This window comes from Arachis hypogaea, chromosome 17 (assembly GCF_003086295.3).
Source record: "Arachis hypogaea cultivar Tifrunner chromosome 17, arahy.Tifrunner.gnm2.J5K5, whole genome shotgun sequence".
Taxonomy (NCBI): Eukaryota; Viridiplantae; Streptophyta; class Magnoliopsida; order Fabales; family Fabaceae; genus Arachis; species Arachis hypogaea.
Genome location: NC_092052.1, coordinates 97,517,130 through 97,589,218, shown reverse-complemented (window position 1 = coordinate 97,589,218; position 72,089 = coordinate 97,517,130). Strand labels below are relative to the sequence as shown.

At 39.4% G+C, this 72,089-nt stretch overlaps 4 non-coding genes across 4 annotated transcripts; 2 read left to right on the top strand and 2 right to left on the bottom strand.

Moving 5' to 3' along the window:
* Window positions 1-32,274: 32,274 nt before the first annotated feature.
* Window positions 32,275-32,381, bottom strand: LOC112767795 (small nucleolar RNA R71). The gene has a single exon (XR_003185236.1). It is a non-coding gene; the product is annotated as a small nucleolar RNA R71 (small nucleolar RNA).
* A 9,302-nt stretch (window positions 32,382-41,683) lies between these two features.
* On the bottom strand, window positions 41,684-41,790 carry LOC112768553 (small nucleolar RNA R71). Its single transcript, XR_003185966.1, has one exon. It is a non-coding gene; the product is annotated as a small nucleolar RNA R71 (small nucleolar RNA).
* Window positions 41,791-55,857: 14,067 nt separating this feature from the next.
* LOC112768648 (small nucleolar RNA R71) lies at window positions 55,858-55,965 on the top strand. Its single transcript, XR_003186052.1, has one exon. It is a non-coding gene; the product is annotated as a small nucleolar RNA R71 (small nucleolar RNA).
* Window positions 55,966-63,237: 7,272 nt separating this feature from the next.
* On the top strand, window positions 63,238-63,344 carry LOC112767789 (small nucleolar RNA R71). Its single transcript, XR_003185229.1, has one exon. It is a non-coding gene; the product is annotated as a small nucleolar RNA R71 (small nucleolar RNA).
* The last annotated feature ends 8,745 nt before the right edge of the window (window positions 63,345-72,089 follow it).

Sequence of the window (72,089 nt, the reverse complement as noted above, 5' to 3'; positions counted from 1 at the left end):
TGGGAGGTCCCAACAATGCTCTGAACATCTGTGAGGCTCCATGAGAGCGCACTGTCAAGCTATTGACTTTATAGAAGCGCTTGTTGGGAGGCAATCCAATGTTATTTAATTATATCTATTTATTTTCCATTGCTATTTTATTTTTTCTTTAGGTTGATGATCAGGTGAAGTCACAAAAATTACTAAAAAATCAAAAACAAAATGAAAAACAACATTAAAAATAGCTCACCCTGGAGGAAGAGCTTACTGGCATTTAAACGCCAGTAAGAAGCATCAAACTGGCGTTTAACACCAGAAAGAAGCATCAAGCTGGTGTTAAACGCCAGAAACAAGTACCAGACTGGCATTTAACGCCAGAACAGAGCATGGAATTGGCGTTTAAAGCCAAGAATGGGAGAAAAGTTGGCGTTAAACGCCAGAAACAAGTAGCAAGCTGGCATTTAATGCCAGACATGCATTCTAAGGGCGTTTTGCATGCCTACCTAGAGCAGGGATGCTAAGTCCTTAACCCCTCTGGATCTGTGGACCCCACAGGATCCCCACTTATCCCACCTCTTCTTCTCTCCTCTTCACACCTTTTCATAACACTCTTCCCCAAATACCCTTCACCAATCACCTCCATACCTCTTCCCCATAAATCCCACCTACCTCCAAAATTCAAATTCTTTTCCCTCCCAAACCCAACCCCTCATACACACTATCACCCTCCCTTGGCCGAACCTACCACACATCACCATCTCCTCCATCTCTTCTTTTTCTCCTCCTTTCTTTCTTCTTTTGCTCGAGGACGAGCAAACCTTCTAAGTTTGGTGTGGTAAAAGCATTGCTTTTTTATTTTTTCATAACCAATTATGGCACCTAATGCCAGAGAAACCTCTAGAAAGAGGAAAGAGAAAGCAAAAGCTTCCACCTCTGAGTCATGGGAGATGGAGAGATTCATCTCAAAGGTCCATAAAGCCCATCACTAAGAAAAGGATGGAGCAAAGAGATCATGGACCTCAACAAGAGCATGAGGAAATTCCTCACCATGAAATCCCTGAGATACCTCAAGGGATGCACTTTCCTCCACAGAACTATTGGGAGCAAATCAACACCTCCCTAGCAGAATTAAGTTCCAACATGGGACAACTAAGGATGGAACACCAAAAGCATTCCATCATTCTCCATGAGATTAGAGAAGATCAAAGAGCTATAAGGGAGGAGCAACAAAGACAAGGAAGAGACATAGAGCAGCTCAAGAGCACCATCGGTTCTTCAAGAAGAGGAAGACGCCACCATCACTAAGGTGGACCCGTTCCTTAATCTCCTTGTTCTTATTTTCCTATTTTTCGGTTCTTGAGCCTTATGTTTTATTTATGTTTGTGTCTTTACTATATGATCATTAGTGTTTAAGTGTCTATGTCTTAAAGCTATGAATGTCCTATGAATCCATCACCTCTCTTAATTGAAAAATGTTCTAAAAACAAAAGAACAAGAAGTACATGGTTTCGAATTCATCCTTCAAATTAGTTTAATTATTTTGATGTGGTGACAATACTTTTTGTTTTCTGAATGAATGCTTGAACAGTGCATATGTCTTTTGAATTTGTTGTCTATGAATATTAAAATTGTTGGCTCTTGAAAGAATGACAAAACAGGAGAAATGTTATTTGATGATCTGAAAAATCATAAAAATGATTCTTGAAGCAAGAAAAAGCAGTGAATAGAGAAAAGCCTGCGAAAAAAAAAGAAAGAAAAAGAAAAAAAAGAAGCAAGCAGAAAAAGTCAATAGCCCTTAAAACCAAAAGAAAATGGTAATAAAAAGGATCCAAGGCTTTGAGCATCAGTGGATAGGAGGGCCCAAAGGAATAAAATCCTGGCCTAAGCGGCTAAACCAAGCTGTCCCTAACCATGAGCTTGTGGCATGAAGGTGTCAAGTGAAAAGCTTGAGACTGAGCAGTTAAAGTCCAGGTCCAAAGCAAAAACAGAGTGTGCTTAAGAACCCTGGACACCTCTAATTGGGGACTTTAGCAAAGCTGAGTCACAATCTGAAAAGGTTCACCCAATTATGTGTCTGTGGCATTTATGTATCCGGTGGTAAAACTGGAAAACAAAGTGCTTAGGGCCACGGCCAAGACTCATAAAGTAGCTGTGTTCAAGACTCAACATACTGAACTAGGAGAATCAATAACACTATCTAAATTCTAAGTTCCTATAGATGCCAATCATTCTGAACTTCAAAGGATAAAGTGAGATGCCAAAACTGTTCAGAGGCAAAAAGCTACTAGTCCCGCTCATCTAATTGGAGCTAAGTTTCATTGATATTTGGAATTTACAGTATATTCTCTTCTTTTTATCCTATTTGATTTTCAGTTGCTTGGGGACAAGCAACAATTTAAGTTTGGTGTTGTGATGAGCGGATAATTTATACGCTTTTTGGCATTATTTTTACATAGTTTTTAGTATGATTTGATTAGTTTTTAGTATATTTTTATTAGTTTTTAATTAAAAATCGTATTTCTGGACTTTACTAGGAGTTTGTGTGTTTTTTTGTGATTTCAGGTATATTTTCTGACTGAAATTGAAGGACTTGAGCAAAAATCTGATTTAGAGGCTGAAGAAGGACTGCAGATGCTGTTGGATTCTGACCTCCCTGCACTCAAAGTGGATTTTCTGGAGCTACAGAAACCCAAATGGCACGCTCTCAATTGCGTTGGAAAGTAGACATCCAGGGATTTCCAGAAATATATAATAGTCTATACTTTGCTCAAGTTTAGATGACGTAAACTGGCGTTCAACGCCAGCTTTCTGCCCTATTCTGGCGTTAAACGCCAGAAACAAGTTGCAAAGCAGAGTTAAACGCCAGAAACAAGTTACAAACTGGCGTTCAACTCCAAGGAAGACCTCTACACGTGAAAGCTTCAACGCTAAGCCCAAGCACACACCAAGTGGGCCTGGAAGTTGATTTCTGCATCATTTACTCATTTCTGTAAACCCTAGTAACTAGTTTAGTATAAATAGGACTTTTTACTATTGTATTTACATCTCTGGATCTCTGGTTAATCTTTGACTAATTTTATGTTCTGAGATCACGTTTAGGGGGCTGGCCATTTGGCCATGCCTGGACCTTGTTCTTATGTATTTTCAACGGTAGAGTTTCTACACACCATAGATTAAGGTGTGGAGCTCTGCTGTTCCTCATGAATTAATGCAAAGTACTATTGTTTTTCTATTCAACTCAAGCCTATTTCTTCTCTAAGATATTCATTCGCATACAAGAACATGATGAATGTGATGATTATGTGACGCTCATCACCATTCTCACTTATGAACGCGTGCCTGACAAACAATTCCATTCTACAAGAAAGCAAGCTTGAATGCATATCTCTTAGCCTCCTGATCTACGATAAGAGTCTTCGTGGTATAGGCTAGAATTATTGGCGGCCATTCTTGAGATCCATAAAGTCTAAACCTTGTCTGTGAAATTTTGAGTAGGATCTGGGAAGGGATGGCTGTGACGAGCTTCAAACTCGCAAGTGCTGGGCGTAGTGACAGACGCAAAAGGATTACTGAGTCCTATTCTAGCATGATTGAGAAACGACAAATGATTAGTCATGCAGTGACAGCGCATTTGGACCATTTTCACTGAGAGGACGGGATGTAGCCATTGACAATGGTGATGCCCAATATACAGCTTGCCATGGAAAGGAGTATGAATGATTGGATGAAAGCAGTAGGAAAGCAGAGGTTCAGAAGGAATAAAAGCATCTCCATACGCTTATCTGAAATCCTCACCAATGAATTACATAAGTATTTCTATCCTATTTTATATTTTAATTATATTTTAATTATCAAATCTCCATAACCAATTGAATCCGCCTGACTGAGATTTACAAGGTGACCATAGCTTGCTTCAAACCGACAATCTCCGTGTGATCGACCCTTACTCACGTAAGGTTTATTACTTGGATGACCCAGTGCACTTGCTGGTTAGTTGTGTGAAGTTGTGACAAAGAACTAAGATTATGAACGTGCGTATTAAGTTTTTGGCGCCGTTACCAAGGAATGAATGATCACGATTTTGTGCACCAGTCGTCCTAGTAATACCTGTGTGAGTGAGGGTCGATCCCACGAGGATTGTTATTTGAAGCATGCTATGGTTATCTTGTAGATCTTAGTCAGGCAGATAGAAAAGTTGTTTGTTAGTTTAAAACGCATAAAAGTAAAATAAATAAAATGTTACTCAATTGATGGTGATTGCAATGATATGAAGATGGTTAAGGTTTGGAGATGCTTTGTTCTTCTGGATTAATCCGGTCTTACTGTCTACTTCAACTATGAATGATTTCTTCTATGGCAAGCTGTATGTGATCAACGCCCTTCTTAAGAGATCACTAATGCTCCTCCAGATCTGAATCCCAGGGTTAGTGCGAATCTAGTTTGATTGAGGGTGATACTCCTGCAGCTCATTCTCCTTAGTGATCCTACTCAAAATGCCACAGATAAGGTCGAATCTTTCGGATCAGAGAATGCGGTGCCCTTGGTTCTAGCTTTTACCACAAAGACTCTATCGCCACGCTTTTGTGGATCTGTTGGCACGCTTTACATTTTGCCATGCTTTTAAAGCGTGCCGAAAGATTGACATACAATCAAGATTTTAAGGCGTACCGAAAAGTCAAAACTTGTCGTTATACTTCCAAAGCGTGGCCTAATCCTTTTCAAATAAAAAAAAGAAAAAATAGAAAATAGAAAATAAAATAGAAATGTTAATAAGTTAATCTTTAAAATAAAATAAAATACTAAAAAATTAATCTTTCATTTATTTATATGGATTTTACACATAATAAAATATGAATGTAACATTTAAAAAAAATAAATTCAACTTCCAAAATAAACATTTAAAAAATTATAATTCTATATTAGAAAAAATCTAATCTAATTTACTTCTTCTGGCAACACTAGGCAACATTTCTAATTCACTTCTTCTTGCATATGTGGCCTTAATGGCTGCGTCATTCCATAACTCCTCAATCAATGGCACATATTGGCGTGTAGCAGCGGGAAAGATGGCATCAAGTTTGCCTGATACCATAGTTTTCAACAACTAATCAGGGAATGCTTTCAACCTTGTACCAATGGAATACGTTGTCTTCTCATCAAATTTTGGTCCAGACCCTTTTGTGAGCCATAAGCAAAATCTTTCAATACAAATGGCAAGCTAAATGTTAAATATGCATGCCTCTTATTATCTTATACAGTAATCACTATCCAAATAATAAGGGGGATTTTGTGTTAATTTTGGAAGGAATTATCAATCATGTAAAACCTTAAACAAACATCTAAGCATGCTGCTAACCATTTAGATTTCAGACTCACAAGTACAAGGTGCGCGGTTGATAGACAGTTGAACATTAGGACATGTATTTTTTGGTGCTGAGCCAAACTTTTGCAGGAGAAGTGTATAAAAAGGATAAAAATTGTCTCATACCTGTGTACCAAGAGTAGAAGACTGTGCTTTCTTTAAACGCCCCAAACATTCGTCTTCAAAATGCTCGCGACCTGATGACAAGTCATCTTATACTAGTTTCACTAGCATTTTTACTTGCTTTTATTAGGTTTTATGCACTTTCTTGCACAATAAGTAAGTGGTTGGAGTAGAATTTTAGGATTATTTTGATTCAACCAAACATCATTTATTTTAATACAAAATCATGAGATTTATGCAAGAATTAACTAATTATTATGAGTGATGCAGATTCTTGTGATTTTGGTGAGACTTTGATTGCTTGTTTGGTTGATTTTCGGTGAGAAAATGAAGGAAAGGAGAAGTGCTGCAGTATAACGTTGCATTCAAACAAAGAACGCCACGCTCACTTGCGACGTGCACGCGTACAAGACGCTTACGTGTCAGGAGGCAATTTTCGAAGATCCACGCGTACGCGTGAATGACGCGTACGCGTGGGTATGTTTGGCGCTCGTTTTCAAAGAGAGCGCTACGTTTGATCACTCAGCGTTTTTGCGCAAGATTTAAAATTGGAGGCAAAATTCTAGAAATGACGCGAACGCATCGATGGAGCAGCTGTGATGAAGCACGCGCACGCGTGACTGGCGCTGAAGCATGGAATAGATATTTGCTACCCACGCGCACGCGTTGGCAGCGCTCACTAAGCCAACGTAGCCCTCACTAAGTTAACGCTATCAGTGACGCATATGCGTACATGACGCGTAGGCGTCAATAAGCAAAAATGCAAAAAGGACGCGCACGTGTCAGTGACGCGCACGCGTGGATGAATGAACATTGCGCTCACTTAGAGAACGAAACGTTCCATTGGGAGCTGCAACAAGTGATATTTTGATCCATTTCTTCAAAGGACAAAAAGCCCACTCCAAGTACTGGAAGCCATAATTGGAAAGTGTATAAATAGCTAGGAATTTGATTTCATTGGGGGCTCTCTTTTATTTTTCTTTTAGAATTTTAGAATAAGGATCAGATCTAAATTTTCCTTTCCGTTTTGTTTTCTCTCTTCTGCAACTTTTATTTTCTATTCTTGGGTCTTGAACTTGAATTGAAGAATTCTGCTGAATCTCTTCATCCGAGAGTCATCTTTTGCTTTTCCTTTCATAGTTCTAAGAATTTGAGATCTGATATTAGGTTTTTACTTTCTTCTACAATTTCTTTTTTGTTTTGTTAAGAGAGCAATTGTGATCTAGATTTCCTTTATGTTTTGTCATTCTATTGCGATTGTCAATTTCTCTGTTAAGATTTTAAAGTTGATCTAAGTTTTCATTCTGTTTTTACTCTTTTGCAAATTTCCCATTTCTGTTTTGGTAACAAATTTCTTCGTCTGAGAGTTCTTTATTTTACTTCACTTTACATTTTCTAGTTCTGTTTCAATTCCCAGCACCCAAATCCCTTTATTCTTAATGCAATTTAAGTTTCTTGTCAATTTAGATTCAGCAAATTTCAATACCTTGCACTTTAAGTTTCAGTTATTTATATTTCTTGCAATTTAAGTTTCAGCTCTTTTATTTTCTTGCACTTTAAGTTTCTGCAATTTACTTCCTCTACACTTTAAGATTTTGTCAATTTACCTTCTCCCTTTTTTTTTCTTGAAATTTTACTTCTGTTAATCAAGTTTCACTCAAATCATCAAATATTGCTTAACTGAATTCAACACCTAACTAAAGTTGCTCAATCCATCAATCCCTATGGGATCGACCTCACTCTTGTGAGTTATTACTACTTGATGCGACCCGGTACACTTGCCGGTGAGGTTGTGTGGAATCGTTTTTCCCTCATCAAGTTTTTGGCCCGTTGCCGGGGATTGATTTAGATTGACAATGATTAAGTAGGTGATAATCTAGATTAAGCACTTTTCTTTTTTTTCCTTTTAAGCATATTAACTATTTGACACATTATGTCACCTAACCCTCTAACCACATTCTAGCATTAGAATGTCCATGTTTTATTTGGTTTGTTTGTGATTTTGCAAGTCATGGAGGCTGAGGTGCATGAAGAGGGAGTGAGTAACAATGCTCAACCTGCAAGAAGGGTGTTGGCCTCTTACACTATCCCCAATCCCAGACACTATGGGAGCAGCATCCTCACACCAAATGTTCATGCAAATAACTTCGAGTTGAAGCCTCAACTAATCACTTTGGTGCATAACAATTGTGCTTATGGAGGTGGCCCTCTTGAAGACCCCAACCAACATTTGTCTATTTTCTTGAGGATTTGTGAAACTGTCAAGACAAATGGGGTACATCCTTACATCTACAAATTACTTATATTCCATTTTCTTTGAGGGACAATGCTGCTCAATGGCTGGAAACCTTTCCCAAGGAAAGAATCAACAATTGAGATGATTTAGTGAGAAATTCCTAGCCAAGTTCTACCCACCTCAGAGGATCATCAAGCTGAAAACAGAGGTGCAAACCTTCATACAAAAGGAAGGAGAATCACTCTATGAGGCATGGGAATGATATAAGGCCCTGATAAGGAAATGTCACCAGAGATGTTCAGTGAGTGGGTGAAACTTCAAAACTTTTATGAAGGATTGAGCCTGAAATCAAGAAAAGCATTAGATTACTCCTCTGGAGGTTCACTTCAGATGATGAAAACTGCCCAAGAAGCACAAGATCTCATTGATATGGTGGCCAACAATCAATATTTTTACTCATATGAGAGGCACCATGACACAAATACAAAGAGGGGAGTGATGGAACTTGAAGGAGTAAATGCAATCATGACTCAAAACAAACAGATGCATCAACAAATTCAGCAACAAATGGAGATGATGGCCAAGAGAATTGATGGACTTCAACTTGCTACAGTGAATACACAAAGCCAATCTCAAATCCCACATGGATGGAATCAATCTAAAGGAGGTCTTAGGGCACTCAACTATGAGCAACAAGTCCCTGAACAGGTACAATACATGAATAACACCTCAAGTTCATTCCAACATGACTTCCATGATGATGCACACAATCCATCCTGGAAACCTCATTCTAACTTGAGGTGGGGTGAGCATCAGAATCAAGGACAAAGGGACTTCAACTCCAACAGTTTTGGCAACACAAACAAGCACAATCAATCCCCTACTAACAACAATAGCTACACACAACCACAAGACACACATACCCAACCTCATCACACTTTACAAATCCCCCAAAACAACTTTTTCATACCACCATTTAATCCACAAAATAACTCCTCCAATTTTTCAAACAATTTTCACCAACAACCATCACAACCCACATAGCCCCATCCAGAATCTCAAAGGATCTCCAACTTAGAAATGTTGATGGAAAAACTCATTAAAACTCGAGATGGCCAGGCAAGATCAAGAAGCTTCAATAAAAAATTTTGAGAGACACATGGGACAAATGGCTAAACAAATTATTGAGATGGGTGAGAAGCAAGCAAAAACCTTCCCTTGTGCCACTGAAGACCCAAGAGACAAAGGAAAAGCTACAAAATGGGAGGAGTACAAAGCAATCATAGCGGGAAATAAGAAGACTATGGACAAAGAAGCTATCATTCAGAGAGAACACCACAGAGAAGTTCCACAAGAAGAGACAGTAGAGAGAAGTAAAGAGGATCAGAAGACCAAGAATGCACAAAGCTCAGAAGGAGACAAGAACATCATTGAACCACAACTGCAAGAGAAGAATGAAGGGGTGAATCCATATGTCCCCAAACTTCCATACCTCAAAGGTTCAAGAAAGAAAACGAGGATAAGCAATACTCAAAATTCCTGGACATATTCAAAACACTCAGCATCAATATTCCTTTCTTAGAAGCACTTGAACAGATGCCATTATATGCCAGATTTATGAAAGAAGTGCTAACAAAGAAAAGATCCTTGAAAGAAGGACAAATAGTTGAGATGATAATGGAGTGTAGTGCTATCCTCCAAAGAGGTTTACCAAGAAGAAAGATGATCCTAGAAGGTTATATATACCTTGTACCATAGGAAATATAACTATTAGAAATCATTCTGTGACCTTGGTGCAAGCATAAACTTGATGCCTCTATCTCTTATGAGGAAACTTCAAATTCTCGAGCTGAAATCCACTTGAATAGTGATAAACCACTATTTTATGGTTTATCTTGTGCTAATTTGAGTGGTTTTTATCAACTCTCTGCTCACTTATTCATATAATTTGCATGAGTTTCCATTTTCCTTCCTGATTTTGTGCTATGATTGAAAATATGCTTCTTTGGCCTTAAATTTTCTATGTTTAATCAGTAACTCAGGAGTTATCAAACTCAAACATGAATGATAATTGTTATCTTGTTAATTAAATGAACTTCAATAATCCCAATCTTTTCTTAGGAAATAAATAGGATTCGAAGATCAAACCAATTAATCCCTTGACCATCCTTTATCTTAGTAAAGGTTAACAAAGTGGAATTAAGACTCAATTCTCATCATCATTGATAAGGATAGCTAGGATAGGACCTCTAATTTCTCATACCTTGCCAAAAGCTTATTTACAGTCATTTATTTATTTTACTTGCCATTTAAATTACTTGTTCTTCATTTACTTTAATTGCCAATTAAACCATTCGCTCCTCATTCTCAAAACCCCAATTTACAATCTCCATAACCAATAATAAGAACATACTTCCCTGCAGTTCCTTGAGAAGATGACCCGAGGTTTGAATACTTCGGTTATAAATTTATTTAGGGGTTTGTTACTTGTGACAACCAAAACGTTTGTACGAAGGGATTTTTATTGGTTTAGAGACTATATCTACAACGCGACTGTTTTTATAAAATTCTTTACTTGCAAAAAACCCGACGTCAAAAATGGCGCCGTTGCCGGGGAATTGCAATCGTGTGCCTTATTACTGGTTATTAAATATTTTTCTTTTACTTGTTTATTTGTCTTTATTTTTCCCCTCTTTATTTCTTTTTAGCTACTATGAATTCTCACCCCTTTCGCTTTGAGATTGGTTCTAATGTTATTGAAAGGAATGGAAGTTATAACAGGAACATGCATCAAGGTCAGAGCAATCAAAGATGGATGGAGCCAAGAGGATCTGATCAACCCTTTAGGCAACAACACCCTCCAAGATATCATGGACAAAGACCATTCTACAATGTATACCAAGCAAATACACATGGTGGACAACCTTGTAATTACCCACAAGTCCCACCATGTGCCTATAGACCATCCTCTCAACATAACTCTGAACCACCACACTCACAAGCTCCTTTTCACCATTCGCCACCATATGATCCTCATTTACCCCAGTTCCAATCCAATCATTCCCAAACACCACCACTTCCCCCTGTGCCATATCCAAATCTATCACCCCGAGAATCAGAGGTTCGCCTCAAGGAAACATCAAATAAACTTCAAAAAACCCTTCATCAACTGGAGCAAGCAGTAAGTCAATTATCTTCCAAATGTTTGAACATTCAAGGACCTCCTACAGCCCCATGTGGACAATCTAACGAAGAGCGTAGCATGAAGAAGATACTAGAAATTCCAGTGGACAAGACAGAGCATGGCTTCGTACTGGAACAAGTAGAAGAAGCTGTTATTATTAAAGAAGAAGAGTTGGTTGAAGACTTAGGAGACGCTGAACCTCCATGGGAATCCAAGGTTGTGGAGCATTCTGTCCAGGATGTTACAATTGATGCTAAAGAGGATTGTGCGCAATCCCCAGAGCAAGTCCTTCATGAAGAACTAGACAGAATAACCCAAGAAGCAAATTTCCTTGATGATGATAGTCACAAGTCAAGTTCTCCTAGTAATGAACATGCATCCGCAAGTGAATTCTCTGAGATCGAAGACTCTTCCCCAAGTGAATACAAAGATGATACGGAGGTAGATTTCTCTCAACCTCTAGTCTATGACTTAAGTAATGAGGAAGACATAGATGGCTTTGATCAGGACATGGATATATTTGAAGAATCTTGCAAGGAAGTGGAGAATTTTACAGAAGAGCACAAGGGAGTAGAACTCACTGAACCACGGGAACCACCTATCCCAAGGCCATTACCACCCAATACAATCCTTAACCTTTAACTAAATTTTTCCACTTGAATATGGTTTGCTTGAAATAGATGGCCAGCTTAGAGCTCTCTGCGGCTTTAAGAGTAAGCGGAAAATGGCTCGTACTCAGAGCTGGTGCACAAGGTTCAATAAGGTTCCACGCTTCAACTCGAAGTGCACGGATTGGCATCATGATCAATCGGATGGATTTCGGAAAACATTTGGTTATCCTGGTGAGAATTTAATTTCTAAACCGCCCAGATAGAAAAGTATAGATCAAGACGAAGGCGGATTTAAAAGCAAAGTTTGGGATCCTGGAATCTATTCTGACATTCGTCACCCCGGGAGCTTGACAATCTGTTTGAAGCTGCTCAGAAGCTTCACATGCCTAGTTTGGGACCCTGGAGGCTATTGGCATTCCAAGCATTGGTGGAGATTTCTGGATGAATTTAAGCATAAGCCGCCATAACAGGAAGCTCATCCAATGTCAACTTAAGAACTTTAACTAAAAGTGCTTCGTGGGAGACAACCCACCATGGTATGATCGTTCCTTTTTCAATATTTTTTATTTAGTTTTATTTGTTTTCAAGTTTTATTTTATTATATTGAACCTGGAGTTTTGCATCGCATTCATATTTGCATTCTGCATACAGTTAAAAAAAAGGGTGCGCGACGCGACCGCATCATTCATGCGATCGCGTCACATTGCGAAAAACACTTCCCACGCGAGCGCGCATCACGCGGCCGCGTGACCTGGAGATCGGCGTAAAGATCCAACGTCCAGAAAGTTAGGCTGGAATCGTGTGGCCATTGTGCGTTTCACACAAAATGCCCACGCGATCGCGTCCCTGACGCGTTCGCGTCACATAGGATTACACAACACCCCAAAAGTACACAAGCGCTGAAATGATGCTGGATTCATACGTTTAGCACAATCCCAGCGACGCGATCGCATGCCCCAGGCGATCGCGTCATTTACTTTTTTTGCCCTCCACGCGATCGCGTCAACCACCTTTTCGCCCCAACCACGCGACCGCGTGCCCCACACGATCGCGTGGATTCATAACCCCCCAGTCACGCGAACCCTATAGTCGCACCCCCCTCCCCAAACCCCTCCACTTCCTCTCTTCTTCTCCAACCCCAACCGCCACCCAGCCACCATTACCGCCACCGCCAGACGCCGCCGACCACCCAGACCCCGCCGCCACCCAACCCCCTTCCTCCTTCCCCCTCCTTTCTTCTTCTTCCTCCTTCTTCCCCCTCTCTCCCCACTGCCACGCCGCGCCACCACCACCACCGCGCCGCCGTCACCGCCCAGCACTTCCCACGCCCCTTCCTTCCCCTATTACCCCCTACCCCCATTACCCCCCTTTCCCTCCCTTCCTCCGAACAGCAGCCACCACCGCCGCGCCACCCTCTTCCGCCGTGCTGGACGCCGCTGTCATCATCCCCCGCCACCTCTCTGCCCCACTCTCTTTCCTACGCCTACCAGGTTCCGACGAACGCCACCCTTCTATTCTTCATCGTTAATTCTTATTTTTCTGTTTCTGTTCGTCATTAGGCTAGTTAGATATGCATGTTGTAGTGGATTTTAGGTTGTTAGGTAGCCTAGGATGTAGTTAGTGGCTTTAGGTCTGTTTAATTGCCCTGTTCCTGTTTCTTGTTTTATTCTGCTGTTGCTGTGATGACTGTAATGTTCATATGCTGTACTTTCTTGTTTCTTGCTGCTCTGTACACTGAATTTTCATGTTTATATTCCTTATATGTAATTGCAGCTTTAATTTTAATTCATATGAACTATTTGATTGCTGTTTATTTTCCGGGACAATCCAATTTTAGCCGGAATGCTGCCCAAATTTCTGTAAAATGTTTTCATTCGTGTTTTGGTTTTGGCATTTTGAACTCTATTTTCCTCTACTTTAACCAAACCAATTCATGACTGCCCGGGCATGCTTTCTTATCCTTTTTGATTTCCTGGTTCCTAAACTGCATTTTTGATGTTTGATTCCATTTTTGCTAATTTTATATCCATCTGAATCATCATCAACCTGTTTTTCATGTTTGGTTATGAGTTACCTGTAGCCTTTAATTGTGAATGCTTGTTACTTAGAAACTTATCATTCTGCCACTTACTTTAACCTACTTTTTACTAACTCACTAATGTTAACCTCCTAAACTCTTTTTCAATTCTAACCAACCTAACCTTTAAAAACTTCTCTTATGATTTTCTTTCACTTTCTTTTAACATACTAACCATGACATGATGTTAATTTTTTCTATTTAACATGAATTCAATTACATTTTGGATTGTGATTTATTCTTTTCGAACTTTTAACTCCTATTCAATCCTTAATGCACATTTACTTAGCTCATATTCATTACTCTCCTGCTCCTTTGCCACTATGTGCTTCTTTTGTTAATTGCCCCCTTGTTTTCCTGTTTTTATTATATCCTTGAATTCTGTTTTTTTTTAGGATGTCGGACTCCCACAAAAAAGGGAAAGAAAAGGCAACAACTGGCAAACGGAAACGAGGAGAAGCCTCTATGTCTATCATAGATCTCATGCATGATGCCTCCTTGCGGGAGAAAAATTTTACCCCGCAAGAGAAGGCCGACGAGCTAATCCCTGCTACTGATCCAATAAAGTTTGCAAACTGATACTGTGAGCTGAGATATCCGATATTTGCAGCCTCCAGGAACCTATACCTGGAGAGAACTTTGAAGATCCTAGAAGAACTCCAGCAATACACCTCTGACCAGATCAAACAACGAGGCTGGTTCTTCCTGGAAAGACCCCTGACTGAGGTCAATGCATCTTGGGTTAGGGAATTCTACTACAATTACTTCAAAACCTCCCTAGATGCAGTGAACCTTAGAGGAAAGCAGATTCTGGTCACTGAAGAGGCCATTAAAGATGTTCTGAAGCTTCTGCCTAAAACTGATCAGCTGGATGGTTATCAGAAAGCTGAAGAAGATATGCGCTTCATGAAATTTGATTGGGATGCAGTCAAGGCCCGGATAGCCCTTGACCCGACCGTTCCTTGGATTATAGGTCAGAACACTACCATGCCAAAGGGAATCAAGCGGATTTACCTAAATGATGAGGCTCGGCTATGGCATCAGATACTTAGCAACTTCATTATGCCGAGTACTCACGAGACCAAGATGTCAGCCGCTATGATCACCCTCCTATGGTGTGTGATGGAGGGGAAGGACCTCTACCTGCCACGCTTTATCTGGTACTATATGGCCAGGGTCCACGTCCGAGGCACTCTTCCCTTTCCTTATTTGGTTACACAGCTAGGCCGTCGAGCTGACGTGCTTGGGAGGATGCTGATGAAAGCCACCTGCTGCAGAATACAAGAAGATTATCCCTCACAGCAGGAACTTTCTGGCTTTGGGCTACAGACCTCCTTTTCTCACTGCTACTGCTGACACAGCCACACCATCTGCCGGCCCCTCTTCTTGCACAGCTACCCCTGCCACCCCACTGCACCACCACCTGCCCCAGAGCCCATCTATTATCTAGTGCACTGCCTGTTTCGACGGCTTGACCAGATGGAGCGTCGCAACAAGCGACGCTATGAGCACCTGAAGCTGATGATACGCTCTGGCGACATCCTCTCCGAGCCTGACACACCATCCGAGGCATCTGAGGAGGAGGCAGATGATCACGAGGCAGAGACCCATCCTCAGAGCAAGGCAGAGTAGGCAGGCACCCAGCAGGCAGCATCACACCAGGAGGCTCCGCCTCAGATTCAAGCTGTAGACCCCGAGATCCCTATCCAGTCAGCACCTCCTCTGCAGCAGGCTGATCCTCAGACCGCCACCACAGAGACCCCAGCTACCCACCCTTCCAGTGATGACACCCCTTCACACCCTGCTTGAGTGAGCATCGGGGACGATGCTACATTTTAAGTGTGGGGAGGTCGCCATCTCTGGCGTTCTTTTTTTTTTTTGGTGAACCACTACATACTCTTTTTATTTATTTTGCTATTTTTCTGTATTTTTCTCTTTATTTTTATTTTTATTTTCTCAGTACTTATATATATATATTGATATTTTTATGGATTTATTCTATGTTGCACTTTAGTTCATATTTTAGCCATTTAGTTTTAGTTGCAATTCTAACTTATTAGTTATAGAAATTGTGGATTAATTAGTATAGTTAACTCTTTTTAGCATAAGATAGCTTAGTTTAAATTGAAAAATATAAAAAGGAAGTAAACTAGGGACTTGAACACAATAGAAACAATCCACACACCTTGTATATATAGCATTACATGTTAGTTAGTTAACAACATTTCATCAAGGAGAAACACTAGAACTTTAAAGCCATTCAATATAAGTTTTACATTGAGAATAATGGGAATTTTTAACTAAACCTGCATGACATACATAACTGATAAATAATTTTTGAGCTAGAGAATATACAGCCTGTGAGTTTTGAGCTTAATTGTATGGTTACATTCAAACCATAATATTTTATTCCTGTGTGTTTCGCCCCTTTTTTTTTATTCTAATGTTCTTTATTTTGTTTTAATCTATATGTCCAATTATAGAATAGAAATACATACCAAGAGAGTGATTGAGGCCATTATTTGATTTTAGCTTACTTATCCCAAAATAGCCTACCCTTTACGTCACCTTTGTTAGCCCCCTTGAGCCTTTAAATCCCCTTTTATTCTATCAGCCATATTACTAGCCTTAAGCAGAAAGACAAAATAAAAATCCCAAGTTGAATCCTTGGTTAGCTTAAGATAGAAATTGTGTATGGTTTACATGTGGGAAACCTATTAGGAACATGGATGATAAAAACAAAAAGGTAGAAAAGTTGAAAAGAATAAAATAATTCAAAATAAAAGTTTGGGAAGCATGCTCATGTAAAATCAAAATAATTGAATTACCATGTGCATAAAAAAATAGTGTTATGAATAAAGGGGACACAAAGGAATTCCCCAAATATGAAATAAAGCAATACACATGGGATAAAAATAATAAACATTGAAACATGAGCACGTAACATCAAAAGTGGGAAAATATGGGAGAATAGGTAAAAGAAGCCTTGCTTTACAAAGTATGTATGTTAGGTGAGATCTTAGACTAATTAAGGATTCACTTATTAGCTCACTTAGCCTTAGGGCTTGTTTGGGTGAGCTTTTAAAAAAAGATCTTTTTTCGAGTTATCTTTTTTAAAATCTTATAGATAAGTAAAGTAATTTATGTTTGGATATCTCATGTAAAAGGTCTTTTATTAACCAATTATGTTTGGTATAACATATAAAGTACTTTTTGTTTATTTATTACATGAAAACATCTTTTTTTAAGGAAAAAGATCTTTTAAAAAAGATGTAATTACAGCTTCTCAAAAAGATCTTTTTTGATTTTACTAGTGCTTTTACTTTTACTACTAGAAATTTGCCAAACACGTTAAAAAATAAAAAAAGATCTTTTTTCATTGAAAAAAGATCTTTTTTAACAAAATAATGGCGCCCAAACATACACTTATACATATACCCTTACCTTTACCTTGGCCCCATTACAACCTTAACTAAAGACCTAATGATTTTTGGTATGTCTATATTCTATAATTGTTGATTGGTTAGATGAAGAACAAAGTTATAGAAAGTAAGGATAAAAAGAAGAATAGAGTGATTAACCCAATAAACACTGAGTGACTAGAGAGTAAACACAAAATCCAGTGAGGGTTCAATAGCTCATTAACATATATCTCTGTTTGAATTATTAATTGTCTTGCAAGTTTATAAAATGTTTTTCTCTCCCATCTCAATTGTAAAAGTGCTTTATCATTATCTAAGGTTTGGCTATATATATATATGACTCCTTGAGAATGTGAATTAATTCAACTACATGCAAGCTTTATATACAAGTGAATAACAATTAAGAATTTCATGATGCATCATTCATTTAGGTAGTTGCATTTAGATTAGATTGCATTGCATGGCATTCCACCACTTTAACCTAACATTACTCTTGGACTTAGCATAAGGACATGCTATTGTTTAGGTGTGGGGAGGTTGATAAACCCATATTTTATGATATATTTTGTGCTTAATCTGAGTGATTTATTCAATCCTTCACCCACTTATTCATATTATTTGCATGGTTTTACTTTCCCTTCCTTATTATGTGATGTATGTGAAAAACATGTTTCCTATGCTTTAAAATTAATTATTTTAATTACCTTTATTTCCATTCGATGCCGTGATTAGTGTGTTGAGTAGTTTCAGATCTTCTAAGGCAGGAATGACGTAAAGGATGGAAAGGAAACATACAAAAATGGAAGGATAGCATAAAAAGGAGTTTATGACGAAACTGGCATCCACGCGATCGCATGGGCGACGCGGCCGCATGCCAGCGCGAAAAGGGCAGCGACGCGGCCGCATGACTGACGCGACCGCGCGCCTTAAGCAGAACACATATGACACGGTCGCATGACTGACGCGACCGCGTGACAAGGAAAACTCCGAATGACGCGACCGCGTGACCCACGCGGACGCGTGACAGAGGCCACGCACCAGAAATTGCAGAAAACGCTCCCAGCGAATTCTGAAGCCCTTTTTGGCCTAAATCCAAGTCCAGAAGGCATACACCAGAGGTTATGAAGTGAGGGAATGCATCCATTCAAAAAGAGACACCACTTTAGTTAGTTTTCATGATTTAGATTTAGTTTTGAGAGGGAGATTCTCTCCTCTCTCTTAGGATTAGGATTTAGGATTTCTCTTAGTTTTAGGAGTGACTCTCAATCCTAGGTTTCAATGTTCTTTTACTTTATATTTATCTCTTACTTTCAGATACTTTAATGCTTATATTAGTTATGTTGCCTATTTGGCTTATGAATTCTTCCATGTTACAGATTACATCTTTGAATTAATGTTATTTGAGGTATTTCAATTTAATATTGCTTTCTCTTATTTAAATTATTGTTATTCCCATCTGAAGACATTTTTATTCCAGTAGATTTACTTTTTTTCCTTTTGGTCTTGGTTAAGAAATCAGTAACTTAGGAGTTATCAAACTCAAACATGAATGATAATTGTTATGTTGTAAATTAAATGAACTTCAATAATCCCAATCTTTTCTTAGGAAATAAATAGGATTCGAAGATCAAACCAATTAATCCCTTGACCTTCCTCTATCTTAGTAAAGGTTAACAAAGTGGAATTAAGACTCAATTCTCATCATCATTGATAAGGATAGCTAGGATAGGACCTCTAATTTCTCATACCTTGCCAAAAGCTTATTTACAGTCATTTATTTATTTTACTTGCCATTTAAATTACTTGTTCTTTATTTACTTTAATTGCCAATTAAACCATTCGCTCCACATTCTCAAAACCCCAATTTACAATCTCCATAACCAATAATAAGAACATACTTCCCTACAGTTCCTTGAGAAGACGACCCGAGGTTTGAATACTTCGGTTATCAATTTATTTAGGGATTTGTTACTTGTGACAACCAAAATATTTGTACGAAGGAATTTTTGTTGGTTTAGATACTATATCTACAACGCGACTGTTTTTATAAAATTCTTTACTGGCAAAAAACCCGACGTCAAAAATGGCACCGTTGCCGGGGAATTGCAATCGTGTGCCTTATTACTGGTTATTGTAAATATTTTTCTTTTACTTGTTTATTTGCCTTTATTTTTCCCCTCTTTATTTCTTTTTAGCTACTATGAATTCTCACCCCTTTCGCTTTGAGTTTAGTTCTAATGTTATTGAAAGAAATGGAAGTTATAACAGGAACATGCATCAAGGTCAGAGCAATCAAAGTTGGATGGAGCCAAGAGGATCTGATCAACCCTTTAGGCAACAACACCCTCCAAGATATCATGGACAAAGACCATTCTACAATGTATACCAAGCAAATAGACATGGTGGACAACCTTGTAATTACCCACAAGCCCCACTATGTGCCTATAGACCATCCTCTCACATAACTCCGAACCACCACACTCACAAGCTCCTTTTCACCATTCGCCACCATATGATCCTCATTTACCCAAGTTCCAATCCAATCACTCCCAAACACCACCACTTCCCCCTGTGCCATATCCAAATCTATCATCCCGAGAATCAGAGGTTCGCCTCAAGGAAACAGCAAATCGACTTCAAACAACCCTTCATCAACTGGAGCAAGCAGTAAGTCAATTATCTTCCAAACGTTCGAACATTCAAGGACCTCCCACAACCCCATGTGGACAATCTAACGAAGAGCGTAGCATGAAAGAGATACTAGAAACTTCAGTGGACAAAACAAAGCATGGCTTCGTACTGGAACAAGTAGAATAAGCTATTATTATTAAAGAAGAAGAGTTGGTTGAAAACTTAGGAGACGCTGAACCTCTATGGGAATCCAAGTTTGTGGAGCATTCTGTCCAGGATGTTACAATTGATGCTAAAGAGGATTGTGCACAATCCCCAGAGCAAGCCCTTCATGAAGAACTTGATAGAATAACCCAAGAAGCAAATTTTCTTGATGATGATAGTCACAAGTCAAGTTCTCCTAGTAATGAACTTGCATCCCCAAGTGAATTCTCTGAGATCGAAGACTCTTCCCCAAGTGAATACGAAGATGATACGGAGGTAGATTTCTCTCAACCTCCATTCTATGACTTAAGTGATGAGGAAGGCATAGATGGCTTTGATCAGGACATGGATACATTTGAAGAATCTTGCAAGGAAGTGGAGAATTTTACAGAAGAGCACAAGGGAGTAGAACTCACAGAACCACTGGAACTACCTATCCCAAGGCCATTACAACCCAATACAAGTTTCAAGTGGGTACAATCCTTAACCTTTAACTGGAGGGCCTTCAAGTTGAGCAACTGGAGGTGGGGCTTGGACGGCTTGGATGGAGTAGTATTCCTTTTGATCTTTTTGTATTTGTGTAAGGATGGTGGTCATATCCCCAAGTACTTTGGTTAGGCTTGATTCGGAAGGGGATGGTTCTACCACACCCTTTAGAGGATTACTTCTCACTCTTGTATGTTGTGTAGCTTCGGCAACATCCTTTATCAAATTCCAAGCTTCTCCCTCCATCTTGTTTTTCAAAAGGGAGCCACCACTAGAGGCGGTGAGCAATCTTCTGTCTTCCACACAAAGACCTCCGGTGAAGTAGCTAATGAGCAAGTGAGTATTCATTCCATGGTGTGGACAAGATTCCAATAGCCTCTTGAACCGAGACCAATACTCATACAAACTCTCTTGGTCTCTTTGCATTATGCCTGAAATCTCCTTCCGAATATAGTCGGTCTTTTTCGGTGGGAAAAATTTATCTAGAAACTCTCTTCTTAAGAAATCCCAATTAGTCACAATCTCATCTGGTAGCGAATAAAACCATGTCTTTGCTTGCTCTTCAAGAGAGAAAGGGAAGGCAAAAACCATGATAGCCACCTCATCGGCTCCATGTCTTCGAGCCATAGAACAAGCAACTTGAAAATCTCTTAGATGTCGGATGGGGTCTTGACCCGGCAACCCATGATGTTTAGGAAGTAGATGTATCAAGCTACTCTTCAATTCAAAGTTTGGATCAAGGTTAGGATACCTTGCTTGCAACGGTTGAAGTATGATATCCGGAGCCCCTTGCTCATGCAAAGTGATCCGTCGTGGCTCCACCATATGTGGCTCAACTATAGGATGTAAAGATGTATTATTAGTGCTAACAGAAGAATAGAAAGTAGCGGACTCCAAATCACTCTCGGTACCGCCTAGTAATTCGGTATGTTCCTCAAGAGAGGCCAAAGTACTAGCCATATAATCCAACCGCCGTCTAGCTTGCCGTGTATGTAACAAAGTTCTTTCAATCTCTGGATCCAAATCGGCTAAGCTAGAATTTGGTTGAGACCGAGTCATCAAACTTGAGAGTCATAGAACAAATATAAAAGAAATCTAAACTATAGCTAAGTATTGAAAGTAATTAAACTATCTACAATATTCACATATTCACATAACCAATATCAAGGCATATGTTGCAACCATTCCCGGCAACGGCGCCAAAAATTTGATGTTGCAAGGATTATCGTCAGAGTAGAATTTCTCAATGAAATCCGTGTTGGTAGTATAGCTTCTACCCAACAACAATCCCCGAGTATCAAATTTAGAAGGGATTTGGTTGTCACAAGTTCAACCCCAATAGAAAAATCGAAGTATTCAAACCTCGGGTCGTCTCACGAGGAATGGGCAAACATGTGCTTCAACATTGGTTAGAATTCCGGGGTTGTAAGTTATGAGCAAGAAAATAAATGGGAATCTTAACAAGCAAGCAATCTTACAATGCAAGAAACTAATTCAAATAACTAAGCAAGACATGAGCAATTCCAAACTAACAAGGTAACATCCAGTATGATTCTATTCTAAACTAAACAACTATAACTAAGTCAAGTAATTAAGAATTTGGGTTTTCAAATAGGAATGATAAAAGCAACTCTTGGCTAGGTATGGAAATTGGGGTCACTATCCTTGTCAAATAATCATATCTTGATAATTATGAGGAACCAAACTCATTAAGTCTACTTCTATACTTGAATTACGTCAAATGGTTTGGTCAACATCAACCCATAAGTTCTAACCTCACTACTAATTGACTTAATAGAAGGTTAGCGTCAATGGCTATCAAATTGACCACTAAGGGCTCCCAGATCCTTAAATCCATTAGATCTAATGACTCAAGTTTACTCAATTCCCTTAGCCTAGGCCAAGAGTAAAGAGAACTACTCCATAATCAAAGTAAACAATTCATCCAACACATGGTAAGCATTAACAAAAGACATGTTCAAATTGCAATCAAATTGAAACCACTAATATTATCAACATACAATCATCCAAACAACACAATTAATCGTAGAAATTATCAATGTAATATCAACAAGTCAAGATTCACAACATTCATGAAATGGGTATAAAATGACAATTGACAAGAATTCATAAAACTATCACAAGATCTAAGAAAAATTATGCCAAGGAATTCAAATTGAACAATTAAAACTAGTAATTAACAAGATCCAATTTAGAATTCAACAAGGGAAGATCAAATTAAAACTAGATCTAGAGAGGAACAAGGGTTTATCTCTCTAGAAGAACAAAGAACCAAAAACTAGCTAAAATTGTGTCTTCGTGTAAAATGATTGATCCCCCCTTTCCCCCTAGAATCCTTGGGTTTTTTCCATGCAGAAACAGCTTGAATTTGGGCCTGATGAGCCTTAAAAATCACTAGGCACAATTTCATTTAATGAGGTCACGTGCAGCTTCCCGCGTGCGCCGATTGCTTTTGATCCCGCGTGGCGCCAGTGCGCGTTCGCGTCGATAGGAATCCACTGATCTGCGCGGATGCGTCCACCCTTGCATGCCGCTTCTAGCCATCCTCATCCACGAGTGCGCGTGCGCGCCAATGCTGAATTTTCCAAAATTCAAATCCTCATGTTCCTTCCTTTTGTGCATGCTTTCTTTCTCTCTTCTAGGCCATTCTTACCCTATTAATTCTGAAATCACTCAACAAATATATCACGGCATCAAATGGCAATAAAAGAGGATCAAAATATGGCAATTTTAAGGCAAAATACGCATGTTTTTCATTATGGAGCAATATCAGGAAGTAAACACAAAACCATGCATTTCTTGTGAATAAGTGTGAGAAATATTGACAAAACTCCCCAAATTCTACACAATATAAACCACAAAATTAGGGTTTATCAGCTTGTAGTTTATTAAAACAATTAAAAGAGAACAATAAGTCAAGTTACTTTACCTGTGGTTCTTAATACCATAGAATGAATGCTTGTAGCAACCACACCGTCCTCAAAGCTGTGACTTGGTCCAGCTACAAATCTTAACACCAGTATACAAACCAATAATTTTATAACTATGCAAATTGGCAGTGAACATCAATAAACTAATATAGATCAATTCTAGTTTGCTTGCTTCCCTAAACGAATAATTTACAAAAATGAACCAAATGAACCAAATGCATGATGTATGTAAAATCCGATTAATTAATGGCTAATTAACCCATAAAATAAAATATATTCTCGAAAGTAAGAAATGAGGTTTTTATGGTTTAATGTGGTAGAGAAATTCGAAATGAGAATTTCGACACCAGTTTTAAAGAAAACGACTTAAGATAGGGCTGAACGGGCCAAACCGGGCCAATCGGATCCGTGTTGGGCCCTTGGTTCAGCACAATTCCCCACTTAATGAAGGGCACAGCCCTTCTTCTCCCCCCATTCTAAACACACCCGCTGAAAACACTTGGGGGAGGAAGGAAGAACATGAACCCTTGTTCCTATTTCACTTCCAACTTCAATTGATCATATCTTTTCGCTCCGAGCTTCGATTGACGCACCGTTTGCGACCACGTGACCATAGCGTCGAGCTCTACAAAACCACCCAAGCAATCTTAAGGTAAGTCATAGAGTTCTCTTCGAATTCTCAGCCCTTATTTTCGAAAATTTGTGGGTAAAGTGTTGAGATTTTTGAGCTTCGATGTTGTAGGCTCAAATTAACTTGAAGGGAAGGCTTTCTCTAGCTCCCTTGGTCTTTGGATAAGATTAGTATCTCAACCCTAAGCTAGAGACTTGAGATTTTGTGATTTAGTGATTGAGTTATTATGTTTTTATATGATATTGTGGCTTAGGCTTTGTGTATATGTGTTTTGGAGCTTGATTGGTGGTTTTGGAAAGCTTTGGTATGGAATCCCAAGCTTGGAAATCTGTTGGCGAGGCTTTGGAAACCTTGGAAGTTGATTTGAGAGTGTTTCGGGTGGAACGTGAATCAGTCAAGGTATGGTTTCAGTTTCCTGTATTTAAAATGTAATGTGGTGTAAAAACATAGGCTAGAGACCCTAAGATAGCAGATGAATCATTAATGATGTGGATGGTTTGATATGAATCTTGTTATTGTATGTGAATTTAGTAAATTGCGGAATAATGATAAATGTTGGTACCATTTGTGAAAATTGGGTGTGATATGGTTCGATATGTAGAGTTGGTGATAACATTGAGGATCTTGTTGAGGAGCATGAGTTGAAATGTGAATTTGTTATGTGTGGATGTATATATATATATGTATGGTGATTGGTGGATTGGATATTGTTGGAGATTGAGGTGTGAATTGTTGATTTTGATGTGGGAATTGTCACCTCGAAATTTGGTTAAATATGGTGGATTTGGTGGGTTGATGATTGAATGAGCGGATGTAAGCATTTGGTATTAAAACATTGAGTTTGGCTGGTTTTTGAATGAGTCGGTAAGTGTATGTTTTGAAATTGGGAGTTTATGAGTTTTGGTAAAAATGAAAAATTGATGAACTTCCATGGATCATATCTTGAGTTATTGTTTTTAAAACTTAATAACTTTTATATCAAATAAAAGGCAATTTCATAAGCTTCAAAATGGTTTAAATTTGGTTGAAATCTGAATTTTGTGGAAAGAGATATGATTGTGGGAAGTTCGGGCCAAAAACTTTGAATTCTGCAACTTCTGCAGAATTTGTGATTTCTGGTATATGTGCGGACGCACAGACCTGTGCGAACGCACACTCGGCGAGAATTTGGTTCCCGTGTGCACGCACAGCCTTGTGCTTATGCACACGCAAAGACAGGGCTACTGGTGGCAGTGCCAGCACACCCTGTGCGCACACGAAACCAACGAAAGATTGCGAGCTGTGCGTACGCACAAGCCTGTGCGCACGCACACGTTGGGAATGACACACTGGTGGCAGCGCTAGCATGCATTGTGCGCGCGCCTCCACCCTAAAGATTTTGCTTTCTGTGATGCGCACGGACCTGTGCGTACGCACACATCTAAAAAATATTTCTAGCTGTGCGCACGCACACCTCTGTGCGTCTGCACGCGACCCAGTTCTTTTCTAAAATTTGTTTTCATGCTCTTCACATTTCCAACAAGCTCGTAACCTTCCGGAATGTTATTTCACACTTATAAACCCCCAGTTTCATCCCTTAAGTCTTAATTTGATGTTAAATGCCTAGTGATTGAGAGAAGGCTAGGAAAGAGGTAACTTGTGGGGGAAGAAAAGGGATGTAATGATGAGTATGATGTATAATGATGATGTGAGCGGTTGGGAAGAATGGTGGAGTGCTGAATATGTTTTGAGCTGAAAGGGCTGAGTATGGAATTATGATTGGTAGGCTGGAATGGCTGAGATGTATACTAATGTATGGCTGTCATTATTGCATATATGCTGAATTGATGATTATTATGACTGTTGCACTTCACCTATCTGAGATACGAGTTTCCCTGGGTGAAAGTAGTGGCTAGCCACCACGTGCTCCAGGTGGAGACTCGATACTCTGCTGACCCTATGTCGCAAGTGTGGCCAGACACTGTGAAAGTTCCGGATGAGCTCGCCCCCGTGAATATTGATGCACGGAAACTTGTCTCTCAACAAATCTCCCTTGGCAAGTATACCGAATTGTCGTCAAGTAAAAACTCACAATAGAGTGAGGTCGAATCCCACAGGGATTGATTGGTCAAGCAACTTTAATCAGATGAATATTCTAGTTGAGCTAAGCAGAAATTGAGTTGATATTTGCAGAAACGTAAATGGCGGGAAAGTAAATAACAGAAAGTGTAAATGATGGAGATAAAGAGCAAAATGTAAATGGCGGAAAGTAAATTGCAGAATCTTAAATGGGGATTTAGGGAAATGAACATAAAAGTAAATGGCAGAAAGTAAAGAGAATGGTTAAGATCAGAAATGAGGGATTCATTGGGCTCAGGAGATGTTGTGTTCTCCAGATCAAGTTCATTCTCATCTCTTCCTCAATCAATGCATTCATTGATCTCCTTGGCAATCTTAAGTGATTGGATTTCAATTCCTTCGCAACCCAATCTCTCAAATCTTGATCAATAGCCAATTCTTGGTCTAATTGCTCATGAGAAGAGATGAAGTATGGTCACTGATTATACCACATGTATTCCCAAATCAAAGTATTGGTAGGATTATATGTCACTATATTCATCCAAACCCCAATTTGGTCCAACATGAGAAAGCATTTCTAGGATGATCTCTTCATTCCTCTTCCAAGGTTCCAAAGAGATCCAAGTATGAATAGCTTCTTTTCCAAGACAACTACCCAATAGGATGAAGATTGAAAGCTTTCCAGTAAAATCAAGAGAAAAGAAAGAAGAAGAATAATGAAAACTATTATTGATCCATCAAATTACAACAGAGCTCCCTAACCCACTGAAAGGGGTTTAGTTGTTCATAGCTCTGGAAATGGAAAGCATAAATGAAAAGTACATTTTCCAAATAAAACTAGAAGTTGCAGAGAAAGTAAAATATACAGAGTGTAGTTCTCCAAAATGCCAAAATCCGCTTCCTAGTTCAAAACTACTCCTATATATACTACTCTTCTGATCTTCTAGTTGGCTCTTCAAGTCTTGGATATGGGCCTTTGGATCTTTAGTTGAAGCAGTTACAGTCTTCAGTGGGCTCAGCTTTGCTTGCAGAAAAAGTGTGAGTTAGGCATGGACGTCAGTTAGGACGTTAGTGGTGTTAACGTTAAGTGAAAATGTGGGTTCGAGAACGTTAGTGATGATCACCTTTTTCACTAACATTCCAAGCCAAAAATGATCCACGTTAACTTCAACGTTAGTGGCATTAACGTGACCACTAACGTTGCCTCTTGGTCATTCGCAAACGTTATTGGCATTCACCTTTTCCAATAACATTGCTTATTGCCCCTTTTCCCCACCTTAGAGTTCACGTTAGTATAACTAACGTGACCCTTAACGTGGGCATGCCTAAGCTTCGAGAGCGTTAGTGACACTTACCTTTGTCACTAACGCTTCAAACAGCCCTTCTTCCCACGTTAGTGCCTCACGTTAATTGCATTAACGTGACCACTAACGTGGTGGTGATTGCCATCTCCAACAGTAGTGACAAAGGTGAGTGTCACTAACGTTGGCCCATCATTTCTTTCTTCCACGTTAGCATCCACGTTAATGTAATTAACGTGGCAACTAACATGGGCAATATTGGCTTAGTCCAACGTTAGTGACAAAGGTGAGTGTCACTAACGTTGGTGATTCCTTGCTCCTCCCATGTTAGAGTCCACGTTAATGTAATTAATGTGACTCTTAACGTGGCCAATTGTGCCCTTTTGGAACATTAGTGGTATTCACTTTTACCACTAACGTTGGAGCTTCCCTTTTCCTCCACGTTAATGTAATTAACGTGGCTACTAACGTGGCCTATGATGGCTTTCGAAGGCGTTATTGGTGATCACTTTTTCCATTAACGTTGCAAGCTAGCTCCCATTCCACGTTAGTGGTCACGTTAGTTAGACTAACGTGGCTTTAACGTGGCTCTTCCTTGCTTTCTTTGTCCTGAAATCAAGCAAATAAAGTGCATCAAAGCTTGGTTCTAAATCATGAGATCATGCATCATCCATTTTATCATTCAATTCATGCATAATTCTCATAAAATCATGTAAAGTTCACAATGTTTGCTTGAATTAAGATGTAAGTGAATATCTACCCAAAACTTGCTTATTTACTAAGAAAATGCATGAAACTACCCTAAAACAGTAAAGAAAAGGTCAGTGAAACTGGCCAAAATGCCCTGGCATCACAATACTAAACTTAAAGCTTGCTTGTGCCTAAGCAAGTACTGAAACATAAGAATGATGAATGAAAGAACAAGAGAAATAAGTTCTTATTATAGAAGTAAAGCTCTTGGTTTATGGGGTTTCATGCATAGCAACTTAGGTTCATTCCTTTACTGGTTTCCAGGTCCTTATCATGCTCTTGAATGCTTGCTTGATTGCATCTTATGAGATCCTTATTCTTTGATCCTCCCTTTTTTTCTTAGGGTTTATTGCATCCTTAGGCTAAGTGCTCTGTGAGGGGGCAACTCTTTAAAGTAAGCTTTCATCCAGCACTCCCGAACCAGTTGGTTCAAGGTGCTAGGTGTTGAAACACCCCTAAGGGTTTACTGATGAGCGGATAATTTATACGCTTTTTGGCATTGTTTTTACATAGTTTTCAGTATGATTTACTTAGTTTTTAGTATATTTTTATTAGTTTATAATTAAAATTCACATTTCTGGACATCACTATGAGTTTGTGTATTTTTCTATGATTTCAAGTATTTTCTGGCTGAAATTGAGGGACTTGAGCAAAAATCAGATTCAGAGGTTGAAGAAGGACTGCAGATGTTGTTAGATTCTAACCTCCCTGCACTCAAAGTGGATTTTCTGGAGCTATAGAACTTCAAATGGCGCTCTCTCAATTGCTTTAGAAAGTAGACATCCAGGGCTTTCCATTAATATATAATAGTCCATACTTTAATTAAGGATAGATGACGTAAACTGGCGTTGAACGCCAGTTCCATGCTGCATTCTGGAGTCAAACGCCAGAAACAGGTTGCAAAGTGGAGTTAAACGCCAGAAACAAGTTACAAACTGGCGTTCAACTCCAAGAGAAGCCTCTACACGTGTAAAGCTCAATGCTCAGCCCAAGCACACACTAAGTGGGCCCCGGAAGTGGATTTCTGCATCATTTACTCATTTCTGTAAACCCTAGTAACTAGTTTAGCATAAATAGGACTTTTTACTATTGTATTTACATTTTTTTGAACATCTTTAGTTTAATCTTTAGATCACGTTTGGGGGCTGGACTCTCGGCCATGCCTGGACCTTCATCACTTATGTATTTTCAACAGTAGAGTTTCTACACACAATAGATTAAGGTGTGGAGCTCTGCTATTCCTCATGAATTAATACAAAGTACTACTGTTTTTCTATTCAATTCAAGCTTATTCCTATTCTAAGATATCCATTCGCACCCAAGAACATGATGAATGTGATGATTATGTGACGCTCATCATCATTCTCACTCATGAACGCGTGCCTGACAAACACTTCCGTTCTACATGCAAACAGGCTAGAATGAATATCTCTTAGATATCTAATACAGGGGACCGAGTCCGAGATATTAGAATCTTCGTAGTATAAGTTAGAACCGATGGATGGCCATTCTTGAGATTCAGAAAGTCTAAACCTTGTCTGTGGTATTCCGAGTAGGATCTGGGAAGGGATGGCTGTGACGAGCTTCAAACTCGCGAGTGCTGGGCGTAGTAACAGACGCAAAAGGATAGTAAATCCTATTCCAGCATGATCGAGAACCGACAGATGATTAGCCATGCAGTGACAGCGCATTGGACCATTTTCATAGAGAGGATGGGATATAGCCATTGACAACGGTGATGCCCTACATAAAGCTTGCCATGGAAAGGAGTAGGAATGGTTGGATGAAGACAGTAGGAAAGCAGAGGTTCAGAGGAACGAAAGCATCTCTATACGCTTATCTGAAACTCTCACCAATAAATTACATAAGTATCTCTATCCTATTTTAATTATCTTTTAGTACACTATAATCTCTTAATACATTTGAATCCGCCTGACTGAGATTTACAAGGTGACCATAGCTTGCTTCAAGCCGACAATCTTCGTGGGATCGACCCTTACTCACGTAAGGTTTATTACTTGGACGACCTAGTGCACTTGCTGGTTAGTTGTGCGAAGTTGTGACAAAGAATTAAGATTATGAACGTGCGTATAAAGTTTTCAGCGCCGTTACCAAGGAATGGAACCGTCACGATTTCTGCGCACCAAGTTTTTGGTGCCGTTGCCGGGGATTGTTCAAGTTTGGACAACTGACGGTTCATCTTGTTGCTCAGATTAGGTAATTTTATTTTATGTTTAAGCTCTTTTATTTCTTATTTTCGAAAAAAAATCTATTTTTCTTTTTTTCGTTTTTCCCAATTAATTTTTGAAAAATACAAAAAAAAATTTACAAAATAATAAAATCAAAAATATTTTTTTGTTTCTTGCTTGAGTCTGGAGTCAACTTTTAAGTTTGGTGTCAATTGCATCTTTTTAATTTTCTAAAAATTATTTTCGAAAATTTCATGCATTGCATTCTTCATGATCTTCAAGTTGTTCTTGGCCAGTCTTCTTGTTTGATCTTCATATTTTCTTGTTTTGTGTCTTTTCTTGTTTTTCATATGCATTTTCAATTTGTTAATGTCTAAAGAATAAAAATTTTAAGTTTGGTGTCTTGCATGTTTTCTATTCTTGAAAATTTTTCAACAATAAGTTCTTGGTGTTCATCTTGACATTCAAAGTGTTCTTGGTATTCATCTTGATATTCATAGTGTTCTTGCATGCATCACATGTTTTGATCCAAAATTTTCATGCATTGAGTCTTTGGGTTGTTTTTCTTTTTCTTCATTGAAAGTTCAAAAATAAAAAAATATCTTTCTCTTATTTCTCTCATAATTTTCTAAAATTTGATTTGATTTAGTCAAAAATTTTTAAAATTTAGTTATTTCTTATGAGTCAAATCAAATTTTCAATTTAAAAATCTTATCTTTTTCAAATCTTTTTCAAAAATCAAATCTTTTTCATTTTTCTTTCATAATTTTCGAAAATTCCAAAATGATTTTCAAAAATATTTTTCTTATCTTATTTCATAATTTTCAAAATCTTTTTCTTGTGTTTATGTCATATTTTCGAAAATATTACTAACAATTAATGTGATTGATTCAAAAATATTAAGTTTGTTACTTGCCTATTAAGAAATGTTCAATCTTTAAATTTTAAATCATATCTTTTAGTTTCTTGTTAGTCAAGTAATCAACTTTAATTTTCAAAATCAAATCTTTTTAAATTTCTTTTTCAAATCTTTTTCAATCAATCCTATCTTTTTTCAATCACATCTTTTTAAATTTCAATCACATCTTTTTCAAAATTAATTTCAAAATCTTTTCTAACTTCTTATCTTTTCAAAATTTATTTTCAAATCTTTTTCAATCAATCTTATCATTTTGTTTCAATCATATCTTTTTCAAAACTACCTAACAAACTCTCTCTTTCTAATTTTCGAAAATCCTTTCCCTCTTTTTCAAAATTTCTTTTTTTTTTATTTAACTAATTGTTTTAATTTTTAATTTAATTTGATTTCAACTTTAATTTTAGAAATTTAACTTTAAATATCATTTTTAATTTAATTAATTTTCGAAATTCCATCTCTCTCATCTCCTTCTAATTATTTATTTATTTATTTATTTACTAACACTCATCTTCCTCTTGGTGTTCGAATTTCTCTTCTTCTATTCTTATCTTCTTCCACTCACATAAAGGAATCTCTATACTGTGACATAGAGGATTCCATATTTTCTTTTTTGTTTTCTTCTTTTTCATATGAGCAGGAACAAGGATAAGAACATTCTTGTTGAAGCTGATCCTGAACCTGAAAGGACTCTGAAGAGGAAGCTAAGGGAAGCTAAAGCATAACTCTCTGGAGAAAATCTGACAGAAATTTTTGAAAAAGAAGGAGACATGGCCGAAAATAACAACAATGCAAGGAAGATGCTTGGTGACTTTACTGCACCTATTTCCAATTTACATGGAAGAAGCATCTCAATTCCTGTCATTGGAGCAAACAACTTTGAGCTTAAACCTCAATTAGTTTCTCTGATGCAACAGAACTGCAAGTTTCATGGACTTCCATCCGAAGATCCTTTTCAGTTCTTAACTGAATTCTTGCAGATCTGTGATACTGTTAAGACCAATGGGGTTGATCCCGAGGTCTACAGGCTTATGCTTTTCCCATTTGCTGTAAGAGACAGAGCTAGAATATGGTTGGACTCTCAACCTAAAGACAGCTTGAACTCTTGGGATAAGCTGGTCACGGCTTTCTTAGCCAAGTTCTTTCCTCCTCAAAAGCTTAGTAAGATTAGAGTGGATACTCAAACCTTCAGACAAAAGGAAGGTGAATCCCTCTATGAAGCTTGGGAGAGATACAAAGAACTGACCAAAAAGTGTCCTTCTGACATGCTTTCAGAATGGACCAACGTGGATATATTCTATGATGGTCTGTCTGAATTATCAAAGATGTCATTAGACCATTCTGCAGGTGGATCCATTCACCTAAAGAAAATGCCTGCAGAAGCTCAAGAACTTATTGACATGGTTGCAAATAACCAGTTCATGTACACTTCTGAAAGAAATCCTGTGAATAATGGGACGCCTATGAGGAAGGGAGTTCTTGAAATTGATACTCTGAATGCCATATTGGCTCAGAATAAAATATTGACTCAGCAAGTCAATATAATTTCTCAGAGTCTGAATGGATTGAAGGAATCATCCAACAGTACTAAAGAGGCATCTTCTGAAGAAGAAGCTTATGATCCTGAGAACCCTGCAATAGCAGAGGTGAATTACATGGGTGAACCCTATGGAAACACCTATATCTCTCGTGGAGAAATCATCCAAATTTCTCATGGAAGGATCAACAAAAGCCTCAACAAGGCTTTAACAATGGTGGAAGAAACAGGTTTAGCAATAGCAAGCCTTTTCCATCATCCACTCAGCAAAAGACAGAGAGTTCTGAGCAGAATCCATCTAGCTTAGCAAATATAGTCTTTGATCTATCTAAGGCCACTTTAAGTTTCATGAATGAAACAAGGTCCTCCATTAGAAATTTGGAGGCACAAGTGGGCCAGCTGAGTAAAAGAGTCACTGAAACTCCTCCTAGTACTCTCCCAAGCAATACAGAAGAAAATCCAAAGAGAGAGTGCAAGGCCATTGATTTAACCATCATGGCCGAACCTACAAGGGAGGAGGGGGACGTGAATCCCAGTGAGGAAGACCTCCTGGAACGTCCAGTGATCAACAAGGAGTTTCCCTCTGAGGAACCAAAGGAATCTGAGGCTCCTCTAGAGACCATAGAGATTCCATTGAACCTCTTTATGCCATTCATGAGCTCTGATGAGTATTCTTCTTCTGAAGAGAATGAAGATGTCACTAAAGAGCAAGCTGCCAAGTACCTTGGTGCAATCATGAAGCTGAATGCCAAATTATTTGGTAATGAGACTTGGGAAGATGAACCTCCCTTGCTCATCAATGAACTGAGTGATCTGGATCAACTGACATTGCCTCAGAAGAAACAGGATCCTGGAAAGTTCTTAATACCTTGTACCATAGGCACCATAACCTTTGAGAAGGCTCTATGTGACCTTGGGTCAGGGATAAACCTCATGCCACTCTCTGTAATGGAGAAACTGGGAATTTTTGAGGTACAGGCTGCCAAATTCTCATTAGAAATGGAAGACAAATCCATGAAACAGGCTTATGGACTAGTAGAGGATGTGCTAGTAAGGTTGAAGGCCTTTACATCCCTGCTGACTTCATAATCCTAGACACTGGGAAGGATGAGGATGAATCCATCATCCTTGAAAGACCCTTCCTAGCTACAGCAAAAGCTGTGATTGATGTGGACAGAGGAGAATTGATCCTTCAACTGAATGAGGACAACCTTATGTTTAAAATCAATGATCTCCTTCTGTAACCATGGAGAGGAAGCATGAAAAGCTTCTCTCACTGCAGAGTCAACCAAAGCCCCCACAGTCAAACTCTAAGTTTGGTGTTGGGAGGCCACAACCAAACTCTAAGTTTAGTGTTGAACTCCTATATCCAAACTCTAAGTTTGGTGTTGGAATCTCAACAATGCTCTGAACATCTGTGAGGCTCCATGAGAGCTCACTGTCAAGCTATTGACATTAAAGAAGCGCTTGTTGGGAGGCAACCCAATGTTATTTAATCAATTTTATTTTATTTTCTCTTTATTATTTTGTGTTTTATTAGGTTGATGATCATGTGGAGTCACAAAAACTACTAAAAAATCAAAAATAGAATGAAAAATAGCATTGAAAATAGCACACCCTGGAGGAAGAGCTTACTGGCATTTAAACGCCAGTAAGGAGCATCTGGCTGGCATTTAACGCCAGAACAGAGCATGAAACTGGCATTAAACGCCAGAAATAAGTAGCAGTCTGGCGTTTAAATGCCAGGATTGCACCCAGAGGAAAGCTGGCGTTAAATGCCAAAAACAAGCTCCATTTGGGCATTTAACGCCAGAAACAAGCATAGAGCTGGCGTTTAACGCCAGAAACAAGCGTGGAAGTGGCGTTAAACGCCAGAATTGCACAATAAGGGCGTTTTACATGCCTAATTGAGGCAGGGATGTTAAGTCCTTGGCCCCACTTGATCTGTGGGCCCCACAGGATCCCCTCAGGATCTATGGACCCCACAGGATCCCCACCTAACCCTATTCTCTCCTCTTCACACCTTTACATAACTCTCTTCCCCAAATGCCCTTCACCAATCACTTCAATCACTCACATCCATCTTCTCTTGCCCATAACCCACCTACCTTCAAATTCAAAATATTTTCCCTCCCAAACCCAACCCTAAATGGCCGAACCCTAAACCTCTCCCCAATTCTATATAAACCCCTCATTCCTTCTTCTATTTCACACAACACAACCCTCTCTTCTTACATTTGGCCGAAACCTACTCTCTCTCCCTCTCCTCCATTTCTCTTCTTCTTCTACTTCTTTCTTTCTTCTTTTGCTCGGGGACGAGCAAACATTTTAAGTTTGGTGTGTAAAAGCATAGCTTTTTGTTTTTCCATAACCATTTATGGCACCTAAGACCAGAGAAACCTCTAGAAAGAGGAAAGGAAAGGTAATTGCTTCCATCTCTGAGTCATGGGAGATGGAGAGATTCATCTCAAAGGTCCATCAAGACCACTTCTATGAAGTTGTGGCCAAGAAGAAAGTAATCCCTGAGGTTCCTTTCAAGCTCAAAAGGAATGAGTATCCGGAGATCCGACTTGAGATTCAAAGAAGAGGTTGGGAAGTTCTCACCAACCCCATTCAACAAGTCAGGATCCTAATGGTTCAAGAGTTCTATGCAAACGCATGGATCACAAGGAACCATGATCAAAGTGTGAACCCAAATCCAAAGTATTGGCTTACTATGGTTCGGGGAAAATACTTAGATTTCAGTCCAGAAAATGTAAGGCTGACGTTCAACCTGCCAATGATGGAAGAAAACGCATGCCCCTACACAAGAAGGGTCAAATTTGATCAAAGGTTGGACCAAGTCCTCATAGACATATGGGAGGAAGGAGCTCAATGAAAAATTGACTCAAAAGGCAAGCCGATTCAATTAAGAAGGCATGACCTCAAACCAGTGGCTAGGGGATGGCTAGAGTTTATTCAACGCTCAATCATTTCTACTAGTAACCGGTCTGAAGTTACTATAGACCGGGCCATCATGATCCATAGTATCATGATTGGAGAAGAGGTGGAAGTTCATGAGATTATACCTCAAGAACTCTACAAGGTGGCTGACAAGTCCTCCACTTGGGCAAGGTTAGCCTTTCCTCACCTCATTTGCCACCTCTGCAATTCGGCTGGAATTGACATAGAGGGAGACATCCTCATTGAAGAGGACAAGCCCATCACTAAGAAAAGGATGGAGCAAATAAGAGATCATGGACCTCAACATGAACATGAAGAAATTCCTCACCATGAAATCCCTGAGATGCCTCAGGGGATGCACTTTCCTCCACAGAATTATTGGGAGCAAATCAACACTTTCCTAGTAGAATTAAGTTCTAACATGGGACAACTAAGGGTAGAGCACCAAGAGCACTCCATCATCCTCCATGAAATTAGAGAAGATCAAAGAACTATGAGGGAGGAGCAAGAAAGACAAGGAAGAGACATAGAGGAGCTCAAGAGCACCATTGGTTCTTCAAGAAGAGGAAGATGCCACCCTCACTAAGGTTGACTCATTCCTTAATCTCCTTATTTATTTATTTTCCTATTTTTCGATTTTTAAGCTTTATGATTATTTATATTTGTGTCTTTACTATATGATCATTAGTGTCTAAGTGTCTATGCCTTAAAGTAATGAATATAAATCCATCACCTCTCTTGAATGAAAAATATTTTAATTACAAAAGAACAAGAAGTACATGGTTTCGAATTCATCCTTGAAACTAGTTTAATTATTTTGATGTGGTGGTAACACTTTTTGTTTTCTGAATGTATGCTTGAACAGTGCATATGTCTTTTGAATTTGATGTTTATGAATGTTGAATATGTTGGCTCTTGAAAGAATGATGAAAAGGAGAAATGTTATTGATAATCTGAAAAATCATAAAAATGATTCTTGAAGCAAGAAAAAGCAATGAATACAAAAGCTTGCAGAAAAAAAAAGAGAAAAAAATAGAGAAAAAAAGAGAGAAAAAGCAAGCAGAAAAAGCCAATAGCCCTTAAAACAAAAAGGCAAGGGTAATAAAAAGGATCCAAGGCTTTGAGCATCAGTGGATAGGAGGGCCTAAAGGAATAAAATCCTGGCCTAAGCGGCTAAACCAAGCTGTCCCTAACCATGTGCTTGTGGCGTGAAGGTGTCAAGTGAAAACTTGAGACTGAGCGGTTAAAGTCAAGGTCTAAAGCAAAAGAAGAGTGTGCTTAAGAACCCTGGACACCTCTAATTGGGGACTCTAGCAAAGCTGAGTCATAATCTAAAAAGGTTCACCCAGTTATGTGTCTGTGGCATTTATGTATCCGGTGGTAATACTGGAAAACAAAGTGCTTAGGGCCACGGCCAAGACTCATAAAGTAGCTGTGTTCAAGAATCAACATACTGAACTAGGAAATCAATAACACTATCTGAATTCTAAGTTCCTATAGATGCCAATCATTCTGAACCTCAATGGATAAAGTGAGATGCCAAAACTATTCAAGAGGCAAAAAAGCTACAAGTCCCGCTCATCTGATTGGAGCTAAGTTTCATTGATATTTTGAAATTTATAGTATATTCTCTTCTTTTTATCTTATTTGATTTTCAGTTGCTTGGGGACAAGCAACAATTTAAGTTTGGTTTTGTGATGAGCGGATAATTTATACGCTTTTTGGCATTGTTTTTACATAGTTTTCAGTATGATTTAGTTAGTTTTTAGTATATTTTTATTAGTTTTTAATTAAAATTCACATTTCTGGACTTCACTATGAGTTTGTGTTTTTTCTGTGATTTCAGGTATTTTCTGGCTGAAATTGAGGGACTTGAGCAAAAATCAGATTCAGAGGTTGAAGAAGGACTGCAGATGCTGTTGGATTCTGACCTCCCTATACTCAAAGTGGATTTTCTGGAGCTACAGAACTCCAAATGGCGCACTCTCAATTGCGTTGGAAAGTAGGCATCCAGGGCTTTCCAGAAATATATAATAGTTCATACTTTGATTAAGGATAGATGATGTAAACTAGCGTTGAACGCCAGTTCCATGCTGCATTCTGGAGTCAAACGCGAGAAACAGGTTGCAAAGTAGAGTTAAACGCCAGAAACAGGTTACAAACTGGCGTTCAACTCCAAGAGAAGCCTCTACACGTGTAAAGCTCAATGCTCAGCCCAAGCACACACCAAGTGGGCCCCAGAAGTGGATTTCTGCATCATTTACTCATTTTTGTAAACCCTAGTAACTAGTTTAGCATAAATAGGACTTTTTACTATTGTATTTACATTTTTTTGAACATCTTTAGTTTAATCTTTAGATCACGTTTGGGGGCTGGCCTCTTGGCTATGCCTGGACCTTCATCACTTATGTATTTTCAACGGTAGAGTTTCTACATACCATAGATTAAGGTGTGGAGCTCTGCTGTTTCTCATGAATTAATACAAAGTACTACTATTTTTCTATTCAATTCAAGCTTATTCCTATTCTAAGATATCCATTCGCACCCAAGAACATGATGAATGTGATGATTATGTGATGCTCATCATTATTCTCACTTATGAATGCGTTCCTGATAAACACTTCCGTTCTACATGCAAACAGGCTAGAATGAATATCTCTTAGATATCTAATACAGGGGTCCAAGTCCGAGATATTAGAATCTTCGTGGTATAATTTAGAACCCATGGATGGCCATTCTTGAGATCCAGAAAGTCTAAACCTTGTCTGTGGTATTCCGAGTAGGATCTGGGAAGGGATGGCTGTGACGAGCTTCAAACTCGCGAGTGCTGGGCGTAGTGACAGACGCAAAAGGATAGTAAATCCTATTCCAGCATGATCGAGAACCGACAGATGATTAGCCATGCAGTGACAGCGCATTGGACCATTTTCATAGAGAGGATGGGATGTAGCCATTGACAACGGTGATGCCCTACATAAAGCTTGCCATGGAATGGAGTAGGAATGGTTGGATGAAGACAGCAGGAAAGCAGAGGTTCAGAGGAACGAAAGCATCTCTATACGCTTATCTGAAACTCTCACCAATAAATTACATAAGTATCTCCATCCTATTTTAATTATCTTTTAGTACACTATAATCTCTTAATACATTTGAATCCGCCTGACTGAGATTTACAAGGTGACCATAGCTTTCTTCAAGCCGACATTCTCCGTGGATCTACCCTTACTCACGTAAGGTTTATTACTTGGACGACCCAGTGCACTTGCTGGTTAGTTGTGCGAAGTTGTGACAAAAAATTAAGATTATGAACGTGCGTATAAAGTTTTCAGCGCCATTACCAAGGAATGGAACCGTCACGATTTCTGCGCACCACTTACTCCCTCAAGTCTCTCTTCCCCATACATGCACACCACATGCACATGGTTTGTTATTTTCTTTCCTTGAGGCCTTGGTGTCCAGCACCTCTTTGGGTTACTAAATGTTCTGTAGCAAGGTTGCTCTTGAGAGTTGATTTTTAGTTGATAATCCCGGGTTAGTTAACCCAAGTTACCAAGTGATGAAGCACTCCTAAGAACTTATTCATCTAAGCAGATCCTTGGTACAGGATCACCACAGACACATCCCTCAAGATTTAAACCCTTGGTGCCTAGCCTTATTTCTTATTATTTCTTTCTTTTTCAAACTCTTATTGTTTTTTTTTTTGTTTTTCTTATTAGGATCTTGTTGTTTGGTTAATCTCATAGAATGTGCTTTAATCATGTTCTTCAGTACACATAAGTGCCCTCATACCTTATAGGTGATCCAACTTAGCTAATCTATTATCCCACCACCAACCTTGAGAACTTACTCCACAATATGAACCCCACTCTGGTTTTTCTTTTCATAACATTCTCTTTCATTAAATTCAAAGGGCAAGCATACAAGTAGGATAAAAATAAAAACAGGTAACTTGGTGATGCCAGGGCATCTTGGCCATTTTCACTGACCTTTTCTTTACTATTTTTAGGTTAGTTTCATGCATTTCTTTAGGAAATAAGCTAGTTTTGGGTAAATATTCACTTATGCCTTGACTCAAGCATACATTGTGCATTTTACATGATTTCATGAGGATTTTGCATAAGTTTAGTGACAAATATTATGTTGCATTACTCAGGACTTGGACTAGAACTTTGATGCACTTTGTTGCTTGATTTCAGGACCAAAAAGAAGCAAGAAAAGGGGAGGTAACTTGCAAAGATTAATGAGAAAAGTGATTGCCAATAACACTCTCAAAAAGCCATCAATGCCCACGTTAGAGAGTCATGTTAACCAAGTTTTATGATATATTCTCCATCTTTGTTTTCATCTTCAAGAGCTATGAACAACTAAACCCTTTTCATTGGGTTAGGGAGCTCTGTTGTAATTTGATGGATCAATACTAATTTTCATTGTTCTTCTTCTATCTTTCCTCTTGATTTTACTTGAAAGCTTTCGATCTTCATCCAATTGAGTAGTTATCTTGGAAGAGAAGCTATTCAAACTTGGATCTCTTTTGAACTTTGGAAGAGGAATGAAGAGATCAAGCTAGAAATGCTTTCTCATGCTGGACCAAATTGGGTTTGGATGGGTATGTGACTGTAACCCTCTCAATAGTTGGTTTGGGAAATGCATGTGGTATAATCAGTGACCATACTTCATCTCTTCTCATGAGCAATTGACCAAGGAATTGGCTATTGATCAAGATTTGAGAGATTGAATTGTAAGGAATTGTAATTCAATCACTTAAGATTGCCAAGGAGATCAATGAGTGCATTGATTGAGGAAGAGATGAAAATGAACTTGATCCGGAGAATTGCAATATCTCCTAAGCCCAATGAACTCCCCATTTCTAATCTTACCCATTCTTTTTAATTTCTGCGATTTACTTTTATGAGCAAATCCCCCATTCCCATTTACAATTCTGCAATTTATTTTCAGTCATTTACTTCCAGTCCTTTAATTCTAGCATTTACTTTTCTGTTATTTAAATTCCCGCCATTTTATTTTCTATAACTCTCAACCCAAATTCTGGATTCGCTCAACTAGAACATTCTTCTAATTAAAGTTGCTTGATCAATCAATCCCTGTGGGATTGACCTCACTCTATTGTGAGTTTTTACTTGACGACAACTTCGGTACACTTGCCGAAGGGAGATTTATTGAGAGACAAGTTTTCCACGCATCAAGTTTATGGCGCCGTTGCCGGGGATTGATTGTGCATCAACAATGATTAGATTGGAAGATCACTAGATTGAGCGTTTTTTTTGTGAATTTCATTTTTCTGTTTGAGTGATTTACTTTATGTTTTAGTTAAACTTCTTCCCTTCTCCCTCTACCCGTTTGTTTTTCCTTGTTATTTTTAATTCTGTTTGCTAACCCACTAACTGTTTGATATATTGCATCACCCACAACTAACAATAACTCTGACACAAATACTGTCTGCACCTATTTTCTCTACTTGTACTTGTTGGTTGTATGACAGGGAGAAGAAGCGGGGCTTCAACTTCCTTTGATTCTGAACCAGAAAGAACCTTCCTTAGACTAAGGAGGGAGGCAAGAGGAAAACGAGTAGTTGGTGCTGAAGAAAAAGAGGAACAGTTTGAGGAATACTTTGAACCAAACATGGAAGAAAACATGGAAAATCATCATGAAGAAGAGACTCACAACCATGGCAGAGGAGGTGGAGCAAATCATGCTGGGGAGGATAGAAGAGTTTTGGGCTCTTACATTAATCCAAACCCAGGCCATTGTGGAAGTAGCATCCAAAAGCCAACAATCCATGCCAACAACTTTGAACTTAAACCACAGCTCATCACCCTTGTTCAGAACAACTGTTCGTTTGGAGGAGGTGTTCAAGAAGATCCCAACCAACATTTGACCACCTTCCTGAGAATATGTGACACAGTGAAATCTAATGGTGTTCATCCTGACGCCTATAGATTGCTCTTATTTCCCTTCTCACTCAGAGACAAGGCAGCCAAGTGGCTGGAATCCTTCCCAAGGGAGAGCTTAACAACTTGGGAGGATGTGTGAACAAATTCTTAGCAAGATTCTACCCTCCTCAACGAATCAATAGGCTGAGAGCTGAGGTTCAAACCTTCAGGCAACAGGATGGTGAGACTCTGTATGAAGCATGGGAGAGGTTCAAAGACTTAACAAGGAGGTGTCCACCTGATATGTTCAACGAATGGGTCCAGCTACACATTTTCTATGAAGGGCTCTCTTATGAGTCAAAGAAGGCAGTAGACCATTCATCTGGAGGGTCCTTGAACAAGAAGAAGACCATTGAGGAAGCCATAGATGTTATTGAAACAGTAGCAGAAAACGACTACTTCTATGCTTCCGAAAGAGGGAACACAAGAGGAGTGATGGAGCTAAACAATGTAGACGCTCTGTTGGCCCAAAACAAGCTCATTACCCAGCAGCTGGCTGACCTCACCAAGAAGATGGAGATGAACCAAGTAGCAGCAATCTCCACATCATCAACAACACAAGAAGGAGTAAACCAAGAAGCAGAAGGAAGTCAGGAGCAAGCCAACTACATTAGGAATTCACCAAGGAAAAACTATGATCCATACTCCAAGACCTACAACCCTGGATGGAGAAATCACCCGAACTTTGGGTGGGAAAGTGAGCAAGATCAAAACTAAGACCAGAGACGTTACAACTCCAACAACAATGTAGCTCACCAACAATTCACCCAGAGGACATCTCAACACCCCACAACAACAACTCTCCACATACTTATCAAAACCAAAACAGCACATCTGCTCCGAACCACTCATCAATTGATGACAGGCTCTCTAAGATTGAAGCCTTACTTGAAGGAATAAGCCAAGAGATTCAAGAAAATAAGGTGTTCAAAGAGGAGGTGCGAGCCAATATTAAGAACCAGGGAGAAACCATTAGGAAGATGGAATTCCAGGTGGGATATTTAGCTGAGAAGATTCCCAAACCTACTGATAGCTTCCCAAGTGACACTGAGAAAAATCCCAAGGGAGAAGCAAAGAAAGTAAGATGGGAAGATTGCAAAATGGTCACTACAAGTGATCAAGAGATTGAAGACAAGCAGGGCAAAATATGCAAACAACCTGAAGACAACTCAACAAAGGAGGAGGATAGAGATCACAAAGAACCAGAAATCTCACAACAAGAGCTGCTGAAGCTCTATGCACCATTCCCTCAACTGCTCAATGGTGCTGTGGGAAAAAGAATATACTCAAGGTTCTTAGACTTGTTTGCATCTCTGCATGTGAACATATCATTCATCAAGGCAATTCAACAAATGTCTGTATTCATCAAATATATGAAGGAACTTCTTCCCAGGAAAAGCTCACTCAAGGGAGGGCAGACTATAGTGATGAACAAGGAATGTAGTGCCCTTATTCAACCTGAGTTACCTACAAAAAGAAGAGACCCAGGAAGTTTTCATATCCCTTGTGCCATAGGTGAAACTATGTTCGATAGAGCACTATGTGATCTAGGGGCCAGCATCAACTTACTGCCCTTATCCCTGGTGAAGAGGCTGCAGATCAATGAGATAATGCCCACAGATGTCATTATCAGACTGGCTGACAAAACTCAAAAGCAAGCAATAGGAGTGGTGGAAAATGTGTTGCTAAAAGTTGGGAAGTACTTTCTCCCAATATATTTTGTCATTCTGGACATGGAAGAAAGTCACACTCATCCAATCATATTGGGAAGACCATTCCTGGCTACAGCCAGAGCACTTATTGATGTAGAGAATGGGGAGCTAATATTGAGAATCCATGATGAACGACTCAGCTTAATGTTTTCAAACTCTCACAAGAAACAGATCAAGAGGACAAGGAACTGAGCACAAATGATAAAGAGACACTGAAGGAGGAAACAAGCACTGAAGCACAGCCAGTTCATTCTGAGATCCCCTTAACTGACAAACAAGGAAAACAGCAATTGCCACAGCTCAAGGAAAAGTTGGAGGAACCCAAACCTCTAAAGGCAGGTGAAGACAGCATCATAACTCCTTGGAGAAAAGAGGTCACCAAGGGGAAGGCAACCTCAAAAGAAACAAAGAAGAAGGTACCAAGGAGATGGAGGAACAAGAAGATCCCTACAGAAGACTTCTCTCCAGGGGATAGAGTTGTCTCAGCTTACTTCCCAGATATCCCCCCTAATCTCCCTACTGTACCATCTCAATTACCCAAGGTCTTCACTATCAATAGAGTTCTTTCCCTGGAACATATGGAGATCATTGATCCAACCAATGGATACAAGTCCACAGCAAGAGGGAGGACTTTAAGCACTACCAACCACCATGATGAAGGAAAAACGTCAAGCTAGTGACGCTAAAGAAGCGCTTCATGGGAGGCAACCCATGTTTTATATGCTTTCAAATGATAATGAATAAGTCAATCTTTATGAGTTTCAATCCAAACTTAACAAACAATTGGTGAAAATCTTCTTATGCAGAATATAGTGAGGAACAAGTTTGGTGTTCAAAGCAAACCAAGTTGCATGCTAGTCTTGGGAGCTTTGAACACAAAACTTTCATCACAGTGCTTCAAACTAAGTTTGGTGTCACCCCATGGTGCCACCAAAATGCATATAAGGAACCACCAATAGTTAGTTAGTTAGTTGAAATTCATATACAAACAATCAAATCTTTTCTTTCATTTTATTCTAGCCGTAGAGTTTAAGTTTTTTTTATAATATTAATTTCCTTATTTCGAATCTTTATAGGAAAGGAAAAGAAGCATGAAAAGGGATTGATTGGACAATTAAATGAGGGAGATTCAGCCACTTAAAGAAGAGGGGTTACACACTTGTTCTAAAGAGGGAATACGTTGGAAAATGTTGCCATGCAACATTGAAAAAAAAGGGAACATTGTCACTAACGTTGGCCTATGGTGCTAAGTACCACGTTAACTCCCACGTTAACTTGGTTAACGTGGGAACTAACGAAGAAGATGAAGAGTTGTCGACAACGTTAGTGACACTCAACATTGTCACTAACATTGAAGCAACCACACAACCCCCAAGAGTCACGTTAACTTCCACGTTAACTTGGTTAACGTGGAAGCTAACGATGAGAAATGAAGGATGAGCCAACGTTAGTGACACTCAACATTGTCACTAACGTTGGGATGGCTAAAAGATGGCCATGTTAGAAGCCACGTTAACCTAGTTAACGTGGTCTCTAACGTGAGACCTAGGGGCACATTGGAACGTTAGTGACAATGTTGAATATCACTAACGTTCTCGAAGGATGGCAAAGACCACGTTAGAAGCCACGTTAACCTAGTTAACGTGAGCTTAACGTGAAGCAAGAAGGGGCACACTGGAACGTTAGTGACAATGTTGAGTGTCACTAACGTTCTCGAAGGTTGACAAGGCAACATTAAAAGCCACATTAACCTAGTTAACGTGGGTTTTAACGTGAGGCAAAAGGGGTGCATTGGAACGTTAGTGACAATGTTAAGTGTCACTAACGTTCCCGAACTTGGACTTTCACTAAATGATTAACACTCCTTACGCCCTGAGCTTAAGTCTCTGCCCACTCCGCACTTTCTCTCTGCAAGTAAAGCCAAGCCCAAATAAAGAAAGGAACTGCTTCAAACTCAAGATCCAAAGGCCCAAGACTTGAAGAGTGAACTAGAAGCTGAGAAGAGTAGTATATATAGGAGTAGCTTTGAATTGTAAAAGAGTTCTGGAGGCTGAAGAATTACTCTCTGTATTTACTTTCTTGGCAATTTCTAGTTTTATGATGTATTCTCCATATTTGTTTTCATCTTCAAGAGCTATGAACAACTAAACCCTTTTCATTGGGTTAGGGAGCTCTGTTGTAATTTGATGGATCAATACTAATTTTCATTGTTCTTCTTCTATCTTTCCTCTTGATTTTACTTGAAAGCTTTCGATCTTCATCCAATTGAGTAGTTATCTTGGAAGAGAAGCTATTCAAACTTGGATCTCTTTTGAACCTTGGAAGAGGAATGAAGAGATCAAGCTAGAAATGCTTTCTCATGCTGGACCAAATTGGGTTTGGATGGGTATGTGACTGTAACCCTCTCAATACTTGGTTTGGGAAATGAATGTGGTATAATCAGTGACCATACTTCATCTCTTCTCATGAGCAATTGACCAAGGAATTGGCTATTGATCAAGATTTGAGAGATTGAATTGCAAGGAATTGTAATTCAATCACTTAAGATTGCCAAGGAGATCAATGAGTGCATTGATTGAGGAAGAGATGAAAATGAACTTGATCCGGAGAATTGCAACATTTCCTAAGCCCAATGAACTCCCCATTTCTAATCTTACCCATTCTCTTTAATTTCTGTGATTTACTTTTATGAGCAAATCCCCCATTCCATTTACAATTCTGCAATTTATTTTCAGTCATTTACTTCCAGTCCTTTAATTCTAGCATTTACTTTTCTGTTATTTACATTCCCGCCATTTTATTTTCTGCAACTCTCAACCCAAATTCTGGATTCGCTCAACTAGAACATTCTTCTAATTAAAGTTGCTTGATCAATCAATCCCTGTGGGATTCGACCTCACTCTATTGTGAGTTTTTACTTGACGACAACTTCGGTACACTTGCCGAAGGGAGATTTGTTGAGAGACAAGTTTTCCACGCATCACTTGGACCAGCACACATAGACTTAACAACTGAAAATGCTAAAGACAGAATTGAAAATTCCTAAGCTACTATGGAAGCATGTTTTATTTCATACATGATTTTCCTTATTTAGACTTTAAAAAAATAAAACGAATTGGGAACTCCACCACCTTTTACTCATGGGCCTGCCCATGCTCTCTCTCTTGTTTGTCCTCTTTGTGTCCTTCTTGAGTGCTTGAACCCCCGTTTTCCTTGCTCTTTCCAATCATCTTTTTCTAGAAGCCAGCATCTTCCATCTTCTTTTGTTTCGCCTTCCTTTCCTCTTATTCTATTAGATCTTTTTGGATTGTATCATACCTGGGGATTGCAGAGTGCAAATTATGCATATGCCCAGACATATAGTTCAACTTGGCTTGAGTGTTTATGTTGAATTCTACCCTATGTAGTTGCCTTCATTCATTAAGCACGCTGAACTCGTTGAAGCCTTCTCTAAGCTAGCTGACGTTGTTGAGCTCTTGAAGGCGTTTATCTTGAGCTTTGCCTTTCAGTCACTTGATTGATGGCTTGAGTGAGCTGGAGTAGTGTTCCTGTTGCTACTCCATTTGTTGTTTCTGCCACTCTCCTTGTTGATTCATCCAGTTAGCAAGTAATTCTTCCTGACGATCCATCTGTTGGGATTGAAAGTGTAGTTGTTGCTCTTGTCCTTCCATATATCTCCTTGCCAAGTCCTCAATGGCTCCTTGAATGTGAACCAGATTTATATTGGTTGGATCATAGTACTCTTCTTGCTGGTATTCTTCTTGATGAGGTCCTTCTTGTGATGTTCTTTTCCCTATCTGAGGCCTTCTTTGTTGTTGGGCGGGTGCCACATAAGTTATACGCTGGAGCATAACTAACCTCCCAGGGTTTACCCAATGTGGATTGCTGTCTTCGAAGACCACATTGGCTTTCTTACATAGTCTCACGATGGTGCTGGGATACAAAAGCCGAGCACTCGGATCACTCTTTTCGGCTGCCTCTTGGATTCCCTCCACTATAATTTCATGTACATTGATGTCCCACCGCTCATAATGCAATGTAGCATGGTAGCTCGAGCAATGTTGATGACCTGAGGCTGGGATAGATCTTCTCCGAGTTCAACCTTGGATTGATGGATCTTCTTGAGTGAGCTGGGATCAGTACGTGTTCCTCTGTATGCCTTACTCTCCATTTGTAATTGTTTCTGTTTCTGCACTCTCCTTGTTGATTCATCCAGTTAGCAAGTAATTCTTCCTGACGATCCATCTGTTGGGATTGAAAGTGTAGTTGTTGCTCTTGTCCTTCCATATATCTCCTTGCCAAGTCCTCAATGGCTCCTTGAATGTGAACCAGATTTATATTGGTTGGATCATAGTACTCTTCTTGCTGGTATTCTTCTTGATGAGGTCCTTCTTGTGATGTTCTTTTCCCTATCTGAGGCCTTCTTTGTTGTTGGGCGGGTGCCACATAAGTTATACGCTGGAGCGTAACTAACCTCCCAGGGTTTACCCAATGTGGATTGCTGTCTTTGAAGACCACCTTGGCTTTCTTACATAGTCTCACGATGGTGTTGGGATACAAAAGCCGAGCACTCGGATCACTCTTTTCGGCTGCCTCTTGGATTCCCTCCACTATAATTTCATGTACATTGATGTCCCCACCGCTCATAATGCAATGTAGCATGGTAGCTCGAGCAATGTTGACCTGAGGCTGGAAGATAGATCTTCTCACGAGTTCAACCATCCCTTGGCTTCCGGATGAGATCTCCTCTTCTGATGAACCGTGGCTCTTATCCGAATACCTTTCCAATTGATCCTATGACACATGTCATTCACATTTCTTCAAGTTCATCATTGTCGGGCATTACTTATTCTTGCTTGATAGCTTGGCTTGTCAGAGGGTTGTGATCTCAGACGAAGAGTCCTTATTATAGCGTTGGGACTGAAGTCCACCTCTGTTCCTCTCACGTAGCTTTTGAAGGTGGGAGCCTTGGTATTGTCTTCTCTGGCTACATTGGCATAGAACTCTTTAATGAGATTTGCATTTATCTTTGTTTCTGGATTCGTAAGCTCTTGCCAACCCCTCTGTTCAATCTTTTCTCCAATCTGCGGGCATTCATCATAGTTGAATTGGAATGTTAGCTCTGGCAATACTTTCTTGTATTTTATACGTTCAAACTGAAGCTCATGGAAAGCGGTCTTGAATCTTCCTTTATCAAAAGGATTGCTCTCCACCGGTGCCTTTCCCTTTCGCCTTTTGGAGCTTGATGATGCCATAAGTGACTTTTGATGTGTGAAGGTGTTGAAGAGTGTGGATAGATGATGGAATTTGGCCTCGTTAGGATAGGGTGTAATTAAGGGAGTGGGTGAGAGTGCTTTCGGTGGGGTAAGAGGTGTTGAGTTCCGAAAGTGAGAAGTACAAAGAAAAGGGAATTGGAATGTAAAGAGGTACGGACTAGGAACCACTTATATATAAAAGTGGTGAGTGAATGAAAGGTGTGGATTGATGGTGTAGGCGTATGATGAACGGATGAGGTTTAGCATGGGATGGACACAAGGATCATCACTTTTATGATGGGGTTGGTTCGGTCTCCAAGGGTATTATTCTTCCAATGTTGCATGGAAACATTTCCCAATGCATTCTCCTTGAAGACATGTGTATAGTCTCCATTTTTGAAGTGGCCGAACCCTCCTTCTTCAATTGTCCTATCAATTTCTTCTAATCTTCCTTTCATTTCCCCTACAAAAAAAAGAATGCAATTAATAAACTTTTTGGATAATGGCGGCAAAATTTAAAAAAAAAGAATAACTACTTTTTAAAATTTTTGTTTTTTTAAATAACTAAGTGCTATTCATGAATGCAAACCAACTAACTATTTAATTATCCATGTATGCAACATTGGTGACACCAAACTTAGTTTGTGGCCATGTGGTGTAAAAAGATTTGTTCAAGGTTCTAAGAGTGACATGATATGAGTTGCAATTATGTTCTCTTAGTGTGCTTTGAACACTGGTGCACGAAATTGTGACCTCAGGCAATGGCGCTAGAAACTCTGTACGCACGTCTTAATAAATCGTTTTTCATTCACAACTTCGATACAACTAACCAGCAAGTACACTGGGTCGTCCAAGTAATAAACCTTACGTGAGTAAGGGTCGATCCCACGGAGATTGTTGGTATGAAGCAAGCTATGGTCACCTTGTAAATCTCAGTCAGGCAGATATCAAAAGGTTATGGAGTTTTGAAATTAAATAATAAGTAAACATAAAATAAGGATAGAAACACTTATGTAATTCATTGGTGAGAATTTCAGATAAGCGTATAGAGATGCTTTCGTTCCTCTGAACCTCTGCTTTCCTGCTGTCTCTATCCAATCAGTCTTACTCCTTTCCATGGCTGGCTTTATGTAAGGACATCACCGTTGTCAATGGCTACTTTTAATCCTCTCTGGAAAATGGTCTGATGCGCTGTCACTGCATGGCTAATCGTCTGGAGGCATCACCCTTGTCAATGGCTGCATCCCATCCTCTTGTGAAAATGGTCCAAATGCTCTGTCACAGAATGGTTAATCATCTGAGGTTCTCGATCATACTGGAATAGATTCACCCTCCTTTTGCGTCTATCACTACGCCCAGCACTCGCGAGTTTGAAGTTGTCACAGTCATTCAATCCCAGAGTCCTACTCGAATACCACAGACAAGGTTTAGACTTTTCGGACTCTCATGAATGCCGCCATCAATCTAGCTTATACCACGAAGATTCTGATTAAGAGATCCAAGAGATACTCATTCAATCTAAGGTAGAACGGAAGTGGTTGTCAGGCACGCGTTCATAGGGAATGATGATGATTGTCACGTTCATCACATTCAGGTTGAAGTGTGAATGAATATCTTAGAAGCGGAATAAGTTGAATTGAATAGAAAAACAGTAGTACTTTGCATTAATCTTTGAGGAACAGCAGAGCTCCACACCTTAATCTATGGAGTGTAGAAACTCTACCGTTGAAAATACATAAGTGAAAGGTTTAGGCATGGCCGAATGGCCAGCCCCCAAAACGTGATCAAAGATGATCCGAAAATCATAAGATGTCTAATACAATAGTAAAAAGTCCTATTTATACTAAACTAGTTACTAGGGTTTACAGAAATAAGTAATTGATGCATAAATCTACTTCTGGGGCCCACTTGGTGTGTGCTTCGGCTGAGCTTGAATGTTACATGTGTAGAGGTCATTCTTGGAGTTGAATGCCAGTTTGTAACGTATTTCTGGCGTTCAACTCTGGCCTATGACGTGTTTCTGGCGTTTAACTCCAGACAGCAGCGTAGAACTGGCGTTCAACGCCCTTTTACGTCATCTAAACTGGCAAAGTATGACTATTATATATTGCTGGAAAGCCCTGGATGTATACTTTCCAACGCAATTGGAAGCGCACCATTTTGAGTTCTGTAGCTCCAGAAAATCCACTTTGAGTGCAGGGAGGTCAGAATCCAACAGCATTAGCAGTCCTTCTTCAACCTCTGAATCTGATTTTTGCTCAAGTCCCTCAATTTCAGCCAGAAAATACCTGAAATCACAGAAAAACACACAAACTTATAGTAAAGTCCAGAAATGTGAATTTAACATAAAAACTAAGAAAACATCCCTAAAAGTAACCAGATTCTACTAAAAACATACTAAAAACAATGTCAAAAAGCGTATAAATTATTCGCTCATCACAACACCAAACTTAAATTGTTGCTTGTCCCCAAGCAACTGAAAATCAAATAGGACAAAAAGAAGAGAATATACTATAAATTCCAAACTATCAATGAAACATAGCTCCAATTAAATGAGCGGGACTTGTAGCTTTTTGCCTTTGAATAGTTTTGGCATCTCACTTTATCCATTGAAGTTCAGAATGATTGGCATCTATAGAACTCAGAGTTCAGATAGTGTTATTGATTCTCCTAGTTCAGTATGATGATTCTTGAACACAGCTATTTTATGAGTCTTGGCCGTGGCCCTAAGCACTTTGTTTTCCAGTATTACCACGGATACATAAATGCCACAGACACATAATTGGGTGAACCTTTTCAGATTGTGACTCAGCTTTGCTAAAGTCCCTAATTAGAGGTGTCCAGGATTCTTAAGCACACTCTTCTTTTGCTTTGGACCTTGACTTTAACCGCTCAGTCTCAAGTTTTCACTTGACACCTTCACGCCACAAGCACATGGTTAGGGACAGTTGGTTTAGGCCAGAATTTTATTCCTTTAGGCCCTCCTATCCACTGATGCTCAAAGCCTTGGGATCCTTTTTATTACCCTTGCCTTTTGGTTTTAAGGGTTACTGGCTTTTTGCTCTTGCCTCTTGGTTTTAAGAGCTTTTGGCTTTTTCTGCTTGCTTTTTCTTTTTCTTTCTTTTTTTTCGCTATTTTTTCTTTTCTTTTTTTTTTCTGCAAGCTTTGTTCTTTGCTGCTTTTTCTTACTTCAAGAATCATTTTTATGATTTTTCAGATTATCAAATAACATGTCTCCTTGTCATCATTCTTTCAAGAGCCAACATATTTAACATTCATAAACAGCAACTTCAAAAGACATATGCACTGTTCAAGCATTCATTCGGAAAACAAGAAGCATTGTCACCACATCAATATAATTAAACTAAGTTCAAGGATAAATTCGAAACTCATGTACTTCTTGTTCTTTTTGAATTAAAACATTTTTTATTTAAGAGAGGTGATGGATTCATAGGACATTCATAACTTTAAGGCATAGTTACTAACTACTAATGATCATGTAATGAAGACATAAACATAGATAAGCAATTAACATAGAAAACGAAAAACAGAGAATGTAAGAACAAGGAATGAGTCCACCTTAGTAATGGTGGCGTTTCCTTCTTGAGGAACCAATGATGTCCTTAAGCTCTTCTATGTCTCTTCCTTGTCTTTGTTGCTCCTCCCTCATTGCTTTTTGATCTTCTCTTATTTCATGAAGGATGATGGAGTGCTCTTGATGTTCCACCCTTAGTTGTCCCATGTTGGAACTTAATTCTCCTAGGGAGGTGTTGATTTGCTCCCAATAGTTTTGTGGAGGAAAATGGATTTGAGGCATCTCCGGGATCTCATGGTGATGAGCTTCATGCGTCTCTTGAGATCTATGAATGGGCTCTCTTGCTTGCTCCATCCTTTTCTTAGTGATGGGCTTCTCTTCCTCAATGGGAATGTCTCCTTCTATGAAAGCTCCAGCTGAGTAACATAGATGGCAAATAAGATGAGGAAAAGCTAGCCTTACCCCAGGAGAGGGCTTTTCGGCTATTTTGTAGAGTTCAAGGGAGATGACTTCATGAACTTCTACTTCTTCTCCAATCATGATGCTATGGATCATGATGGCCCGATCCACAGTAACTTTAGATCGGTTGCTAGTGGGGATGATGGAGCGTTGGATGAACTCCAACCATCCTCTAGCCACAGGCTTGAGGTCCAGTCTTCTTAATTGAACCGGCTTGCCTTTGGAGTCAATCTTCCATTGAGCTCCTTCCACACATATGTCCATGAGGACTTGGTCCAACCTTTGATTAAAGTTGACCCTTCTAGTGTAGGAGCGTGCATCTCCTTGCATCATAGGCAAGTTAAACGCCAACCTCACATTTTCCGGACTAAAATCTAAGTATTTCCCCCGAACCATTGTAATATAATTCTTTGGGTTTGAGTTCTTACTTTGATCATGGTTCCTAGTGATCCATGCATTGGCATAGAACTCTTGAACCATTAGGATGCCGACTTGTTGGATGGGGTTTGTTAGAACTTCCCAACCTCTTCTTTGGATTTCATGTCAGATCTCTGGATGCTCATTCTTTTTGAGCTTGAAAGGGACCTCGAGAATCACCTTCTTCTTGACCACAACATCATAGAAGTGGTCTTGATGAGCTTTGGAGATGAATCTTTCCATCTCCCATGACTTGGAGGTGGAAGCTTTTGTCTTCCCTTTCCCTTTTCTAGAGGATTCTCCGGTCTTGGGTGCCATCAATGGTAATGGAAAAACAAAAAGCTTATGCTTTTACCACACCAAACTTAGAATATTGCTCACCCTCGAGCAAGAGAAGAAAGAATAGATGAAGAAGAAGAAGAAAATATGGAGGAGAGGGGGGAGGGGTGTATTCGGCCAAGAAGGGGAAGAGAGGGTTGTGTTGTGTGAAAATGAAGAAGAATGGAGGGCTTTATATAGGGAAGGGAGGGGGTAAGGTTCGGCCATAAGGGTGGGTTTTGGGTGGGAAATTGATTTTGAATTTTGAAGGTAGGTGGGGTTTATGAGGTAGGTTTATGGGAAAGAGTGGATGGATGTGAGTGGTGAAGTGGTTATAGGGGAGAGAGATTGAGGTGATTGGTGAAGAGTTTTAGGGAAGAGTATTAATGGGATTGTGTGAAAGAGGGGTGAGAAGAAGTGAGTTGAGGTAGGTGGGGATCCTGTGGGGTCCACAGATCCTGAGATGATCCTGTGGTGTCCACAGATCCTGAGGTGTCAAGGATTTACATCCCTGCACCCATTAGGCATGTAAAATGCCCTTGCACACAACTCTGGGCGTTCAGCGCCAGATTGGTGCTTGTTTTGGGCGTTGAACGCCCATTTGTTGCCCATTTCTGGCGTTGAACGCCAGAACCATGCTTGTTCTGGGCGTTCAGCGCCAGAACCATGCTCTGTTCTGGCGTTGAACGCCAGCCAGATGCTTCTTACTGGCGTTTAAACGCCAGTAAGGTCTTCCTCCAGGGTGTGATTTTTCTTCTGCTGTTTTTGATTCCATTTTCAATTTTTATATTTATTTTGTGACTCCACATGATCATGAACCTAATAAAACATGAAAGAACAAGAAAAATAAAATTAGATAAATAAAAATTGGTTTGCCTCCCAACAAGCGCTTCTTTAATGTCAATAGCTTGACAGTGGGCTCTCATGGAGCCTCACAGATGTTCAGAGCATTGTTGAGACTTCCCAACACCAAACTTAGAGTTTGGATACGGGAGTTCAACACCAAACTTAGAGTTTGATTGTGGCCTCCCAACACCAAACTTAGAGTTTGACTGTGGGGGCTCTGGTTGACTCTGTTTTGAGAGAAGCTTTTTATGCTTTCTCTCCATGTTTACAGAAGGGTGTCCTTGAGTTTTAAACTCAAGGGAGTCCTCATTCAATTGAAGGACTAGTTCACCTCTGTTAACATCAATCACAGCTCTTGCTGTGGCTAGGAAGGGTCTTCCAAGGATGATGGATTCATCATCATTCTTCCCAGTATCCAGGACTATGAAATCAGCAGAGATGTAAAGGCCTTCAACCTTTACTAACACATCTTCTACTTGTCCATAAGCCTGTTTTCTTGAATTGTCTGCCATCTCTAATGAGATTTTAGCAGCTTGCACCCCATAGATTCCCAGTTTCTCTATTACGGAGACGGGCATGAGGTTTATCCCTAACCAAGGTCACACAGAGCCTTTTCAAAGATCATGTTGCCTATGGTACAAGGTATTACGAACTTTCCAGGATCCTGTTTCTTCTGAGGCAATGTCAGTTGATCCAGATCACTTAGTTCATTGGTGAAAAGGGAGGTTCATCTTCCCAAGTCTCAATACCAAATAATTTGGCATTCAGCCTCATGATTGCACCAAGAAACTTGGCAGCTTGCTCTTCAATAACATCCTCATTTCTTCAGAAGAGGAATACTCATCAGAGCTCATGAATGGCATAAGGAGGTTCAATGAAATCTCTATGGTCTCTAGATGAGTCTCAGATTCCTTTGGTTCCTCAGAGGGAAACTCCTTATTGATCACTGGACTCCCAGGAGGTCTTCCTCATTCGGATTCACGTCCTCAACCTCCCTTACAGGTTCGGCCATGGTGGTTATGTCAATGGCCTTGCACTCTCCTTTTGGATTTTCTTCTGTATTGCTTGGGAGAGCACTAGGAGGAATTTCAGTGATCCTTTTACTCAACTGGCCCACTTGTGCTTTCAAATTTCTAATGGAAGACCTTGTTTCATTCATGAAACTTACAGTGGCCTTGGACAGATCAGAGACTAAGTTTGCTAAATTAGAGGTATTTTGTTCAGAGTTCTCTATCTGTTGCTGAGTGGATGATGGAAAAGGTTTACTATTGTTAAACCTATTTCTTCCACCATTATTAAAGCCTTGTTGAGGCTTTTGTTGATCCTTCCATGAGAAATTTGGATGATTTCTCCATGATGGATTATATGTGTTTCCATAAGGTTCACCCATATAATTTACCTCTGCTATTGCAGGTTTTCAGGATCATAAGCTTCTTCTTCAGAAGATGCCTCTTGAGTACTGTTGGATGCAGCTTGCATTCCATTCAGACTCTGAGAAATCATATTGACTTACTGAATCAATATTTTATTCTGAGCCAGTATGGCATTCAGAGTATCAATTTTAAGAACTCCCTTCTTCATAGGCGTCCCATTACCCACAGGATTCCTCTCAGAAGTGTACATGAACTGGTTATTAGCAACCATGTCAATGAGTTCTTGAGCTTCTGCAGGCGTTTTCTTTAGGTGAATGGATCCACCTGCAGAAGTATCCAATGACATTTTAGCCAATTCAGATAGACCATCATAGAATATATCCAGGATGGTCCATTCTGAAAGCATGTCAGAAGGACACTTTTTGGTCAGTCCTTTGTATCTCTCCCAAGCTTCATAGAGGGATTCACCTTCTTTCTGTCTGAAGGTCCGAACATCCACTCTAAGCTTACTCAGCTTTTGAGGAGGAAAGAACTTGGCTAAGAAAGCCTTGACCAGCTTATCCCAAGAGTTCAGGCTATCCTTAGCTTGAGAGTCCAACCATACTCTAGCTCTGTCTCTTACAGCAAAAGGGAAAATATGAGCCTGTAGACTTTAGGATCTACTCCATTAGTCTTAGCAGTATCACATATCTGCAAGAATTCAGTTAAGAACTGAAAAGGATCTTCAGATGGAAGTCCATAAAACTTGCAGTTCTGCTGTATCAGAGAAACTAATTGAGGTTTCAGCTCAAAATTGTTTGCTCCAATGGCAGGAATGGAGATGCTTCTTCCATGTAAATTGGAATTAGGTGCAGTAAAGTCACCAAGCATTCTCCTTGCATTATTATTATTTTCGGCTGCCATCTCCTCTTTTTGTTCAAAAATTTCTGAAAGGTTGTCTCTGGACTGTTGTATTTTAGCTTCTCTTAGTTTTCTTTTCAGAGTCCTTTCAGGTTCTGGATCTGCTTCAACAAGAATATTCTTGTCTTTGCTCCTGCTCATATGAAAAAGAGGGACAGAAAAATAATAATAATAATAGGGATCCTTTTTACCACAGTATAGAGGTCCTGTGTGAGTAGAAGAAAAGAAGAAAAAATTCGAACACAGATGGAAGAGGGGTCGAATTTGGGTGAGATGAAGTGTTAGTAGATGAATAAACAAATAGAAGAGATAAGAGAGGGAGAGAATTTCGAAAATAATTTTGAAAAGAGTTAGTGATTTCGAAAATAGTTTTGAAAAAGGTTAGTAATTTTAAAATTAAAAAAAAATTAAAAAAAGTGAAAAAGAATTTGAAAAAGAAATAATTTGAAGCTTCATAGAGGGATTCACCTTCTTTCTGTCTGAAGGTCCGAACATCCACTCTAAGCTTACTCAGCTTTTGAGGAGGAAAGAACTTGGCTAAGAAAGCCTTGACCAGCTTATCCCAAGAGTTCAGGCTATCCTTAGCTTGAGAGTCCAACCATACTCTAGCTCTGTCTCTTGCAGCAAAAGGGAAAAGATGAGCCTGTAGACTTCAGGATCTACTCCATTAGTCTTAGCAGTATCACATATCTGCAAGAATTCAGTTAAGAACTGAAAAGGATCTTCAGATGGAAGTCCATGAAACTTGCAGTTCTGCTGTATCAGAGAAACTAATTGAGGTTTCAGCTCAAAATTGTTTGCTCTAATGGCAGGAATGGAGATGCTTCTTCCATGTAAATTGGAATTAGGTGCAGTAAAGTCACCAAGCATTCTCCTTGCATATTATTATTTTCGGTGCCATCTCCTCTTTTGTTCAAAATTTTGAAAGTTGTCTCTGGACTGTTGTATTTTAGCTTCTCTTAGTTTTCTTTTCAGAGTCCTTTCAGGTTCTGAATCTGCTTCAACAAGAATATTCTTGTCTTTGCTCCTGCTCATATGAAAAAGAGGGAAGAAAAATAATAATAATAATAGGGATCCTTTTACCACAGTATAGAGGTCCCTGTGTGAGTAGAAGAAAAGAAGAAGAAAAAATTCGAACACAGATGGAAGAGGGGGTTCGAATTTGGGTGAGATGAAGTGTTAGTAGATGAATAAACAAATAGAAGAAGATAAGAGAGGGAGAGAATTTTCGAAAATAATTTTTGAAAAGAGTTAGTGATTTTCGAAAATAGTTTTTGAAAAAGGTTAGTAATTTTTAAAATTAAAATAAAAAAATTAAAATAATTAGTTGATTAAAAAGAAATTTTGAAAAAGAGGGAAGATTTTTCGAAAATTAAAGAGAGAGAGTTAGTTAGGTAGGTTTGAAAAAGATAACAACAAACAAAAAGTTAGTTAGTTAGTTGAAACAAATTTGAAAATCAATTTTGAAAAGATAAGAAGATAAGAAGTTAGGAAAGATATTTTAAAATCAAATTTTTGAAAAAGATATGATTTTGAAAAAGATAAGATAGAAAGATATTTTTGAAAAGATATGATTGAAATTGTTTTGAAAAAATTTGATTTTTAAAATCACAATTAATGACTTGATTCACAAGAAATCACAAGATATGATTCTAGAACTCAAAGTTTGAATCTTTCTTAACAAGCAAGTAACAAACTTGAAATTTTTGAATAAAACATTAATTAATGATGTTATTTTTGAAAATTAGGAGATAAAGATAAGAAAAAGATTTTTGAAAAATATTTTTTAAAATTTTCGAAAATAAATAAGAAAAATGGAAAAGATTTGATTTTTGAAAAAGATTTTGAAAAAGATAAGATTTTTAAATTGAAAATTTGATTTGACTCATAAAAAACAACTAGATTTTAAAAATTTTTGAAAAATTCAAATCTAATTTTCAAAATTTTTAGAGAGAAAAGGGGGAAGATATTTTTTTTTATTTTTGAATTTTTATGATGAGAGAGAAAAACATGAAAATGATGCAATGCATGAAAATTTTTTGATCAAAACAATGAATGCATGCAAGAATGCTATGAATGTCAAGATGAACACCAAGAACACTTTGAAGATCATGATGAACATCAAGAACATATTTTTGAAAATTTTATATGCAAAGAAAACATGCAAGACACCAAACTTAGAAATCTTTCATGTTTAGACACTATGAATGCAAAAATGCACATGAAAAACAAGAAAAGATGCAAAACAAGAAAACATCAAGATCAAACAAGAAGACTTACTAAGAACAACTTGAAGATCATGAAGAACACCATGAATGCATGAATTTTTCGAAAAATGCAAGATGAACATGCAATTGACACCAAACTTTAAATCTGACTCAAGACTCAAACAAGAAGTACAAAATATTTTTTGATTTTTATGATTTTATGATTTTTTTTGTATTTTCTTTTAATTTTTTCGAAAATCATTTTGAAAAAGAAAAATAAGGATTCCAAAATTTTTAATATGAATTCCAGGAATCTTGCACTCTTATTCTAAAGCTCCAATCTGAGGGTTAGGCATGGCTTAATAGCCAGCCAAGCTTTAGTATGTAACATGAGAGTAATTCATTCAATTTTAAGCCAAAACCTCAGTCCAAAAGAATTTATACATGGCTCTACAGCCAGCCAGGCTTCATCATGCATCATGAAACACTAGAATTCATTCTTAAAAATTCTGAAGAAAAATATATTTTTGAAAACAAATTTTTTATTTTTTTCGAAAACAGATGAGAAATTTTTGAAAGGTTTTTGAAAAATTTTTTGAGAATAAAAAAGAAATTACCTAATCTGAGCAACAAGATGAACCGTCGGTTGTTCAAACTCGAACAATCCCCGGCAACGGCGCCAAAAACTTGGTGCACGAAATTGTGATCTCAGGCAACGGCGCGAGAAACTCTGTACGCACGTCTTAATAAATCGTTTTTCATTCACAACTTCGATACAACTAACCAGCAAGTGCACTGGGTCGTCCAAGTAATAAACCTTACGTGAGTAAGGGTCGATCCCACGGAGATTGTTGGTATGAAGCAAGCTATGGTCACCTTGTAAATCTCAGTCAGGCAGATATCAAAAGGTTATGGAGTTTTTGAAATTAAATAATAAGTAAACATAAAATAAGGATAGAAACACTTATGGAATTCATTGGTGAGAATTTCAGATAAGCGTATAGAGATGCTTTCGTTCCTCTGAACCTCTGCTTTCCTGCTGTCTTCATCCAATCAGTCTTACTCCTTTCCATGGCTGGCTTTATGTAAGGACATCACCGTTGTCAATGGCTACTTTTAATCCTCTCTGGAAAATGGTCTGATGTGCTGTCACTGCATGGCTAATCGTCTGGAGGCATGACCCTTGTCAATGGCTGCATCCCATCCTCTTGTGAAAATGATCCAAATGCTCTGTCACAGAACGGTTAATCATTTGAGGTTCTCGATCATACTGGAATAGATTCACCCTCCTTTTGCGTCTATCACTATGCCCAGCACTCGCGAGTTTGAAGTTCGTCACAGTCATTCAATCCCAGAGTCCTACTCGGAATACCACAGACAAGGTTTAGACTTTTCGGACTCTCATGAATGCCGCCATCAATCTAGCTTATACCACGAAGATTCTGATTAAGAGATCCAAGAGATACTCATTCAATCTAAGGTAGAACGAAGTGGTTGTCAGGCACGCGTTCATAGGGAATGATGATGATTGTCACGTTCATCACATTTAGGTTGAAGTGCGAATGAATATCTTAGAAGCGGAATAAGTTGAATTGAATAGAAAAACAGTAGTACTTTGCATTAATCTTTGAGGAACAGCAGAGCTCCACACCTTAATCTATGGAGTGTAGAAACTCTTCCGTTGAAAATACATAAGTGAAAGGTTCAGGCATGGCCGAATGGCCAGCCCCAAAACGTGATCAAAGATGATCCGAAAATCATAAGATGTCTAATACAATAGTAAAAAGTCCTATTTATACTAAACTAGTTACTAGGGTTTACAAAATAAGTAATTGATGCATAATCCACTTCCGGGGCCCACTTGGTGTGTGCTTGGGCTGAGCTTGAATGTTACACGTGTAGAGGTCATTCTTGGAGTTGAATGCCAGTTTGTAACGTATTTCTGGCGTTCAACTCTGGCTTGTGACGTGTTTCTGGCGTTTAACTCCGACAGCAGCGTAGAACTGGTGTTCAACGCCCTTTTACGTCGTCTAAACTCGGCCAAAGAATGGACTATTATATATTTCTGGAAATCCCTGGATGTCTACTTTCAAAAGAAATTGGATGCGCGCCATTTTGAGTTCTGTAGCTCCAGAAAATCCACTTTGAGTGCAGGGAGGTCAGAATCCAACAGCATCAGTAGTCCTTCTTCAACCTCTGAATCTGATTTTTGCTCAAGTCCCTCAATTTCAGCCAGAAATTACCTTAAATCACAGAAAAATACACAAACTTATAGTATAGTCTAGAAATGTGAATTTAACATAAAAACTAATGAAAACATCCCTAAAAGTAACCAGATTCTACTACTAAAAACAGTGCCAAAAAGCGTATAAATTATCTGCTCATCAAACACCAAAATTGCTCTTCATTATATGTTGCAAAAAAAAGGATTCATTTAAGTGTATGTCAAAGTTGATTTGGAATTCATGAACCTTGCATTATTAACTACTTTAAAAGCATATAAAACATGGGTTGCCTCCCATGAACCGCTTCTTTAGCGTCACTAGCTTGACGTTCTGCCTGTGTCAGGGTGGTTGGTAATGCTTCAAATCTTCCCCCCTCGCAGTGAATTTATCTCCATTGGCTTCATTAACGATCTCCACATGTTCTAAGGAGAGAATTCTGCTGATGGTGAAAACTTTAGGCATCTGAGATGGGATGGTGGGGAGATGAGGTGGGATAGCTGGGAGATAAGCTGAGATCACTTTATCCTCTGGAGAGAAATCCTCTGTAGGGATCTTCTTATTGCTCCATCTCCTTGGTGCCTTCTTCCTTGTTTCTTTTAACGCTACCCTGCTCCTTGTGGCCTCTTTTTCCAAGGAAATTTTATTGCTGGTCTCATATGACTCTGGTGGTTTTAGCTCTTTTTGGGTTTCCTCTAGCTGTGGCACCTTCTGACTGTTTTGCTTCCCAACCAAAGGGATTCCCAGGTGTACAGTTTATATTTCAGTGCTTGTTTCTTCCACCAGTGCCTTGTTGTGATCTTCCCTTGGTTCCTTGTTTTCTTGATCTGCTTCTTGTGAGGGTTTGAAGACATTGAAGGTCAGTTGTTCATCATGTATCCTCAGTATTAGCTCTCCTCGCTCCACATCTATAAGCGCTCTGGCTGTAGCTAGGAATGGTCTTCCCAGTATGATTGGATGGAGGTAACTCTCTTCCATTTCCAATATGACAAAGTCTGTGGGAAGGAAATAGTTCCCAACCTTTACCAACACGTTTTCAAACACTCCTACTGCTTGTTTTTTAGTTTTGTCAGCCAGCCTGATGACTACGTCTGTGAGCATTAGCTCATTGATCTGCAGCTTCTTCATAAGGGATAAAGGCATTAAGTTGATGCTTACTCCCAGGTCACAGAGTCCTTTATCAAAACTTATTTCTCCTATGGCACAGGGGATGTGAAAACTCCCTGGATCCTCCCTTTTGTTAGGCAACTCTAGTTGAATGAGAGCACTGCACTCCTTATTCATCACTATTGTTTGCCTCTTTGAGTGAGTTTTCCTGGTCAGCAGCTCCTTCATGCACTTAATGTATGAGGGCATTTGTTGGAGAGCCTTGATGAATGGTATGTTTACATGGAGAGATGCAAACATATCAAGGAACTTTGAGTATACTCTCTTTTCTACACCACCCTTGAGTCTTTGGGAAAAAGGTGCATAGAGGTTCAGAATCTCCTTCTGTGTAATTTTGGTTTCTTGGTGACCCTCTTCCTGCTTCTCTGCTGAAGTATCTCCAGAGTGTTCGAAGGGTTTGTTCAGCTCTTCCTCAGTCCTCCTATCACTTATAGTGACCATCTTGCATTCTTCCCATCTTACTTTCTTTGCTTCACCTCTCAGTTTTTTCTCGGTTTTTTTTTGGAAATCTTCTCAGAGAGGTATCCCACTTGAAATTCTAGCCTCTTAATGGTGTCTCCCTGGTTTTTGATATTGGCTCACACCTCCTCCTTGAACACCTTGTTATCTTGGATTTCCTTATATATGCCTTCAAGTAGAGTCTCAATCCTTGAGAGTCTATCTTCGGATGATGGTGAGTTGAGATTGGAGGGATGAGAAGGGCCATTTTCGTTTTGATATGGATGTTGAGAGGTGTTGTTGGGTGGGTGCTGATATGATCTCTGTGTGGAATGTTGGTGAGCTGCATTGTTGTTGGGGTTGTGACGTCTCTGATCTTGGCCTTGATCTTGTTGATTTCTCCACCCAAAGTTTTGGGTGGTTCCTCCAACCAGGATTATAAGTTTTGGAGTATGGATCATGGGTCTGCCTAGGTGAGTTCCCAATGTAGTTGGCTTGTTCCTAATCATCCTCTGCCTTTGCATTCACTCCTTCTTGAGCTGCTGATGAGGTAGTGATTGCTGCTACTTGGTTCCTTTCCATCTTCTTGGTAAGGTCAGCGAGCTGCTTGGTGATCATCTTATTTTGAGCTAGCAGTGCATCCATGTTGTTTAGCTCTATTACTCCTCTAGTGTTGCCTCTTTCAAAAGCATAGAAGTAGTCATTCTCAGCTACAGTCTCAATGACATATATGGCTTCTTCAATGGTCTTCTTCTTGTTCAGAGACCCCCAGATGAGTGGTCTACTGCTTTCTTTGATTGGTAAGAAAGACCTTCATAGAAAATGTGTAACTGCACCCATTCATTGAACATATCTGGCGGGCACCTTCTTGTCAAGTCCTTAAACCTCTCCCATGCTTCATAGAGAGTTTCACCATCTTGTTGCCTGAAGGTTTGTACCTCAGCTCTCAACCTGTTGATTCTTTGAGGAGGATAGAATCTCACCAAGAATTTATTCACCACATCTTCCCAGGTTGTTAAACTCTCCTTTGGAAAAGATTCCAACCATTTAGATGCTTTATCCTTGAGTGAAAAGGGGAACAAAAGAAATCTATAGGTGTCAGGATGAACACCATTAGACTTCACAGTATCACATATCCTCAGGAAGGTAGTTAGATGTTGATTGGGGTCTTCTTGGACACTTCCTGCGAATGAACAGTTGTTCTGAACAAGGGTGATGAGCTGTGGCTTTAGTTCAAAGTTATTGGCATGTATGGTTGGCTTTTGGATGCTACTTCCACAGTTTCCTGGGTTTGGATTTAAATAAGAGCCTAAAACTCTTCTCTCTTGTCCAGCATGATGCACTGGACCTTCTCTGCCATGGTTGTGAGCCTCTTCTTCATGATGGTTCTCCATATTCTCATCCATGTCTGGTTCAAAATACTCCTCCTCTTCCTCAGCACTAACGAATCTCTTTTCTCTTGCTTCTCTCCTTAATCTAAGGAGGGTCCTCTCAGGTTCAGAATCAAAGGAAGTTGAAGCCCCGCTTCTTCTACCTGTCATACAACCAACAGAGCAAAAGCAAGAGAGAAATTGTATGGAGTTTACTCTTGTTAGGAATGCTGTTAAGGTGAGTGATGCAATATATCAAAGAGTTAGTGGGTTAGTGAACTGAATTATAGAAAAAAATTAAAGATAACACCACAACGGGTAAGGGGTAGAGGGAAGAAAATAACTAAAACTGAAAGTAAATCACTCAAATAAAATTAAATCAAACAAAAAAAATGCTCAATCTAGTTATCCACCAATTTAATCATTATTGATACAAAATCAATCCTCGGCAACGGTGCCATAAACTTGATGCACGGAAACTTGTCTCTCAATAAATCTCCCTCGGCAAGTATACCGAATTGTCGTCAAGTAAAAAATCACAATAGAGTGAGGTCAAATCCCACAGGGATTGATTGGTCAAGCAACTTTAATCCAAGGAATGTTCTAGTTGAGCTAAGCAGAAATTGAGTTGATATTTGCAGAAACGTAAATGGTGGGAAAGTAAATAACAGAAAGTGTAAATGATGGAGATAAAGAGCAAAATGTAAATGGCGGAAAGTAAATTACAGAATCTTAAATGGGGATTTAGGGAAATGAACATAAAAATAATGTCAGAAAGTAAAGAGAATGGGTAAGATCAGAAATGAGGGATTCATTGGGCTCAGGAGATGTTGTGTTCTCCGGATCAAGTTCATTCTCATCTCTTCCTCAATCAATGCATTCATTGATCTCCTTGGCAATCTTAAGTGATTGGATTCCAATTCCTTGGCAACCCAATCTCTCAAATCTTGATCAATAGCCAATTCCTTGGTCTAATTGCTCATGAGAAGAGATGAAGTATGGTCACTGATTATACCACATGTATTCCCAAATCAAAGTGTTGGTAGGATTATATGTCACTATATCCATCCAAACCCCAATTTGGTCCAACATGAGAAAGCATTTCTAGCATGATCTCTTTATTCCTCTTCCAAGGTTCCGAAGAGATCCAAGTATGAATAGCTTCTTTTCCAAGACAACTACCCAATAGGATGAAGATTGAACGCTTTCTAGTAAAATCAAGAGAAAAGAAAGAAGAAGAATAATGAAAACTATTATTGATCCATCAAATTACAACAGAGCTCCCTAACCCAATGAAAGGGGTTAATTGTTCATAGCTCTGGAAATGGAAAGCATAAATGAAAAGTACATTTTCCAAATAAAACTAGAAGTTACAGATAAAGTAAAATATACAGAGTGTAGTTCTCCAAAATACCAAAAGCCCCCTCCTAGTTTAAAACTACTCCTATATAAACTACTCTTCTGATCTTCTAGTTGGCTCTTCAAGTCTTGGATATGGGCTTTTGGATCTTTAGTTGAAGCAGTTACAGTCTTTAGTGGGCTCAGCTTTGCTTGCAGAAAAAGTGTGAGTTAGGCATGGACGTTAGTTAGGACGTTAGTGGTGTTAACGTTAAGTGAAAATGTGGGTTCGAGAACGTTAGTGAAAAAGGTGATCGTCACTAACGTTCCAAGCCAAAAACGATCCACGTTAATTTCAACGTTAGTGGCATTAACGTGACCACTAACGTTGCCTCTTGGTCCTTTGCAAACGTTATTGGCATTCACCTTTTCCAATAACGTTGCTTATTGCCCCTTTTTCCCACGTTAGAGTTCATGTTAGTATAACTAACGTGACCCTTAACGTGGGCATGTCCAAGCTTCGAGAGCGTTAGTGACACTTACCTTTGTCACTAATGCTTCAAATGCCCCTTCTTCCCACATTAGTGCCTCACGTTAATTGCATTAACGTGGTCACTAACGTGGTCGTAATTGCCATCTCCAACGTTAGTGACAAAGGTGAGTGTCACTAACGTTGGCCCATCATTTCTTTCTTCCACGTTAGCTTCCACGTTAATGTAATTAACGTGGCAACTAACGTGGGCAATATTGGCTTAGTCCAACATTAGTGACAAAGGTGAGTGTCACTAATGTTGGCGATTCCTTGCTCCTCCCACGTTAGAGTCCACGTTAATGTAATTAATGTGAATCTTAACGTGGCCAATTGTTCCCTTTTGGAACGTTAGTGGTATTCACTTTTACCACTAACGTTGGAGCTTCCCTTTTCCTCCACGTTAGCTTCCACATTAATGTAATTAACGTGGCCACTAACGTGGGCTATGATGGCTTTCGAAGGCGTTATTGGTGATCACTTTTTCCATTAACGTTGCAAGCTAGCTCCTATTCCACGTTAGTGGTCACGTTAGTTAGACTAACGTGGCTATTAATGTGGCTCTTCCTTGCTTCCTTTGTCCTGAAATCAAGCAAATAAAGTGCATCAAAGCTTGGTTCTAAATCATGAGATCATGCATCATCCATTTTATCATTCAATTCATGCATAATTCTCATAAAATCATTTTCAAGTTCACAATGTTTGCTTGAAGCAAGATGTAAGTGAATATCTACCCAAAACTTGCTTATTTACTTAGAAAATACATGAAACTACCCTGGCATCAAGTATACACTAGTGAGGGTGTTGGATATAAATTATGATTATGGTTGTGGATAACTCGAGTTGGGGATGCGCGACAGAGGGACAGTCCAATGGTTAGCTACCAGGACTTGTCGGGCTGGCTTTATAACCGATAGATCAGCCACTAGGACAGGTATGCATCATATGCATTATATGTGATTTGTTTGAATGGCCTAATTGACTGCATCATTACTTGCTACTTGCTTAATTGTTCTATCTGCTTCCTACTTGTACATTTCCTTGCCTGATATACTTGTGCTTGCATTTATTTCACTGTTGGCGGTTGGGAGGTTTGTAGGATTTGGAAAGAGGATATATATATATATATAGTTAGACCGAAGATCCTTAAGTTAGTCGCCTATTTTCTTTTGTCATGGTTTAGTTCTATTTATACGCTTTGGTTATAATTTGGAAGATCTAGGATTGCCTTCGGCTTTCCCAGGACAATACATGTTAGATATTTGGGCACTGTTACCATGCTGAGAACCTCCGATTCTCACCCATGCAGATTTTTGTGGTTTTCAGATGCAGGAGGCTGAGGCATGTTGGAGACCTTCTTTTGGCGGAGATCCTTGTATCTTAGGATTTTATTTTGGTTATTACATTCCTGTCTAGATAGTATGTTCTCCACTGTATATGTATTTTGTATCACCTCCTCTTAGAGGTTATTTTGGAGAAACAGCATTTGTATATCGTCTTTTGGGTTCTTTTGGGATTCCTTATTATATATGTATGTATACTGTATGCTCAGACCGGTTATCTTCGCAAGCCGAGTCCTGAGTCTTGATATATGTATTTTGGTACTTTTTTGTATATCCCTTTGCTTTAGCTTAATCTCTAACGGTTCGTTTACGTTATCGATCAGAGTGTTGCGCTTTTTGATTCAACGATTTTGATTTACCCATTTTCTTCAAAGGCTCCTAGTTATGAACATTTTTGCAATACTATACATACTAAATTTTATTTTAGAGGTTGTAATACCTCACCACCTCTGTTTTATGACTTAAGCATAAGACTCTGTGTGGTAGGCTGTTACATTATGGTATCATAGCAGTTCGTTCCTGTAGAGCCTGAGGGACGGACTGACTATGCTTCTGTGCATTCTCTGTGTTTGTATTTATGTGCTATTAGGATATCTGACTGATATATATGGCATAAATATTCATGAGCATACATTTAGGACTTTGAGCGCTAGACTTTCGATATTGAGACTGACCAACTTGATATTGCTTGTTTGGTGTGTATAGGAACCAGATGGCACCTCGTGGACGCGGTCGAGGCCGTGGGAGAGGACGTGCCGGTATTCATGGGCCGAAAACTAACCCAAATGACCCCGTGGACTTCATGGCTGCCACTATGCAGGCCACTGCTGAGACTTTTGGACAGTAGATGAACAACCATAACCATGAAGGAAATGGTGGGAATGGGACTCAAGGTCCAACGACATTGACGACCATCTTAAAGGTTAATCCACCGAAGTTTAAGGGAATTACCAATCTAACTGAAGCTGATACTTGGTTCCAAGTGATGGAACGAGCACTGTAAGCACAACTGGTGCCTGAAGAACAATGCGTTGAGTTTGCCATTTATCTGCTCACTGGTGAAGCATCACATTGGTGGCAGGGGACTCGACGAATCATACAGCAAGGTGATGATCCTATCACCTGGGATACCTTTTAGGAGGAAGTCTACAAGAAGTATTTCCTGAACTCCGCTAGGACGGCTAAGGAACTCGAACTACTGCAGCTGAAGCAGGATACGATGTCTGTATCTGAGTACACAGACAAGTTTGAGGAGTTGTTTAGATTCTCCCGCATGTGTCAAGGAGCTCCGGGGGACTTTGAAGAGTTGAAATGTATCAAGTACGAAGGAGGACTCTGAAGTGACATCTACAGTTCAGTAGGGCCTATGGAGATCAGGACTTTCTCCGAGTTGGTTAATAAAAGCAGAGTTGCCGAAGAGTGTGTGAAGAAGGTAGCTGCAGAAAGAGGAAGCCAGAGGGGATCATTCCTACTTAGCCAAGGGAAGAGTTTCTCTCCTAGAGGTCCGCCCTTCAAGCGGGGAGGTTTTGCGCCACAGAGGACTCAAGGTCAGAATAACTTCAGAATGCCTAACAACAACAACAATGCTTCGGGGAGAAGATTTTGGGAAGCAGCCCCTGGTCAGAGATGACGTGTCTGGCTTGTGGGTGATGGCTAGAGCTGTCGTATCTAACTTGCTGAACTGGAGATGCTGCTGATCCTTTGTCACTGGAGGGTGGTGGTACCTGGAAGGGACTCCTATGCTTAAGTTAGCAAGGGTGTTAAGCATGTTTTTTGTAGAATCAGAGTATGAGTTATACCTAGGGTTTAAGGTTATCTTATCTTTGAGTGAAGTCATCTTTTCTTTAAGGGAACTGCCCTTATCTCTCTAGGCTTGGGCTGCCTTTGGATTTGGGTCGTGTTCCTCTGTTTGGGCCCTTATTGGGCTTTCCTGGTGATATGGTCGAGCTCTTTGAGAAGAGGTCGGATGGTCCTGACCTAAAGAGGTCGGTCGACTTGTTTTCAATTAGCCCGGGTCCTACAGCTCGACCCAGGGTATGAACAGTGCCCCTGCTTGAGCTCGGTCTGTTTTAAGGTCGAGTCTTTAGGCATCGATTTTTTCCAGAGAAGTCGAGCTCGAGCACTTTTGGTTGATCTTTGTTTGTAGAATTTTTTCATTAGTGGCTTTAAATCGGAACGTTTCTCTCTTTACAGTGTGCGTTTTACAATTCCTTGGGAACGTACGAGGGTTTTAAATGCTCCTTAACTTCCCCCTTCGTTGTTTCCTTTGCTTCCCACTCCTTTACTTCATTTCAAATTTTCAAAGAGTCTCTCTTCTTCGTTTTTCCTCTTCTCGCTTCACTGCAACTTCTCCTTCTTGCGTTCTTTCTCTTGCTTTTGAAGAGGCGATCGTCGGTGTTTGTGCTGCTTCCATTCTTCGATCAGTTTATCATTCCTTCCCTACTGGAGGTTGGTCTTCTTCCTTTCTCTTTTCTCTTCTTTCTACGTCGTTCCTTTTCATGACTGGCTTTTCAGAAAGATTTTATCTTTGTTTGGAAAAAGTTTGAATCTTTCTGCATTTTACTGTGTCTGACTGCTGTTGCCTGTTCTGGTAGTTTTTTCCTTTTGTATGAGCTTTTTCTTGTTTCCTGCTAGTTAGGGCTTTTGAATATTGTTACTATGTTTGATTGTATCTCTTTGATTTCTTCCTTTGAGATAATGAACTATTTGATTCTGAGAAAGGTTGCGTCTTTGATAATTTCCCCTTTGCATGCTCGATGTTTGATAGTTTACTTTGCTGGTAGGCTGTAAAAAGGTGGTGATTTTGATGGTATTTTGTGATTTGTGATTGTTGCTTTGTTACAAGAGGGTTATTTTCTTGTTGAGACGTAGACTTGTAGATTTTTCCTGAGTTCCTACTCTGTTACTGCCTCCAAAGGATGCTCCTGGACCTTGGTGTGGGTCCTGGGACCTCCTTTTGCTGTTGTCTATTTGTTCCGAGTTGTATCCATATTTGTCCGAGCTGCTTTGGTTAGTAACTGTTCCGAGGGTTACCTGAAACTGGAGGTCGATCTCGGATGAGATCTTTGGTACTGGTCGGAGATGACGTGTCCGACTGGCTGGTGGCGGCCGGAGCTGTTGTGTCCGACTTGTTGGACTTGCTGCACTGCTGATCCTTGGCCACCGGAGGGTGGGGGGTACCTGCAAGAGACTCCGATGCTTAAGTTAGCATGGGTATTAAACAGGTTTTTTGTAGAATCAGAGTATGATATACCTGGGTGCTCCAGTGTATTTATAATGGTGAGAAGTGACCTTCTGAGATAAGATAAGTTTGTTATCTTATCTTATCTTATCTTATCTTTGGGCGAGGTCAGCTTATCTTCAACGGAATCGCCCTTCTCTCTGTAGGCTTGAGCCGCTTTTGGATCGGGCTGTGTTCCTTCTATTTGGGCCCTTATTGGGACTCTGTAGCGTTTTGGCCGAGCTCTTTGTGAAGAGGTCGGTCATTGGCCGAGCTCTTTGAGGAGAGGTCAGATAGTCTTACCTGAAGAGGTCAGTCGGCTTGTCGCTAAACATCCCGGGTCGGACATCTTGACCCAAGGTATGAACAGTGCCCCTGCTTGAGTTCGATCTTTCCGTGAGATCGAGCTTCGATCTCTTTGGAAGTCGTGCTCAAGCATCTGTCTGGCTTGTTTCTTCATTGCTTTGCAATTCTGGCAGATTTTCTAGAGGTTTGGTACTTCACAGTCCGTCTTCTTTTGAGTGGTAGTGTGGGTTTTCTACCCTTGCCTTCTGAATCATGCCTTGCTTTTGTGTTGACAACCCTCTGCTTTGGCGAAGTTATCCTTGCGGCTTGATATCCGGGCTTTTAGTGACTTGTCCAATGACTTTTTAGTGTTCTTTATATTGAACCTTTTTAGTCTCGGATGACGTACGTAGCCCTGTTTGAGATTGTGCCTTCTTTGAGTGGAGTTGTATCCCTTTTAGCTAAGAACATTTGAGCCTTAAGTTGTTTCTCAACCTTTTGGCTTTGTTCTTTTTTGAGATCGTACTTGCGCCTCTTCTTAGCTGACGTCGACCTGTACGACTTTGCCCCTGCTTGAGTTTGGACCTTTCCGCGAGATCGTGCTTTCGGAGCTTCGATCTCTTTGAGGAAGTCGTGCTCAAGCATCCTGACTTTGGTCGATCTTGAGTAGTTTCTCTTTTGTGCGAGTCTGGTATTGCCTTTTTTAGTTTGTTGAGAGGTCTTTTCAACTTTCTTCCGACTTGTTTGTCTTCATTGTTTGGGCTTTTTAGTCATAATCCAACAACTTTTTAGGTATAGATTGTTTGGACGACTTTTTAGCTCCGTCTTTGAGGCCGTGCTTTTGGCTTTTTAAGTAGTGTCTTTTTTCAAGACTTCGTACCTTTCAGCGAAGCATTCCTGGCCTTCCTTTGGCCGTTTGTGAGATGTCTTTGTCCCCTTTGTGGATCTTTGCAGAGTGTCCGTACTTTGTTGTCCGACCTTTTTTGATCACTTCTGGTTTTGTCCACTTTCTGTTTGGTCGAGGTGGTCCTTGGGGCTAACTTGTCTGACGAATTTTTAGTGTTCTCGTAGAACACTTTTTAGTCATTCTGGACAATTTTGATAGCCTTGTCGTGGAGCCGTGGCTTTTTGGGCGGAGCTATGTCCGTTTTAGTGCACATTTTTCGTTGGTCCGACTTCTTCTTGTCGGTCCAAGCTGTAGCTTTCGTTGGTCGACTTCTTCTTGTCGTAGCTGTACTTTGTTGTTCCGACTTCTTCTCGTTGTCCTTTTCCAAGTTATTTTTGTAATCCTCTTTCTTGGGCCTTGGTCAGGTCTCTTTCAGAGATTACTTTTATAACTTGTTTTTGTTTAGGAGACCGACTTCGACATGTCGATCTCTTCTAAGTTATTTTGTAATCCTCTTTCTTGGACCTTGTTCAGGTCTCTTTCAGGGATTACTTTTTATAACTTGTTTGTTGTAGGAGACCGACTTCGTTATGTCGATCTCTTCTAAGTTATTTTTGTAATCCTCTTTCTTGGACCTTTGTCAGGTCTCTTTCAGGGATTACTTTTATAACTTTTTTTTTGTAGGAGACCGACTTCATTATGTCGATCTCTTCTAAGTTATTTTTGT